Raw genomic sequence first — 72,089 nt, 5'->3', positions numbered from 1 at the left:
GGATCGGGAATGTATTTCCTGAGCATGGAGATGTGAAACACGGGATGAACGTGAGAAAGGTTGGGTGGTAGCTCCAACCGGTAGGCAACTGCTCCAACTCTATCCGTAACCTCAAAAGGTCTGATATACCGAGGTGCCAACTTGCCCTTCTTTCCAAATCTCATGACTCCCTTCATCAGAGAAACCTTCAGGAATACATAGTCGCCTACTGCAAACTCCACATCCCTCCGTCTGGGGTCTGCATAACTCTTCTGCCTACTGAAAGCTGTTTTCAATCGTTCCCTGATTAAAGGAACTACCTCTGAAGTGTACTGCACTAGGTCTACATCATGCACCTTCGCTTCTCCCATTTCCGTCCAACACAGAGGATGTAACACCCCCGTTTGTACAGCCTGGTAGATTTCACTGTTCCGGTGATCGGTGTCAGTCCAGACAATTAAGGGGATTAGGACCACACTTAAGATAACTTAAGAAGCCATAAACACAAATAATTAGTAATGTTCAATTAGTTAAGTATAAATAAGAAAAATAGAACATAAGAAGTTAAACGAGCCAAGAGTCACAGCGATGGGTGACCTCCTCGGGAACGACTGCGAAGTCGTTTTAAACTCAAATTTCGAACCGTAAAAAGTGACACTGCGGTCCTTAGGACCCTTATGAACACAGTGGAAAAGAGAAAATCACAAAAAAGAATTAAGCGGTCAAATAATTAGGTTAGGAGCCGGAAGAAATATTGGATTATTTGCAAACCGATGAACTGAGGGGCAATTTGGTCAATTGACCCCGAGAGCTGACTCCTGACCTAACTGTCAAATAAAATCGGAGAAAAGAAAATTTCAAAATCGAGAATTAAATTAAAGAACTAATAGAAAAATTAAAAAAAAAAAGAGAAAAAGAGATGAAAATGAAAAGAAGTCAAAAGTTATGACATCATGCATGATGTCATAACTAAATTAATAAATTGAATTAATTAATTTGGATTTAGGGGTCTTCCATAAGCAAAAAAAAACATGTAAAGGAAAACAAAAGGAAAAAAAATTAGGATTTTCTTCTTCTTCTTCCATCAAGTGCCACCCCACCTTCCTCCATAAATTCTCCATGAAAGATTTTCCCTTAAGCTTACACTAAGCTTAATTTCTCCTTACCCAACCTTAATAAACCTCATAAAAACTTCATTAGAGCTTGATATTGTAACTTGGGAAGAAGACTACAAGAAGAAAGAAGGGCTAAGAGAGAGGTTTGAAGCTTTAAGTTGAGGTTAGTATGTTAAACTCCTTATTCTTCCATTTAAATGCATGTGTGATAATTGAAATGAGCTTAGAAATTATGAAATGAAATAAAAACATGGGAGAAGGACCAAACTGAAATTCGGGAAGCTTGAGAGGAGTATGATTTACATGAATTTGATGCATTAGAATAAGTTTAAAAGCTTTGATTAGTTGAATGGTTAAGGTTAAGTGCACTAGTTGTGATTTAATGCATGAGATGGAAGAGCTAGGGTTTGAATGTTAGGGTTTTGAGGCAAAATTTTAGAGAAATGCATAAATGGCATGTTTAACCTATTGTGACATGAAATAATGGTCAATTATGACCAAATAAGTTGTGTGGGAATGGTAGGAAATTAAACCAAATTCGTAGGTCAATGGTCATGCTGCTGGCAGCATGACCAAACCCACTTTGAAGGACCAAAACTCAAATATTACAAGTCCAATTGATATGCCATCAATTGGAGATGAAAATAGACATAAAAGAGCACAATTTTCATTAAGGAACCATGGCCAAAAACTGACCAAAACTTGGTGAAACAATTGACCAAAGTGAATTGATTGCAGGCTGCCACTGCACTAAACTAACCAAATGAACAGTAACTATTCATTTGGTCATAACTCGAGTTAGACAGGTCAAATTGACCTGAAATTTGGCCAGGGGTTAGAGGGCATATAGATCTAAAACTTTCATGAAGAACATCACCCCAAATTATGCCATTAACCCATTCAAATTATTGAGCAAAGTTAGGTTATCAAACCTGCAACTCTGCAGAATTTTCATTGAGCAGCAATGTTTGGATGGCTATAATTCTCTCTAGAAAACTCGGATTTAGGCGATTCTTGAACCGATGGAAACCTAAGACATAGTAAAAAATTTCATATGAAGAAAGTGAGACCAAATTATGAACTTAACTTGATCAAATTATTGACCAAAGTTGGATCAAAATCTGCCAGAATCCAAAATTGTAGCATGAACAGTGTACGTGAACAGTAAACTTATTTTTGCCATAACTTGAGCTACAAAACTCCGATTGAGGTGATCCAAAAATGAGAATACACTTAAGACAGTAAGGAACATTTTCTATGAAGGAAGTTTTGTCAAATTCCAACAGTAGACCGACCAATGAAACAGTGCAACTTCGGAGAACCAAAACCGAAAATTGGCAATTTTGCCAAAATGACCAAAGTTTTAAACAAATGACCAAAACCAACAAGTTTGGTGATAAAAATGTGGTATGTGGGTGAAGTTGGAGTTCCCATACCCATTAAACCTTAGAAAGTCAATAATTTGACTTAAATAGTGCAGTGAATAGTAACCCAAAATACAAAAATTTCGAGAATGTCGAATTTAACACGTTAGAGCTAGGTAAATGTGAAGTTAAGTTTATTTTGGATTTATTTTAAGTTTTAGTACTGAAACATTGGAAAATTTCGTGTTTCAGTGGAAAAGAATACCGGGACAGAACTCGAGGAGTCGAGTCAAGGCCAACAGGCGACTCGTTTGAGGTTTGTGCACAACATATACTTTTATAATCATCTTTTGCATATCGATTTGAATAATATGAAATATTGGATTATGGCATTCTTATGATATTTGATCTAAATTGTTGAAAGTTATTATGTATATCTGAAAAGACAATATTTAGCAAATTGTTAAGATAAGTTTTGAAACCACAGTGTCATGACCACATATTTGAACACCTCACTAGCACGACTAGTGGGGGTAATTAGTTTTGAATTTTGATTCCTTCTCTGGAGAAGTGTTGAGGTGTGCCAGTAGAAGAGGATGTGAATGGATATCCATATATTTGAGCTAGCTAGCCTTGTGATATGATTTCTCTTTAGCTTCTGGCTATTGAGATTCATGTGATTTCTCTTTAGCCTCTGGCTATTGAGATTCTATTTGTTTCGAATGGCGTGATCTAACTGTGGGTTTTATGAAATGTGTTTTGTTACTTTGAATTGAACTTGGTTTACATGTAAAATCTTACAATGCATGATTGTATTTAATTTTCATGTTTAGCCAAATTTTTGAATGAATGTGCTTTAAGTTTTGCATAAAGATTATTTTAGTATATTGTGCACTCGAGTCCTAGTACTCGTGATAGCTTTTATTCTTTGTCGCAGATCTGAGACTAGAGGAGCAGCAGACGGTATTTCGAGGTGTGTGAAGTCATCAGCTTGAAGCTTTCGGGTATAATTTATACCCTATCTGTAAATACTTCTTTTAATGTATATATTGCACATAAATGTATGGACATGTAAAGATGGGTCTTGAGCAGCTTGTACACAAATCTGTATGAAGTTTGTAATAAAGTTTAGTTTGTGTTTCTTTTGATATAAATTTGTAAGGTTGTGTATAAATTATTTTGTTTTTAATGAAATATGAATGATATTGATTGACAGTATTTTAAGAACTATTGAACTTGTGAATTTTGAGAAATTGACTGAGTTTGATTGTGAAACTGAAGTAGGGGTTGAGAAAAACTTTTAGAAGTGCTTTTTACAGGTATTCGAAGAACGGTTTTCTCAAAATACAGAGGAAACTCTATCAAAATTTTTATAAAATTTGAGGAAAACTAAAATGGCCAAAAATATTAATTAGTTTTAATTTCAACTAAATGTTTTTAATACTTATTAGAAATGCTCACCACTTGTCAAAGATAAGAAAATTGTTTTAAAATCCCTTGTAGGGTACTTAATGAATTATCGGTAGGTGAAGTTCGGTAGTTCATTAGGTATTCTACGGGATCATGTTATGCCTTACAGAGGGGTAAGGTGTGACATGTTTTGGTGGTATCAGAGAAAATTTTTAAACTATGTTTTAACTTATGAATTTGTGTCTTTTCTTGTTTAGTACAACTGCTCAATGTCCATAATTGTTACATACAGTGCATTACATCATAAATATGAACTAACGGAGGGAAATCTCCTTGTGTTACTTGTTCAGGAGATACCCTACTCCAAATTGTTATGGAAGAAGGGGATCGCTCAGTTGAGCAGTCTGTTGAAGCTGAGGCACAAGAGGAAGCCCCAGCTTTACCGAATGTCAGTGGGTCAGTAGCACCAGCCCCGCAAATGCCGCAGTTTCCTGCACAGTTTGCACAGCAGATGGCGGCAATGTTTCAACAAATGGCTGGGGGTATGCCTGCTCAAGCTCCACCCTAACCACCTGTGGTACAACCAATACCTTCAGCCAGACAGTACGACAAGTTATTGAAGTATGGGGCTGCGGAATTTAAGGGTACAGTGGACCCTTTAGAGGTAGAGCAATGGCTTGAAAGAATGGATAGAGTATTTAAGAAGCTGCACTGCCAAGATGAACTGAAATTTGAATATTCTGTGTCGCTACTGCAAGGGGATGCGTATGATTGGTGGAAGACCATCCCCACGGCTTGAACCACGATCTTGACCTAGGATGATTTCATCAGAGAATTGCATGTAAATACATCCGGATGCATATGTTGACCAGAAACTGTAAGAATTTTTGAGTTTGAAACAAGGGAACCGATCAGTGGCAGAGTATGAGAGGGAGTTCTCTCGCTTGAGTCACTATGCGGGGAGTCTCCTTACTACCAGCAAAGCAAGGTGCAAGAGATTTGAGACGGGTTTGAAGCCCAGCATAAGGATGCAAGTTGTGGGATTCCGACATAACAACTTCTCAGAGCTTATGTCTCAAGCACTCGAACTGGAAAGGATTGAATCAGAAGCAACCCCAAGGAAAGAAAAATCAGAAAAGGCTGAGAAATCAGAAAAAGATAAGGGGGAAAAATCAGTTGAACAGAGTTCTTGTGCTACCTCTGGAAAGAGAAAGAAGTTTAGTGGACCCAGCAGGGGTCGAGGTGGAAGATTTGGTAGGTGCCGATTCTCCGGACAGAGACCCCCTAGGTCTGGTCAGCAGTCAAGCAGGGGTTCACATTCTGCCCACCCCTGTGAGACTTGTGGCAAGATTCATGGGGGGGAGTGCTACTGGGCCACTGGAGCTTGTTTTAACTGCGGAGGCAAGGGCCATATAGCTAAAGACTGTACTAGTGCTTCGAGATATAGTCCAGCTCCTACTACTGCCGAGAGATCTATTTAGAGTCCTGCTCTCAGAGGTTCACAGTCAGTTGGCAGAGGAAGAGGCAGAGGTAGAGGCACTGCTTCAGGCAGTCAAGGCACAGTTGATCAGTCAGGACAAGGAAGTGCTTCGACCAGAATCTACACTATGAGACAGTGAGAAGAGGCTGAGACTTCTGATGTGGTAGCTGGTACATTCTCTATCTCTGATCAAGATGTGTTTGTGTTGTTTGATCCGGGTTCAACCCATTCATATGTTACTGCTAGCATAGTTAATTCACTTGCTGTTCCATGTGTGCAAATGGATTTTGAAGTGCTAGTAACTAGTCCGTTAGGACAAGAGGTCCGGGTCAACAGAATTTATAGAGACTGTCCTTTGGTGATCCAAGGACATGTTTTCTCGTCAGACTTGATTGAAATGCCCTTTAGAGAGTATGATATTATCTTGGGCATGGATTGGTTAGCCAGGCATCATGTCACTATTGACTGTAGACTGAAGACAGTCACTTTTGGTCTCCCTTTGTACGGTGATGTGGTAATACACGGGGAGAGGCATTTACTGCCATCAAACATCATTTCGGCTGCACTAGCCAGAAGAATGATCAGAAAGGGGTGTGAAGCATACTTGGCACATGTGAAAGACACCCAAGTGGGGAGTCCAGCACTAAGGGACATCCTTACTGTATGTGATTTTCCGGATGTGTTTCCTGATGAATTGCCAGGATTACCTCCAGAAAAGAGAGGTGCAGTTTGAGATTGATGTTATGCCTGGTGTGGACCCAATTTCCATAACGCCATATAGAATGGCACCTGCAGAATTGAAAGAGTTGAAAATACAATTACAAGAGTTGCTTGACAAGGGCTTTATTCGCCCTAGTGTGTCACCTTGGGGAGCGCCAGTGTTGTTTGTAAAGAAGAAGGATGGCACTCTCCGGTTATGCATTGATTATCGACAGTTAAATAAGGTGACAATAAAGAATAGATATCCATTACCCCGTATTGATGACTTGTTTGATCAGTTGAGGGGTGCAGCTGTGTTCTCCAAAATTGACCTGAGATCAGGTTATTATCAGCTGAAAGTACAAGAGCAGAGTATTTCTAAAACTGCCTTCAGAACCCGCTATGGCCATTATGAGTTCTTGGTTATGCCATTCGGGTTAACTAATGCTCTGGCTGCTTTTATGGATCTGATGAACACTATCTTCAGACCATACCTCGACCAGTTTGTTGTGGTATTCATTGATGATATTTTAATCTATTCGAGGAATGCAGAAGAGCATGATAGACATCTGCGGATTGTACTGCAGACTTTGAGAGAGAAACAGCTATATGCCAAATTGTCGAAGTGTGAATTTTGGCTGAAAGAAATATCTTTCTTGGGGCATGTAGTATCAGAAGAGGGCATCAAGGTAGATCCAAGCAAGATTGAAGCTGTCCTTAATTGGAGGCCACCCAGAAATGTCACAGAAATTCGTAGTTTTCTGGGTTTAGCTGGATACTACCGTAGATTTGTGAAGGGATTCTCCATGTTGGCATCTCCATTGACCAAGCTGCTTAGAAAAGATGTAAAATTTCAGTGGACGGATAAATGCCAACAGAGTTTTGATGAATTGAAGAAATGTTTGACTGAAGCTCCAGTCCTGACTTTACCTACTCCGGGTAAAGAATATACAGTATATAGTGATGCTTCTCACAATGGGTTAGGCTGTGTATTGATGCAAGATCAAAATGTCATTGCCTATGCATCACGCCAGCTAGAACCGCATGAGAGGAATTATCCAACACATGATTTGGAGCTTGCAGCTATTGTGTTTGCTCTTAAGATCTGGAGACACTATCTGTATGGGGAAAAGTGTTACATCTACATAGATCATAAGAGTTTGAAGTATTTGGGTACTCAGAAAGAGTTGAATTTGAGACAGAGGAGATGGTTAGAGTTGATAAAAGACTATGATTGTCTGATAGACTATCAGCCAGGGAAAGCTAATATTGTGGCTGACGCCTTAATTTGCAAGACTATGGCAAGTCTACGGGTTACTCCTTTGTCTTTAGTACATGAATTGAGATCATTACATGCCAGCTTAGAGATTAATGATGATGGGCAGACAGCAGTTGCATGGCGTGTACAGCCAGTGTTGATTGATCGGATCGTAATGGTCGCTCGTAATGATCGGTATCGTAAGTCGTGGAAGAAGTCCGGCAGGGCAAGAAACCAGAATTCTCAATCAGAGATGATGGTTTACTGTTACACCAGGGCAGAATATGTGTTCCTAATGATGTAGATTTGAGGCAGATTATTTTGAAGGAAGCACATGAGTCTCCTTTTACCATGTACCCTGGTGGCAGAAAAATGTATAAGGGGCTAAAGGAGCATTACTGGTGGATGGGTATGAAAAGAGATGTGGCAGAGTTTGTATCCAAATGCCTAACTTGTCAGCAAGTAAAGGCAGAGCATCAAGTACCAACTGGGTTGTTACATCCACTACCAGTGCCAGAATGGAAATGGGAAAGGATAACAATGGATTTTGTAATGGGACTTCCGAGGACACAGAAGAGTCATGATGCAGTATGGGTCATTGTCGACAGACTAACTAAGTCTGCTCATTTTCTGCCAGTTCAGATGGACTACAGTTTAGAAAGATTGGCCAAGTTATACATCGATGAGATTGTGAGACTGCATGGAGTGCCAGTATCCATCGTGTCAGACAGAGATCCTAGGTTCACTTCTAGATTCTGGGGTAGTCTTCAGAGAGCCCTAGGAACTAGATTGAACTTCGATCGCATTCCATCCACGCATGATGGCCACCGAGAGGGTAATTCAGATCTTGGAGGACATGCTACGGGCTTGTGTGATTGAGTTTGAGGGCAGTTGGGATACACACTTGCCTTTGATTGTGTCACACCCTACCCCTCCGTAAGGCATAACATGATCCCATAGAATACTTAATGAACTACCGAACTTCGCCTACCGATAACTCATTAAGTACCCTACAAGGGATTTTAAAACAATTTTCTTACATTTTGGAAGTGGTGAGCATTTTGGTAGAAATTAAAAACCATTTATTCAAAGTTTAAATACTAGTAAAAATTTTGTCCATTTAAATTTTGCCGCAATTTTTATAGAAATTTTGACAGAGTTTCCTCTGTATTTTGAGAAACCAGTTCTTTAAAGACCTGTAAAAAGCACTTCCAAAAACATTTCACAACTCCCAACCACCAATAATACTCAAATCAACTCAATCAAGGCACTTCAAATAATTTCACAATACAAATCAAGATTTCTCATCTCAAAGTATTTAATATCTTCATTTACAAAACATAAAGTAGAAAATTCATGTTTACAAATATTAAATTTACAGAAACAAACCCAAAATAATATTATTACAATTTATTTACAACTGCTCAATTTACATTGATACTTATGACATTACTGATGATTTACATCAAAATAACCATAAGGGTATAAAACAATACCCGTACAAAAGCTTGATGTGATCTTCAACTCAGTAGCAGCTCACTCTGCTGCTTTTTCCTTGCTCTTATCTGCGACAGTAAATTAAACTATCGCTGAGTATAAACATACTCAGTGGTGCACAATAAAACTTTAAAATGCGATACATAAATCATTTATTGATGAAACATAATTTGAATACTTCACAATCACATTTCACAAATATCAAAGCTCATAACAACTCATTTTGTCAAATAATATATTAAACAACAGTTTAGTCAAACAATTGCGTAAACACAGTGTTGCCAAAGTCGTACACAACTTAAGCCATGACACAAAATTTCCGATCAATGCCGTGTTGTACACCACGACAAAGCAATCTCAACCCCATTAATCGAAACCAATGAGGGAGGTGGCTAGCTAGCTAATGAGTACTCATCCGATCTACAACCTCAACTGGCAAGCCAGAGAGGGAGGAAAATAAACGATCTCAACCCCATAAATGGAGGAGGAAATGTGATACTGTCATGCTAAGTGTGAACATAAAATCCATTTCAAACATTTCATTCAAATATTGCATACAAAAATCAAATCAATTTCCAAAGTTACAATTTGATCACAAGGTGGCAACACAAAAGTTCATATGTTCATAATGCATGCTAAATCAATTTTTCAAGAGTAAAATGCTTAAATAGGGTTTATTGTGCACAAACCTCAGACGAGTCGCCTGTTGGCCCTGACTCGACTCCTCGGGTTCTGTCCCGGTATTCTTTTCCACTGAAACATGAAATTTTACAATGTTTCAGTACTAGAACTTAAAATAAACCCAAAATAAACTTAGCTTCACATTTACCTAGCTCTAACGTGTTAAATTCGACGTTCTCGAAATTTTGTGTTTCGGGTTACTATTCACTGCACTATTCAAGTCAAATAATTGACTTTCTAAGGATTAATAGGTATGGGAACTTCAATTTCACCCACATACCACATTTTGTTCATTAAACTTGTTGGTTTTGGTCACTTTTTCAAAGCATAGGTCATTTTGGCAAAATTGCCAATTTTCGGTTTTGTGCTCCGAAGTTGCACTATTCCATTTGTCAATCTACTATTGGAATTTGACAAAACTTCCTTCATAGAAAATGTTCCTTATTGTCTAAAGTGTATTCTCATTTTTGGATCACCTCAATCGGAGTTTTGTAGCTCAAGTTATGGCCAAAATAAGTTTACTGTTCACGTGCAATCGCTCATACCGCAATTTAGGTGCTGGCAGATTTTTGGTCCAACTTTGGTCAGTAATTTGATCAAGTTAAGTTCATAATTTGGTCTAACTTTCTTCAGATGAAATGTTCTACTACGTCTTAGGTTTCCATCGGTTTAAGAATCGCCTAAATCCGAGTTTTCTAGAGAGAGTTATAGCCATCCAAACCTTGCTGCTCAACTGAAAATTCTGCAGAGTTTCAGTACAGTAATTTTAACTTTGCTCAATGATTTGAATGAGTTAATGGCCTAATTTGGGTTGGTGTTCTTCATGAAAGTTTTAGGTCTATATCATATCTAATTGCTGGTAAAATTTCAGATCAATTTGACCTACCTAGCTCGAGTTATGACCAAATGAACAGTTACTATTCATTTGGTCAGTTTGGTCTTGAGGCAGCCTGCTATCAACTCACTTTGGTCAATTGTTTCACCAAGTTTTAGTCAGTTTTTTGTCATGGTTCCTTAATGAAAGTTGTGCTCTTTTATGTCTATTTTCATCTCCAATTGGTGGCATATCCATTAGGCTTGTAAAATTTGAGTTTTGGTCCTTCAAAGTGGGTTTGGTCATGCTGCCAGCAGCATGACCATTGACCTACGAATTTAGCTAAATTTTCCACCATTCCCATACAATTTATTTGGTCCTAATTGATCATTATTTCATTTCATAATAGGTCAAATATGCCATTTATGCATTTCTCCAATTTTTGATTCATAAACCCTTGCATTGAAACCCTAAACTCACTAACTCTTGCATTTAACCATAACTAGTGCACTTAACCTTAACCATTCAACTAATCAAAGCTTTTAAACTCATTCTAATGCATCAATTTCATGTAAATCATACTCCTTTCAAGCTGCCCAAATTTCAGTTTGGTCCTTCTACCATGTTTTTATTTCATTTCATAACTTCTAAGCTCATGTCAACCATTGCATATGCATTTAAAGAAGTAATATAATGAGTTAACACACTAACCTTTCTTAAATCTTCAAAACCCTAACTTTTGTTCTTCTTTCTTTCTTTCTTGCTCAATCCTTTTCTCAAGTTGCCTAGATAAGCTTTAACTATGGTGGCTAATTTTTCTATGGTGAAATTTTATGATATACAAGCTCAAAATTGAGCTTTAATGGAGTTTGTGGAGATGGAAAGTTAAGAAAAAGAGAGAGATGAGAGAGGAGATGAAGGTTGACGGAAATGAAGAAGAAAAAAAAACCAATTTCTTTTCTTTTTATTTTGCTTATGGAAGACCACAAAGTCACAATTTAATAATTCATTTAAATAAATTCTTTTATGACATCACCTTTGACTTTTCTAACTTCTTTCTTTTCTCTTTTTTTTTTCCCTATTTATTTTTTTCTATTAGTTCTTTAATTTAATTCTCGATTCCGAAATTTTCTTTTCTCCGATTTTATTTGTGATTAGGTCGAGTCGCCTCGGGGTCAATTGACCAAATCGCCCCTCGCCGGTTCATCCCGGTTTGCAAATAATTCCATATTTCTTCCGGCTCCCTGACCTAATTATTTGACTGACTTAACAGTTCTTTTTCGTGATTTTCTCTTTTCCACTGTGTCCATAAGGGTCCTAAGGACCGCAGCGTCACTTTTTACGGTTCGAAATTTGAGTTTAAAATGACTTCGCAGTCGTTCCCGAGGAGGTCACTCATCGCTGTGACTCTCGGCTCGTTTAACCTCTTATGTTCTGTTTTTCTTATTTATAGTTAACTAATTAAACATTACTAATTATTTGTGTTTATGGCTTCTCAAATTGTCTTAGGTGTGGCTCTAATCCCAATAATTGTCCTGACCGACACCGCCTCCTAATGATGAAATATACCAGGCTATACAACGGGGGTGTTACAATTCTCCCCCCCTTAAATAAATTTCGTCTCGAAATTTTACTTGGTATCAATCTCTGAACAGCTGTGGATGTTGTCTCCTCATGTCCTCCTCTCATTCCCAAGTAGCTTCTTGGCCTGAATGATGGTTCCACAGCACTTTTACCAATGGTATCTGTTTATTCCGTAGCTGCTTCACCTCATAAGCCAGAATCTTTATGGGTTCTTCTTCATATGTGAGGTCTGGATTCACTTCTATTTCTTCTCTTTGGTAGTACATGAGATGGGTCCGATCGGTACCTCCTCAACATAGACACATGGAAGACATTATGTATCTTCTCCAACTCGAGGTAGTGCCAACCGATATGCCAAAGGACCCACTCTTTCCAGAACCTCATATGGCCCGATAAAACGAGGACTTAATTTCCCCTTTCTGCCGAATCTCATAATTCTCTTCCAAGGAGAAACCTTGAGGAAAACTTTCTCACCCACTGCATACTCAATATCTCTTCTTTTCAAATCAACATAGGACTTTTGACGGTCTGATGCGACTTTAAGTCGATCTCTCGATCACCCCGATTTTCTCTTCATCTTGAACAATTTCGGTCCGATCATCTTTCTTTCACCCACGTCATCCCAACACAACGGGTTTTACATTTTCGCCATACAAAGCTTCATATGGAGGCATCCCAATGCTTGATTGGTAGCCGTTGTTGTAAGCAAACTCAATTAAAGGCAAGTGTGTATCCCAACCGCCTCAAACTCAATCACACAAGCCCGTAGCATATCCTCCAAAATCAATTACCCTCTCGGATCGCCATCCATGCGTGGATGGAATGCAAGATCGGAAGTTCAATCTAGTTCCTAGGGCTCTCTCAAGACTACCCGAATCTAGAAGTGAACCTAGGATCTCTGCGTCGATACGATAGAAACTGGCACTCCATGCAATCACACAAACTCATCGATGTACATCCCGCCAACTGTCCAAATCGTAGTCCATTCGATCGGCAGAAAATGAGCAGACTTGGTTAGTCCATCAACAATGACCCAAATCGCATCATGACTCTTACGTGTCCTCAAGTCCCATCACAAAATCCATTGTTATTCTTTCCCATTTCCATTAAAGATCGGTAACGGATGTAACAACCCAGTGGGTACTTGATGCTCTGCCTTTACTTGCTGACAAGTTAGGCATTTAGAAATAAACTCTGCCACATCTCTCTTCATACCCATCCACTAGTAATGCTCCTTTAGCCCTCTATACATTTTTGTGCCACCAGGGTGCATGGAAAAAGGAGACTCTTGTGCTTCCTTCAAAATGATCTGCCTCAAATCAACATCATAAGGAACACATATTCTGCCCTGGTGTAACAGTAAACCATCATCTCTTATTGAGAATTCTGGTTTCTTGCCCTGTCGGACTTCTTCCATCAACTTCTGATACTTCTGATCATTCTGAGCAGCCATTCTTATCTGATCAATCAGCACTGGCTGTACATGCCATGCAACGGCTGCTTGCCCCTCATCATTAACCTCTAAGCTGGCATGCAATGATCTTAACTCATGTACCAAAGACAAAGGAGTAACCCGTAGACTTGCCATAGTCTTGCGACTTAAGGCATCAGCCACAACATTAGCTTTCCCTGGCTGATAGTCTATCAGACAATCATAGTCTTTTATCAATTCTAACCATCTCCTCTGTCTCAAATTCAGCTCTTTCTGGGTGCCCAAATACTTCAAACTCTTATGATCTGTGTAAATGTAACACTTCTCCCCATACAAATAATGTCTCCAGATCTTAAGAGCAAACACAATGGCTGCAACCTCCAAATCATGCGTCGGATTATTCCTCTCATGCGGTTTTAGCTGGCGTGATGCATAGGCAATAACATTTCGATCTTGCATCAACATACAACCTAACCCATTGTGAGAAGCATCGCTATAAACTGTGTACTCTTTACCCGGAGTAGGTAAAGTCAGGACTGGAGCCTCTGTCAAACATCTCTTCAATTCATTAAAGCTTTGCTGGCATTTGTCCGTCCACTGAAATTTCACATCTTTTCTAAGTAGCTTGGTCAATGGAGATGCCAACATGGAAAATCCCTTCACAAATCTACGGTAGTATCCAGCTAAACCCAGAAAACTACGAATCTCTGTGACATTTCTGGGTGGCCTCCAATTAAGGACAGCTTCAATCTTGCTAGGATCTACCTTAATGCCCTCTTCTGACACTACATGCCCTAAAAAGGATATCTCCTTCAGCCAAAATTCACACTTCGACAATTTGGCATATAGCTGTTTCTCCCTCAAAGTTTGCAGTACAATCCGCAGATGTCTATCATGCTCTTCTGCATTCCTCGAATAGACTAATATATCATCAATAAATACCACCACAAATTGGTCGAGGTATGGTATGAAAATAGTGTTCATCAGATCCATAAAAGCAGCCGGAGCATTTGTTAACCCGAATGGCATGACTAGGAATTCATAATGGCCATAGCGGGTTCTGAAGGCAGTTTTAGAAATACTCTGCTCTTGTACTTTCAGCTGATAATAACCTGATCTCAGGTCAATTTTGGAGAATACAGCTGCTCCCCTCAACTGATCAAATAAATCATCAATACGGGGCAATGGATATCTGTTCTTTATTGTCACCTTATTCAACTGCCGATAGTCAATGCATAACCGGAGAGTGTCATCCTTCTTCTTTACAAATAATACTGGCGCTCCCCAAGGTGACACACTAGGGCGAATGAAGCCCTTATCAAGCAACTCTTGCAACTGCACTTTCAATTCTTTTAGTTCTGCTGGTGCCATTCTGTATGGCGTTATGGAGATTGGGTCCACACCAGGCATAACATCAATTTCAAACTGCACTTCTCTTTCTGGAGGTAATCCTGGCAATTCTTCAGGAAATACATCCGGAAAGTCACATACAGTAGGAATGTCCTCCAATGCTGGACTCCCCACTTGGGTGTCTATCACATGTGCCAAGTACGCCTCACACCCTTTTTTAATCATTTTTCTGGCCAGTGCAGCTGAAATGATATTTGAAGGCAATAACTGTCTCTCCCCATGTATTACTACATCACCATACTGAGGGAGACCAAAAGTGACTGTCTTCAGTCTACAGTCAATCATGGCGTGATGCCTGGCTAACCAATCCATGCCCAAGATAATGTCATAATCTCTGAAGGGCATTTCAATTAAATCAGACAAAAAAGTGTGTCCTTGGATCACCAAAGGACAGTCTCTATACAGCCTATTTACCCTGACCTCCTGGCCTAATGGACTAGTTACTAACACATCATAGTCCATTGGTACACACTGAATAGCAGTAGAACACATCACACTAGCACTAACATACGAATGTGTGGAGCCAGGATCAAATAACACATACACATCTTGGTCAAGGATGGAGAAATTACCAGCTACAACATCTGATGTTTCAGCTTCCTCCCTCTGGCGCATGGTATACACTCTAACTGGTGCGCCACTGGATGTTGGCTGGTTAACAGTGCTCTGACTTCCAGGGGTGTTACCAGGACCCCTACCTCTGCCTCTGCCTCTAGCAGCTGACTGTGACCCTCTGGGTGCAGAGACTTGAGCTGATCCTTCAGATGTAGTGAAAGATCCAGACCGGCGCGGACTAGTGCAATCCTTAGCGAAATGTCCGCTTCCTCCACAGTTAAAACATGCACCAGTAGCCTTGAAACAAACCCCACCATGTGTTCTACCACACGTTTCACACTGCCGGACCGATAGAGATCCTCGGGGTGCTTTGGTCTGTGACCAGGCATCGGGTGGTCTTTGGCCGTAAAATCTGCCTCGCCTCTACGGAGCTAGATCCCCAAAGCTGTTTCCTCTTCCTGAACCACTTCGGATGCTTGTTCAGTAATCTTTTCAGTTTTCTCTTTCTCTTGTGAACCCTTTTTCACTGCCCCTTCAGATTCTATCCTTTCTAATTCCAAGGCTTGTGAGATCAATTTAGCAAAATTCTGATGTCTGAAACTCACAACTTGCATTCTCAGACTCTGCCTTAGCCCGGACTCAAACCTCTTGCATCTGTCTCTGGGGGTGGAGACTAAGCTTCCAGCATAGTGGCTTAGCCTTGAGAAGTCTCTCTCATACTCTGCTACAGTTCGGTTCCCTTGTTTCAAATTCAGAAATTCTTGCAACTTCATATCCACATATGCATCGGGAACCCATTTCTGCCTGAATTCCCTCAGGAAGTCTGTCCATGTCAGCATAGGTGGCTCAACCAGGCTGTGGGGGATGGTCTTCCACCATTCAAACGCATCCCCTTGCAACAAGGAAACAGAATACTCAAACTTCAGTTCTTCCGTACACTGCAACTTCCTAAAAACTCGTTCCATTCTTTCCAACCACTGTTCTGCCTCCAGTGGATCCACAGTGCCTTTAAACTCAGTGGCCCCAAATTTCATCAATTTTTCATACTGCCGAGCTGAGGGCTGTGGTTGGGCTACAGGTATTGGCATCTGAGCTTGGAGCGGCACATTACCCGCCATTTGCTGAAACATTCTGGAGTGCTGGGGCTTCCCCTTGAACCTCAGCCTCAATAGATTGTTCTTCGGAATGATCTCCTCCTTCCATTCCGTTTTTCACAATTTTCTACTTCCTGAGATCAAACACAAGGAGGTTGACCTCCGTTAGTGCATATTCATGATGTAAATATGTCATATGTATCAATTAAAAACTCTTGAGCAATTGTACTTATCAATAAAATGTTCATACACAGTCAAAATTTATTCAAAAACTATGCTCTGATACCACTAAAACATGTCACACCTTACCCCTCCGTAAGGCATAACATGATCCCATAGAATACTTAATGAACTACTGAACTTCGCCTACCGATAACTCATTAAGTACCCTACAAGGGATTTTAAAACAATTTTCTTACATTTTGGAAGTGGTGATCATTTTGGTAGAAATTAAAAACCATTTATTCAAAGTTTAAATACTAGTAAAAATTTTGTCCATTTAAATTTTGCTGCAATTTTTATAGAAATTTTGACAGAGTTTCCTCTGTATTTTGAGAAACCAGTTCTTTAAAGACCTGTAAAAAGCACTTCCAAAAACATTTCACAACTCCCAACCACCAATAATACTCAAATTAACTCAATCAAGGCACTTCAAATAATTTCACAATACAAATCAAGATTTCTCATCTCAAAGTATTTAATATCTTCATTTACAAAACATAAAGTAGAAAATTCATGTTTACAAATATTAAATTTACAGAAACAAACCCAAAATAATATTATTACAATTTATTTACAACTGCTCAATTTACATTGATACTTATGACATTACAGTATTTACATCAAAATAACCATAAGGGTATAAAACAGTACCCGTACAAAAGCTTGATGTGATCTTTAACTCAGTAGTAGCTCACTCTGCTGCTTTTTCCTTGCTCTTATCTGCGACAGTAAATTAAACTATCGCTGAGTATAAACATACTCAGTGGTGCACAATAAAACTTTAAAATGCGATACATAAATCATTTATTGATGAAACATAATTTGAATACTTCACAATCACATTTCACAAATATCAAAGCTCATAACAACTCATTTTGTCAAATAATATATTAACCAACAGTTTAGTCAAACAATTGCGTAAACACAGTGTTGCCAAAGTCGTACACAACTTAAGCCATGACACAAAATTTCCGATCAATGCCGTGTTGTACACCACGACAAAGCAATCTCAACCCCATTAATCGAAACCAATGAGGGAGGTGGCTAGCTAGCTAATGAGTACTCATCCGATCTACAACCTCAACTGGCAAGCCAGAGAGGGAGAAAAATAAACGATCTCAACCCCATAAATGGAGGAGGAAATGTGATACTGTCATGCTAAGTGTGAACATAAAATCCATTTCAAACATTTCATTCAAATATTGCATACAAAAATCAAATCAATTTCCAAAGTTACAATTTGATCACAAGGTGGCAACACAAAAGTTCATATGTTCATAATGCATGCTAAATCAATTTTTCAAGAGTAAAATGCTTAAATAGGGTTTATTGTGCACAAACCTCAGACGAGTCGCCTGTTGGCCCTGACTCGACTCCTCGGGTTCTGTCCCTGTATTCTTTTCCACTGAAACATGAAATTTTACAATGTTTCAGTACTAGAACTTAAAATAAACCCAAAATAAACTTAGCTTCACATTTACCTAGCTCTAACGTGTTAAATTCGATGTTCTCGAAATTTTGTGTTTCGGGTTACTATTCACTGCACTATTCAAGTCAAATAATTGACTTTCTAAGGATTAATAGGTATGGGAACTTCAACTTCACCCACATACCACATTTTGTTCATTAAACTTGTTGGTTTTGGTCACTTTTTCAAAGCATAGGTCATTTTGGCAAAATTGCCAATTTTCGGTTTTGTGCTCCGAAGTTGCACTATTCCATTTATCAATCTACTATTGGAATTTGACAAAACTTCCTTCATAGAAAATGTTCCTTATTGTCTAAAGTGTATTCTCATTTTTGGATCACCTCAATCGGAGTTTTGTAGCTCAAGTTATGGCCAAAATAAGTTTACTGTTCACGTGCACTGTTCATACTGCAATTTAGGTGTTGGCAGATTTTTGGTCCAACTTTGGTCAGTAATTTGATCAAGTTAAGTTCATAATTTGGTCTAACTTTCTTCAGATGAAATGTTCTACTACGTCTTAGGTTTCCATCGGTTTAAGAATCGCCTAAATCCGAGTTTTCTAGAGAGAGTTATAGCCATCCAAACCTTGCTGCTCAACTGAAAATTCTGCAGAGTTTCAGTACAGTAATTTTAACTTTGCTCAATGATTTGAATGAGTTAATGGCCTAATTTGGGTTGGTGTTCTTCATGAAAGTTTTAGGTCTATATCATATCTAATTTCTGGTAAAATTTCAGATCAATTTGACCTACCTAGCTCGAGTTATGACCAAATGAACAGTTACTATTCATTTGGTCAGTTTGGTGCAAGGCAGCCTGCTATCAACTCACTTTGGTCAATTGTTTCACCAAGTTTTAGTCAGTTTTTGGTCATGGTTCCTTAATGAAAGTTGTGCTCTTTTATATCTATTTTCATCTCCAATTGGTGGCATATCCATTAGGCTTGTAAAATTTGAGTTTTGGTCCTTCAAAGTGGATTTGGTCATGCTGCCAGCAGCATGACCATTGACCTACGAATTTAGCTAAATTTTCCACCATTCCCATACAATTTATTTGGTCCTAATTGATCATTATTTCATTTCACAATAGGTCAAATATGCCATTTATGCATTTCTCCAATTTTTGATTCATAAACCCTTGCATTGAAACCCTAAACTCACTAACTCTTGCATTTAACCATAACTAGTGCACTTAACCTTAACCATTCAACTAATCAAAGCTTTTAAACTCATTCTAATGCATCAATTTCATGTAAATCATACTCCTTTCAAGCTGCCCAAATTTCAGTTTGGTCCTTCTACCATGTTTTTATTTCATTTCATAACTTCTAAGCTCATGTCAACCATTGCATATGCATTTAAAGAAGTAATATAATGAGTTAACACACTAACCTTTCTTAAATCTTCAAAACCCTAACTTTTGTTCTTCTTTCTTTCTTTCTTTCTTGCTCAATCCTCTTCTCAAGTTGCCTAGATAAGCTTTAACTATGGTGACTAATTTTTCTATGGTGAAATTTTATGATATACAAGCTCAAAATTGAGCTTTAATGGAGTTTGTGGAGATGGAGAGTTAAGAAAAAGAGAGAGATGAGAGAGGAGATGAAGGTTGACGGAAATGAAGAAGAAAAAAACCAATTTCTTTTCTTTTTATTTTGCTTATGGAAGACCACAAAGTCACAATTTAATAATTCATTTAAATAAATTCTTTTATGACATCACCTTTGACTTTTCTAACTTCTTTCTTTTCTCTTTTTTTTTCCCTATTTATTTTTTTCTATTAGTTCTTTAATTTAATTCTCGATTCCGAAATTTTCTTTTCTCCGATTTTATTTGTGATTAGGTCGAGTCAGCTCTCGGGGTCAATTGACCAAATCGCCCCTCGCCGGTTCATCCCGGTTTGCAAATAATTCCATATTTCTTCCGGCTCCCTGACCTAATTATTTGACTGCCTTAACAGTTCTTTTTCGTGATTTTCTCTTTTCCACTGTGTCCATAAGGGTCCTAAGGACCGCAGCGTCACTTTTTACGGTTTGAAATTTGAGTTTAAAATGACTTCGCAGTCGTTCCCGAGGAGGTCACTCATCGCTGTGACTCTCGGCTCGTTTAACCTCTTATGTTCTGTTTTTCTTATTTATAGTTAACTAATTAAACATTACTAATTATTTGTGTTTATGGCTTCTCAAATTGTCTTAGGTGTGGCTCTAATCCCAATAATTGTCCGGACCGACACCGGTCTCCGGAACAGTGAAATATACCAGGCTATACAACGGGGGTGTTACAGATTTAGTTTGCTTACAACAATAGCTACCAATCAAGCATTGGGATGCCTCCATATGAAGCTTTGTATGGCAGAAAATGTAGAACCCCGTTGTGTTGGGATGACGCGGGTGAAAGAAAGATGATTGGACCCGAAATTGTTCAACAGACTGAAGAGAAGATTAGGGTGATTAAAGGTCGACTTAAGACTGCATCAGACCGTCAGAAGTCCTACATTAATCTGAAGAGAAGAGATGTTCAGTATGCAGTGGGTGACAGAGTTTTCCTCTAAGTTTCTCCTTGGAAGAGGATTATGAGATTTGGCAGAAAGGGGAAACTAAGTCCTCGTTTCATAGGGCCATATCAGGTTCTGGAAAGAGTGGGTCCTTTGGCTTATCGGTTGGCACTACCTCCAGAGTTAGAGAAGATACATAATGTCTTCCATGTGTCTATGTTGAGGAGGTATCGATCAGACCCATCTCATGTACTACCAGTAGAGGCAATTGAAGTGAATCCAGATCTCACATATGAAGAAGAACCCATAGAGATTCTGGCATATGAGGTGAAGCAGCTACGGAACAAGCAGATATCGTTGGAAAAAGTGCTGTGGAACCATCATTCGGGCCAAGAAGCTACTTGGGAACGAGAGGAGGACATGAGGAGACAACACCCACAGCTGTTCAAAGATTGATACCAGGTAAAATTTCGAGACGAAATTTATTTAAGGGGGGAGAATTGTAATACCCCCGTTTGTATAGCCTGGTAGATTTCACTGTTCCGGTGACCGGTGTCGGTCTGGACAATTAAGGGGATTAGGACCACACTTAAGACAACTTAAGAAGCCATAAACACAAATAATTAGTAATGTTCAATTAGTTAAGTATAAATAAGAAAAATAGAACATAAGAAGTTAAACGAGCCGAGAGTCACAGCGATGGGTGACCTCCTCGGGAATGACTGCGAAGTCATTTTAAACTCAAATTTCGAACCGTAAAAAGTGACGCTGCGGTCCTTAGGACCCTTATGAACACAGTGGAAAAGAGAAAATCATGAAAAGAATCGTTAAGCTACCAAATAATTAGGTCGAGAGCGGAAGAAATATTGGATTATTTGCAAACCGATGAACCGCGAGGGCAATTTGGTCAATTGACCCGAGAGTCGACTCTGACCTAATCACAAATAAAATCGGAGAAAATAAAATTTCGGAATCGAGAATTAAATTAAAGAATTAATAGAAAAAAAAAAGAGATGAAAATGAAAAAGTCAAAAGTTATGACATCATGGATGATGTCATAACTAAATTAATAAATTGAATTAATTAATTTGGATTTAAGGGTCTTCCATAAGCAAAAAAACGTGTAAAGGAAAACAAAAGGAAAAAAATTAGGATTTTCTTCTTCTTCTTCCATCAAGTGCCGCCCCACCTTCCTCCATAAATTCTCCATGAAAGTTTTTCCCTTAAGCTTACACTAAGCTTAATTTCTCCTTACCCAACCTTAATAAACCTCATAAAAACTTCATTAGAGCTTGATATTGTAACTTGGGAAGAAGACTACAAGAAGAAAGAAGGGCTAAGAGAGAGGTTTGAAGCTTTAAGTTGAGGTTAGTATGTTAAACTCCTTATTCTTCCATTTAAATGCATGTGTGATAATTGAAATGAGCTTAGAAATTATGAAATGAAATAAAAACATGGGAGAAGGACCAAACTGAAATTCGGGCAGCTTGAGAGGAGTATGATTTACATGAATTTGATGCATTAGAATAAGTTTAAAAGCTTTGATTAGTTGAATGGTTAAGGTTAAGTGCACTAATTGTGATTTAATGCATGAGATGGAAGAGCTAGGGTTTGAATGTTAGGGTTTTGAGGCAAAATTTTAGAGAAATGCATAAATGGCATGTTTAACCTATTGTGACATGAAATAATGGTCAATTATGACCAAATAAGTTGTGTGGGAATGGTAGGAAATTAAACCAAATTCGTAGGTCAATGGTCATGCTGCTGGCAGCATGACCAAACCCATTTTGAAGGACCAAAACTCAAATATTACAAGTCCAATTGATATGCCATCAATTGGAGATGAAAATAGACATAAAAGAGCACAATTTTCATTAAGGAACCATGGCCAAAAACTAACCAAAACTTGGTGAAACAATTGACCAAAGTGAATTGATTGCAGGCTGCCATCGATTAAATCGACCAAATGAACAGTAACTGTTCATTTGGTCATAACTCGAGTTAGACAGGTCAAATTGACCTGAAATTTGGCCAGGGGTTAGAGGGCATATAGATCTAAAACTTTCATGAAGAACATCACCCCAAATTATGCCATTAACCCATTCAAATTATTGAGCAAAGTTAGGTTATCAAACCTGCAACTCTGCAGAATTTTCATTGAGCAGCAATGTTTGGATGGCTATAATTCCCTCTAAAAAACTCGGATTTAGGCGATTCTTGAACCGATGGAAACCTAAGACATAGTAGAAAATTTCATATGAAGAAAGTGAGACCAAATTATGAACTTAACTTGATCAAATTATTAACCAAAGTTGGATCAAAATCTGCCAGAATCCAAAATTGCAGCATGAACAGTGCACGTGAACAGTAAACTTATTTTGGCCATAACTTGAGCTACAAAACTCCGATTGAGGTGATCCAAAAATGAGAATATACTTAAGACAGTAAGGAACATTTTCTATGAAGGAAGTTTTGTCAAATTCCAACAGTAGACCGACCAATGAAACAGTGCAACTTCGGAGAACCAAAACCGAAAATTGGCAATTTTGCCAAAATGACCAAAGTTTTAAACAAATGACCAAAACCAACAAGTTTGGTGATCAAAATGTGGTATGTGGGTGAAGTTAGAGTTCCCATACCCATTAAACCTTATAAAGTCAATAATTTGACTTAAATAGTGCAGTGAATAGTAACCCGAAACACAAAAATTTCGAGAACGTCGAATTTAACACGTTAGAGCTAGGTAAATGTGAAGTTAAGTTTATTTTGGATTTATTTTAAGTTTTAGTACTGAAACATTGGAAAATTTCGTGTTTCAGTGGAAAAGAATACCGGGACAGAACCCGAGGAGTCGAGTCAAGGCCAACAGGTGACTCGTTTGAGGTTTGTGCACAACATATACTTTTATAATCATCTTTTGCATATCGATTTGAATAATATGAAATATTGGATTATGGCATTCGTATGATATTTGATCTAAATTGTTGAAAGTTATTATGTATATTTGAAAAGACAATATTTAGCAAATTGTTAAGATAAGTTTTGAAACCACAGTGTCATGACCACATATTTGAACACCTCACTAGCACGACTAGTGGGGGTAATTAGTTTCGAATTTTGATTCCTTCTCTGGAGAAGTGTTGAGGTGTGCCAGTAGAAGAGGATGTGAATGGATATCCATATATTTGAGCTAGCTAGCCTTGTGATACGATTTCTCTTTAGCTTCTGGCTATTGAGATTCATGTGATTTCTCTTTAGCCTCTGGCTATTGAGATTCTATTTGTTTCGAATGGCGTGATCTAACTGTGGGTTTTATGAAATGTGTTTTGTTACTTTGAATTGAACTTGGTTTACATGTAAAATCTTACAATGCATGATTGTATTTAATTTTCATGTTTAGCCAAATTTTTGAATGAATGTGCTTTAAGTTTTGCATAAAGATTATTTTAGTATATTGTGCACCACTGAGTCCTGGTACTCAGCGATAGCTTTTATTGCTGTCACAGATACAGAGACTAGAGGAGTAGCAGACTGAGCTGCTGAGGTGTGTGAAGTCATCAGCTTGAAGCTTTCGGGTATAATTTATACCCTATCTGTAAATACTTCTTTTGATGTATATATTGCACATAAATGTATGGACATGTAAAGATGGGTCTTGAGCAGCTTGTACACAAATCTGTATGAAGTTTGTAATAAAGTTTAGTTTGTGTTTCTTTTGATATAAATTTGTAAGGTTGGGTATAAATTATTTTGTTTTTAATGAAATATGAATGATATTGATTGACAGTATTTTGAGAACTATTGAACTTGTGAATTTTGAGAAATTGACTGAGTTTGATTGTGAAACTGAAGTAGGGGTTGATAAAAACTTTTAGAAGTGCTTTTTACAGGTATTCGAAGAACGGTTTTCTCAAAATACAGAGGAAACTCTATCAAATTTTTTATAAAATTTGCGAAAAACTAGAATGGCCAAAAATATTAATTAATTTTAATTTCAACTAAATGTTTTTAATACTTATTAGAAATGCTCACCACTTGTCAAAGATAAGAAAATTGTTTTAAAATCCCTTGTAGGGTACTTAATGAATTATCGATAGGTGAAGTTCGGTAGTTCATTAGGTATTCTACGGGATTATGTTATGCCTTACAGAGGGGTAAGGTGTGACAGAGGAGACCTACACTTTCTTCCATATAGTGCCTCATAGGGTGCCATCCCTATGCTGGAATGGTCACTGTTGTTGTAGGCAAACTCCACTAAAGCTAGCTGATCATCCCATTGACCTCCAAAATCCAAAACACTCATGCGAAGCATGTCTTCTAGTGTTTGGATTGTCCTTTCGGACTGTCCATCTGTCTGAGGGTGGAAGGCCGTACTGAAGTTCAACTGTGTGCCAAGTGCCTTCTGCAACTTTCTCCAAAACCGAGAAGTGAACTGGGGCCCTCTGTCAGATATTATGGAAGCCGGAACTCCATGCAATCTGACTGTTTCTCAAATGTAGAGCCGGGCATACTGTGCCACAGAATATGTAGTCTTCACAGGCAAGAAGTGAGCTGATTTGGTTAAGCGGTCTACAATTACCCATATGGAATCATATCCTCGTGTGGTACGAGGCAACCCAGTCACAAAATCCATGGTGATCATTTCCCACTTCCATTCTGGGATAGGGAGCTCCTGCAGCTTACCAGACGGTCTCTGGTGTTCAAACTTGACCTTTTGACAAGTCAAGCTCTTGGACACAAAGTCTGCTATGTCTCTCTTCATGCCATTCCACCAATAGCTATTCTTCACATCATGGTACATCTTGGTGGAACCTGGATGGACACTGTACAGGGTATCGTGTGCCTCTCGCATGATTTCGTCTTTGAGATTGTCCACATCGGGCACACATATCCTAGAACCTTGCACTAAGGCGCCATCATTGGCAAATCCAAACTCACCACCTTCACCTTGCTGTACTCTTTCTATGATCTTCATCAATTGTTGGTCTCTGTGCAGGGAAACTCTAACTCTGTCTCTCAAGTCTGGCCTCACTGAAAAATGAGCCAGCAATACCCCCTCATCTGAAAGATCTAGGATTAAACCTTGATCCATCAACTCATGTATTTCCTGAATCAACGGTCTCTTCTCTGCTGAAATGTGCGCCAAACTGCCAGAAGATTTTCTGCTCAAAGCATCTGCTACTACATTGGCTTTCCCAGGGTGGTACTGGATGGTGCAATCATAGTCTTTCAGAAGCTCCATCCATCTCCTCTGTCTCAAGTTTAAATCCCTCTGTTGGAAGATGTACTTCAAACTCTTGTGGTTGGTGTATATCTCGCACACTTCACCATACAGGTAGTGTCTCCAGATTTTTAGTGCAAAGATTACAGCCGCCATTTCCAAATCATGGGTGGGGTAGTTCTGCTCATGCCTCTTCAGCTGTCTTGAAGCATAAGCCACTACTTTTCCACTCTGCATCAAAACACACCCTAAGCCAACTCTGGAGGCGTCACAGTACACGGTGTATCCTTCACCACTCATAGGTAGTGTCAACACAGGGGCGGTGGTTAGACACTCCTTAAGCTTCTGGAAGCTCTTCTCACAGTCATCTGTCCAAATGAATGGAACATTCTTCCGAGTTAACTTAGTTAGGGGAGCCGCTATCCTGGAAAAATCTTGCACAAAACGCCTATAGTAGCCAGCTAAACCCAGAAAACTTTGTACCTCAGTGACTGTTGTAGGCCTAAGCCAATCGATTCTGACTTCAATTTTCTTGGGATCCACTTGAATGCCGTCACTAGAAACCACGTGTCCCAAGAATGAGATGCTTTCTAGCGAAAATTCACATTTTGAAAATTTCGCATATAGCTGGTGCTCCCTCAACGTCTGCAACACCATCCTCAAGTGCCACACGTGTTCTTCCTCGGTCTGAGAGTATACCAAAATGTCATCTATGAATACGATGACAAAACGGTCCAAAAACGGCTTGAACACCCTATTCATCAAGTCCATGAAGGCTGCTGGTGCATTAGTGAGTCCAAAAGATATCACCAAGAACTCATAATGACCATATCTTGTCCTGAATGCCGTTTTGGACACGTCCTCATCCCTGATTCTCAACTGATGATAGCCTGATCGCAGGTCTATCTTGGAAAAGAATCTAGCCCCTTGGAGCTGATCAAACAGATCATCGATCCGAGGAAGTGGATACTTGTTCTTCACAGTCACCTTGTTCAGCTGTCTGTAGTCAATACACAACCTCAATGACCCATCTTTCTTTCTTACAAATAGCACAGGAGCGTCCCAGGTTGAAGTGCTCGGGTGTATGAAACCCTTGTCCAAAAGCTCCTGTAGTTGCTCCTTCAGCTCTTTCAATTCTGCTGGTGCCATCCGTAAGGTGGCATTGATATGGGGTTTGCACCCGGAACAACATCAATGCAGAACTCTATTCCCCTTTCTGGTGGCAACCCTGGAAGCTCTTCAGGGAAGACATCCATAAATTCTCTGACAACAGGAACATTTTCCGTGCTGACACCTTCTACAGATGTATCTCTCACCAATGCCAAATACCCGTGGCATCCACGCCTCAACATTTTTCTAGCACTAATTGCTGACACCAAGTTATATGGAGCCACGCTCCTGTCACCATCAAAGCTAAACTCTTCCGCACCAGGTATGTGGAAACGCACCTTTTTGTTCCTGCAGTCTAAAGTGGCATAATGAGTTGCCAACCAGTCCATCCCCAAAATTACATCAAAATCAATCACTGGTAGAGGAGCTAAGTCTGCGGGGAGGATCTTTCCATCCACTACTACTGGGCTACCCTGAAAAACCATATCTACATCTATGTTGTCACTAAGTGGGGTAGCTACCGACAAAGGACATTCTAAGGTTGTAGGGTTTCTACCCAATCTCATGGCAAACACAGGGGAGACAAATAAGTGCGTAGCACCCAGATCTATCAAAACACGAGCCTCATAGGAACAGACCAGAAGAATACCTACCACAACTGCATTTGAAGCTTGAGCATCCTGGTGGGTCAGGGTGAAAACCCGAGCTTGACCCCTACCCTGAGTGGCGTAACTCGACATCGACTTCTACCTCTGACCGCCTCCAAATCCACATCCCCTTGTCCTCGCCTGTTGGCTACTAAACCGATCGCCGCCATGCCGAAGCACCGGATACAACTGACGAGGAACATTCGCAACAGAACCCTGTGACCCCATCTGTGGCTCGCTGAACACGGGGCATTCCCTAGCAAAGTGACCTGGTTGGCCACACCTGAAGCATACTCCTGACCCCATCATACAAGGTCCTGAATGTCCTCTTCCACACTGTGCACAAGGTGCCAAGGAGGATCCTGAACCAGACCCAGAACTGCTGTACCCTGAACTGTGAACACTGCTGGATCCATACCTTGGTCTGAACCCTTGGGATTTGTGTCTAAATCCACTCCTCTTATTTCTACTTCTTCCTCTGTAATTAGTTTGACCACCACTATCCGTAGTACCCATATGTGGGACACCTGAAGAACCCTCTGCTCTATTTTTCTTTGCCCTTCCGCTGTCATCCACAGCATAGCTAATCTCTATCTGTCTGGCTCGATCAACAACCACATCAAAAGACTGATCAAACATCATGGCCAGGTTTGCATACCTCCTGTCCAGCCCCTTTAGGAATCTCTTCACCTTCATAGTTTCTGTAGCTACTGCTGTAGGGGCATACCTGCTCAGTTCTAGATATTCTGTAGCATACTCATCTACAGACCTGCCATTCTGTCTTAAGGCCTCAAAGGCCCACTGCTTTTGATCCTTGAAGCTTTCTGGTACAAACTGGTTGATGAACAGTTCCACAAACTGAGTCCATGACAAACCCTCCATCCGAGGTAATATGTAGTCATTCATCCATTGTCTAGGCATAGGCCCCATGACATGCTGCATACACTCTATTAGTCTTCTATCACCAATCGCACTGCTCTCGCCTGCATAGAATCCAAAAATCGATATGCATCGTTTGACACATCATAAATACCAGGCACTAAATTCTTAAAATTGATGATCTGTTTGTAAGGTTCCCCTCTTGGTACAGTGGACTGCTGCTGCTGTGGTGGGTGGACCATATATTGTGCCATCATATCGATGGTTCTCTGCAACCCAGCTAGAGTAGCTGCCATTGGGTCCATGGGACCCTGTGCCATAAAAGACTGATCCTGTACTGGTGGCAGCTGCTCTTCTACTTGAGCAGCTCTAGGCCTCCTACCCCGCCTCCTTGGGGCAGGCGCCTCATCTGGCCGACACCTCGCAGTGCACATCCGGTTCAGTGCGTGGCAGCTCTCCTGCTTCTACGCATTTTCCTGAAATTCAACAGCATTAGCCCACAAAATTCAAAACTGCACATCAATAGCTCTATAGACTCATATTTACACACAATATATAAAGCAGAAACTAGAAGCAAAGATGACAATGTAAGAAAAATATGGACCTTATTTTTCCGCATGTGACTCCTAGTAGACTCTTCCCAACACTTAGACAATTTTTCCCTAAGAATCTGGAGCCTAAGCTCTGATACCACATTTGTCACGGCCCAACCTATGGGCCGGACCGGCACTAGGACCTGGGCCAACCTAAAGCCCCCGAGGCCCGTAGTAAGCCTAACTATTCACTTATCCCAACTCTAAGGCCCATTTGGGCCCAATTTTAAGAAATCAACCGAACGGAGTCCGGCCATAAAGTGGACCTTTCAACGGGGAGTTTTTGACTCACCCGATCTGTAAACAAAATATAACATCAATTGGGGAGCTCAGCTCACCCTCCACATACTCATCATCATAAAAATAAATGGGAGCTCAGCTCCCTCATCCAATCCATTAATCATGCATAGAATATTTTTACAGGTCCACATAACAATTATATTACAGACCCGAATCATTTAAATATTTCTAACACATGCGAAAAATCTAGGAGTAAATAAAATTACACAAATATTGAATAACAACTCATAAGAAGAAAAGCAGGTTAACCACAATAAAATCCTCCTGTAGCCTGAAAAAATATTGAACAGGAGTGAGTGTTCGACTCAGAGAGTAAAATATCAATTTTAACCATAATCTCTATAACTATCTAGAACTAGTGCACCCTGTAGAGTGAAATGCAGCATTAGCAATAAATTCACATCATAACATCAAAAAGGTAATTTGGAGCACTCACACACCCAAGAACATCAATCATAATATATATGGGAGCTGATCCCCTATACAGCTCTCTTAATTCCAACTGTGCCAGCGAAGAACTCAGCTCGGACTTCCAATTAATAACCAAATCGGGGTCCCAGCGAAGAACTCAAGCCGTGTCTACCCCGAAGGACCGGGTCCCAGCGAAGATCTCAAGCCGTGTCTACCCGTCCTATCCATAGTCCACACCACATCACATGCACGCCAACACACACACACTGCTCCAAATTACCACAGCAACATACATGGCACTTTCACAGTTATGAATGCAACATAAATCGTGCCTAAAGTTTATCTACATAGATATATGCATATAAGTGATGCATGGGCTAAGTGATGCATGGGCATGCTTGAACATATAATAATAGTGAAATTACAATTAAAATTAATATTTTACTCACAAACTTGACGGTGGCCACTGAGGCGGCTGGGCGGAGGAAGAAGGCTGTCTCTGCTCACCTGACAATTACATTACAATTTTTAATATAAATGACTCGATACAATCAAGAAAAGACCAAATACGTCCTAAGTCGTGCCGAAAATCCGGCAGAGTCTCCCCTATACCTAGGACCTACCCAGCCTGCAAAAGGGCTCAAAACACACTTCTATATTCACAATCCATATATCCACAACTCAATCACATCACACAGCCCCTCCTGGGCCCATCAAATCAGTCATCCATCACAATATATAAAATTTCAATTTAGTCCTTATAATTAATCATTTTTGCAAAAACTGCCCAAAAAAGCTCTAAAAATTCTAAAACTTTGCCCCGCGGTCCTTAGCAATAGTACTAGGCTATTGCAAAAAGAATCATAATTTTCTGAGCTACCACGAATATTTTATGGATTTTTAATCCTAGTTAAGCACTAGAAAATTACGAAAAAACAAGGTTCGGGTTTACCTTTGCCGATTCCGACTTCGGGGACGTGCTCAGGATGTCTAACAATGGGGGGGGGGTAGCCAAAACCTTGGTCCAATTCGGAGACTTTTCCAGAACGGTCCTGTCTGCCCAAATTTGCAAACCGGTCAATCGTCCGAATTTCCGCGAATTGAGGATACCTACACGAAGCCCACAACACGGGGGTTAGTACATAAATTTTTCAGAATTTTCTAAGCTCATTTAATGCTCGAAAAGACACTGCAAAGTTTCGTGGGACCCACCGAAAAACGGTGTCGGAAAACTTTGAAATTTATGTCGCCGCGAAGCTCTCGACGAGTGGAGCGCTCTGGTACTCTCGGTTTTCTCGTGGGATTCACGGTTTGTAAGAAATCTAGCCCGAAAGTCAAAATGGGCTAAAACTTCCCAGGCAAAAATTGGACAAACCGCTCGATGAATTTCGGTGTTCTTGATGTCTATGGAAAGCTCTCGTCGAGTAGATGATTTTAGATACAAGACCCGGTCCAATTGGTGGCCGGATCGGCCGGATTTGGGCCGGGAAGTTGAAACGTCGCATACAAGATCGCGTCCCTTCAGAGGCCGTTTTCCGGCGTTCCAGGCGGCGGCCGGCCGTGGGGGAGGACCGAGGTGAGGCGCCGGCGAGGTGGGAAGGCAGGGGAGGCGGCGGCGAGGCAAGGAGAGGAGGGAGGAGAGAGAAAAGAGAGAGAGAAGGGAGAGAGGTCGACGCGCGCGGGAGGAAGAAGGAAGAAAAAGAAAAGGCCGGTCCGATTCGACCGGTCCAATCCGGTCTGGTTCGATTCGGCCGGTCCGATTCAGGATACAAAATTTTGAATTTTTACTCTGCCTCGGGACCGAAAACGAGGTCCAAAAATTTCGAAAAAATTCTAGAAAACTCAGAAAAATTTGTAGACTCCAAATATATTTTTAGTTTTGCCACGTGGTCTTTAAATAAATTTTTAAAAATCATCAAAGTTTATATTTTCGGAAAATGGAACCCGATTTTTAAAATCCAAAAAATCTCAAATAATTTCTTAAAATTTAAATAAAATTAAAATACCAAAAATACTCATAAAATAATAAAAATCTAAAATTTTGGGGTGTTACAATTTGAGATTTTTCGAGTTTTAAAAATCAGGTTCAATTTTTTAAAAATATAAAGCTTTGATAATTTTTAAAAATTAATTTAAAGACTACGTAATAAAACTAAAAATATATTTGGACTCTACGAATTTTTTTGAGTTTTCTAGAATTTTTTAGAAATATTTGGGCCTCGTTTTCGGTCTCAAGGCAGAGTAAAAATTTAAAATTTTGAATCATGAATCGAACCAGCCGAATCAAACCGGAATGGATCAGACTGATCGAATCAGATCAGCCTCCCTCCTTCTTTTCTTCTCTTCCCTGCTCGTCCCGACCCTTCTTCCTCTCTCTCCCGTTTTCTCTCTCCTCCCTCATCCCCACGTCGACCAGCCACTGCCCCAGCCTCCCCACCTAGCCGACGTGCCGCTTCGCCCTTCCCCTCCTCGTCGGCCGCCGCTTGTAATGCCGGGAAAGCGCATGCGAAGTCACGTGACGCGCAGCGCGACACCTCACCTTCCCAGCTGAAATCCGATCGATCCGGCCACCGATTGGGCCGAGTCTTGTGTCAAACACTATCTACACCTCAAGAGCTTTCCATAGACACCAAGAACACCAAAATCCATTTAGCAGTTTGCCCAATTTTTGTCCGAGAAGTTTTAGCCCATTTTGAATTTTGGGCTAGATTTCTCGCAAACCGTGAACTCCACGAAAAAACCGAGAGTACCAGAGCGCTCCACTCGTCGAGAGTTTCACGCCAATATAAATTTCAAAATTTTCCGACATCGTTTTTCGGTGGATCCCACGAAATTTCGTAGTATTTTTTCGAGCATTAAATGAGCTTAGAAAATTTCGTAAAAATTATATACTAACCCCCGTGTTGTAGGCTTCGTGTTGGTGCCTTCAATTCGCGGAAATTCGACAATTGCCCAAGTCTGTGAATTTCCAGCCAGACAGACCGGCTACCAAAAAGTCTTGGAATTAGATCGAGATTTTGGCTATCTCACCGTTGTCAGACGTCCCAAGTGCGTTTTCGAGATCGGAATCGGCATAGGCAAACCCGAACCTCACTTTTTCTTAATTTTTTAGTGCTTGAATGGGATTAAAAATCCATAAAATATTCGTGGTAGCTCATAAAATTATGATTTTTTTTTGTATTGGCTTAGTAATATTGCTAAAGACCGCGGGGCAAAGTTTTAGAAAATTTAGAGCTTATTTGGGTAGTTTTTGTAAAAATAATCAATTATAAGGACTAAACTATAATTTTACATATTGTGATTGATGATTGTTTGGATGGGCCCAGGAGGGGCTGTGTGATGTGATTGAGTTGTGGGTGTATGGTTTGTGGATATAGAAGTGTGTTTTAAACCCTTTTGTAGGTTGGGTAGGTCCTAGGTGTAGGGGAAACTCTGTCGGATTTTCGGCACGACTTAGAACATCTATAGTCTTTTTCTTAGCTTGTATTGAGTCAAATTTATTAAATGATTATAATAAAATTGTCAAGTGAGCCAATTTTTATTAGACATATCAAATCCTTAATTTTTTTTTTATCATATTTAATCCACCTAAGCATGTGCTGGAGTACTTAATGAAATATGGCTAAAAGAGATCGTATGATATTAAATTGAAATTTTGATATTTTTATAATATAAATCTATTTATATATATAAAGTGAAAAGGTATTCTCGCCGTACTGCCACACAGTATTTTATTTAAAGAATTTGTTATATGTTACTTTCCATAAACAAGTGTATAGCTTTCATTCAATATAATTATTTTAATATGTCATCCTCCATAAATGAGTATATAATTCTCTTTTAATTTAATTATTTATTTTTTATTTTCTTTTCATTATTATTATTATTATTACATTAATTTTTATGATTTAAATTATTATTTAAATTTCATTTTTAAAAAATTAAGACTTTTATGATTAAATACATTATTTAAAAACTTATTAATTACTTTTTTTATAAATTTATTTATACAAAAATATTATTCGTCACATATTATCCTTCATAAAGAATAAATATATAACTCTATATTATGCTAATTATTTAATTTTTTTCTTTTAATTAGAATTATTAATAACATTATTATTATTATTATTATTATTATTATTATTATTATTATTATTATTATTATTATTATTATTATTATTATTATTATTATCTTAATTTTTATAATTTAAATTATTATTTTTTTAAAAATATTTTTAAAAATTAAAGTCTTTGTGATTAAATGCAGTATTTATAAAAATTTTATATTATTTTTTTTATAAATTTATTTATATAAAAAATATTATTTACAATATGTCACCATCTACAAAAATGTGCATAATAACTCTCTTTTACTCTAATTATTTGATTCTTTTCTTTTTTTTTTATTATCATTATTATCAACATTACTGTCTTAATTTTTTTAATTTAAAATATTATTTTCTTTAAAAATTAATTTTTAAAAATCAAGGCTTTTGCAATAAATGCATTATTAAAATTTTTTTATATTATTTTCTTAATAAATTTATTTATATAAAAACTTTGTATATTAATCTATACTTCACTTTTTTATTTTATTTTTAATTAATGAAATATCTTTCCCTTATATAAAAATTAATTATTATAATTTATTTTATATTGATTAAATAAGAAATATGAAATTTATATCATTATTACCATTTCAAATCTATCATAACTTTTGGAGAGAATTTTATATCATTATTACAATATTATCTCTTTAAATGTCTATTACATTAAATCTATTTATGTCACGACCCAACCTATGGGCCGGACCGGCACTAGGACCTGGGCCAGCCTAAAGCCCCCAAGGCCCGTAGTAAGCCTAACTGTTCATTAACCCAACTCTAAGGCCCATTTGGGCCCAATATCATGAAAACAAACGGACAGAGTCCGGCCATAAAATGGACTTTCCAATGGGGAGTTTTCAACTCACCCGACCTGTAAACATAATAAATACTCAATTGGGGAGCTCAGCTCACCCTCCACATACTCATATCCTCATAAAAATAAATGGGAGCTCAGCTCCCTCATCCAATCCATTAAACATGCATATCATTATACGCCATGTGTCCAACATGATAATAATATTACAGACCATAATCAAATAAATACTTCTAACACATGCGGAAATTCTAGGAGTAAATAAAATTACACAAATATTGATAAACAACCTGCGAAGGAGAAAAGCAGATTAACCAAAATAAAATCCTCCTGTAGCCTGAAAAAAATATTGAACAGGAGTGAGCGTTCGACTCAGAGAGTAAAATATCAATTTTAACCATAATCTCTATAACTATCTAAAACTAATGCACCCTGTAGAGTGAAATGCAACATCAACATCATTTTCACATCATAACTTCAAAAAGGTAATTTGGAGCACTCACGCAACCTGTAGCATCAATCATAACATATGGGAGCTGATCCCCTATACAGCTCTCTTAAATCCAACCTGGTGCCAGCGAAGAACTCAAGCCGGACTTTCGCTTAATAAACCAAATCGAGGGTCCCAACGAAGAACTCAAGCCGTGACTACCCCTCGAAGGATCGGGTCCCAGCGAAGAACTCAAGCCGTGACTACCCGTCCTATCCATAGTCCACACCACATCACACGCACGCCAACGCACGCACACTGCTCCAAATTACCACAACAACATCATGGCACTTTAACAGTTATCAATGCATCATAAATCGTGCCTAGAGTTTAACTACATAAATATATGCATATAAGTGATGCATGGGCATGCTGAACATATAATAATATCGAAATTACAATTAAAATTAATATTTTACTCACAGACTTGACGACAATCACTATGGCGGCTGGGCGGAGGAAGAAGGCTGTCCCGGCTCACCTGACAATTTTATTACAATCATTTAATAAATTTGACTCAATACAAACAAAGAAAAAGACCAATATGTCCTAAGTCGTGTCGAAAATCCGGCAGAGTCTCCCCTATACCTAGGACCTACCCAACCTGCAAAATGGCTCAAAACACACTTCTATATTTACAATCCATATATCCACAGCTCAATCATATCACACAGCCCCTCCTGGGCCCATCAAATCAGTCATCCATCACAATACGCAAAATTTCAATTTAGTCCTTATTATTGATCATTTTTGCAGAAACTGCCCAAACAAGCTCTAAAAATTCTAAAACTTTGCCCCGCGGTCCTTAGCAACATTACTAAGCTATTTCAAAAAGAATCATAATTTTCTAAGCTACCACGAATATTTTATGGATTTTTAATTCTATTTACGCACTAGAAAATTACGAAAAAGCAAGGTTCGGGTTTACCTTTGCCAATTCCGACTTCGGGAACACGCTCGGGACGTCTGACAATGGGGGGCTAGCCAAAACCTCGGTCCAATTCGGAGACTTTTCCGATAACGGGTCTGTCTGGCCGGAATTTCGCAGATTCGGTCAACTGTCGAATTTCCGCGAATCGAGGATACCTACACGAAGCCCATAACACGGGGGTCAGTACATAAATTTTTCAGAATTTTCTAAGCTCATTAAATGCTCGGAAAAACACTGCGAAGCTCCGTGGGACCCATTGAAAAACGGTGTCGGAAAAATTTGAAATTTATGTCGCCGCGAAGCTCTCGACGAGTGGAGCGTGTTGGTACCCTCGGTTTTCTCGTGGGATTCACGGTTTTCGAGAAATCTAGCCCAAAAGTCGAAATGGGCTAAAATCTTCCCGAGCAAAAATCGGACAAACCGCTGGATGGATTTCGGCGTTCTTGGTGTCTATGGAAAGCTCTCGCCGAGTAGATGATTTTAGACACAAGACCCGGTCCAATTGGTGGCCGGATCGGCCGAATTTTGGCCAGAGAAGCCGAAACGACGCGCGCGCGAGGGAGGGAGATCGCGCGCGTTTCCGCTGCCCGGAGGCGGTACCGGCCGGGAGGCTGGGTGGTGGCGCCTGGCCTACCGGGAGTGGCAGGGAGGTGGTCGGCGGCAGGGGAGGGAGGAGAGAGAAAAGAGAGAGAGAGAGAGAAGGGGAGAGGGAACGACGAACGCGGGGAAGAAAAAAGAGAATAAGACCGGTCCGATTCGACCGGTCCGATCCGGTCCAGTTCGATTCGGCCGGTTCAATTCAGAATACAAAATTTTAAATTTTTACTCTGCCTCGGGACTGAAAACGAGGTCCAAAAATTCTGAAAAAATTCCAGAAAACTCAGAAAAATACGTAGACTTCAAATATGTTTTTAGTTTTGCCACGTGGTCTTTAAATTAATTTTTAAAAATCATCAAAGTTTATATTTTCGGAAAATCGAACCCGATTTTTAAAATCTGAAAAATCTCAAAAAAATTCCTAAAATTTAAATAAAATTAAAATACCAAAAATGCTCATAAATTTAAAATTTTGGGGTGTTACATTCTTCCTCTTACGTAAAAATTCGCCCTCGAATTTTACACAATGCGTAATAAAGCACATGATTATACATTGAACAGATATGGGTACTTGCTACGCATATCCCGCTCGACTCTGTGTGCACTCTTCCACCGATCGACTCTCCACAAAACCTTAACCATAGGGACTGCTTTGATCTCACTGCCTCACTTGGTAGTCCATTATGACTACAGTCGCTCCTCAAATGTCAAGTTCTCTTTTAGCTCTATCACATCCTTTGCAAAGATACATGAGAAGGATCTGGAATGTATTTCTGAGCATGGAGATGTGAAACACGGATGAACGTGAGAAAGGTTGGGTGGTAGCTCCAACCTAGGCAATCGCTCCAACTCTATCCGTAACCTCAAAAGGTCCGATATACCGAGGTGCCAACTTGCCCTTCTTTCCAAATCTCATAACTCCCTTCATTGGAGAAACCTTCAGGAATACATAGTCGCCTACTGCAAATTCCATATCCCTCCGTCTGGGGTCTGCATAACTCTTCTGCCTACTGAAAGCTATTTTCAATCGTTCCCTGATTAAGGGAACCATCTCTGATGTGTACTGCACTAGGTCTACATCATGCACCTTTGCTTCCCCCATTTCCGTCCAACACAGAGGAGACCTACATTTTCTTCCATATAATGCCTCATAGGGTGCCATCCCTATGCTGGAGTGATAACTGTTGTTGTAGGCAAACTCTACCAAAGCTAGCTGCTCATCCCATTGACCTCCAAAATCCAAGACACTCATACGAAGCATGTCTTCCAGTGTTTGGATTGTCCTTTCGATCGTCCGTCCTGCTCGAGGGTAGAAAGCCGCATCAAGTTCAATCAGGTGCCAAGTGCCTCCCGCAACTTTCTCCAAAACCGAAGTGAATCAGCCCTCTCGCCGATATTATGGAAGCCGGAACTCCATGCAATCTGACTATTTCTCAAATGTAGAGTCGGGCGTACTGTGCCACAGAATATGTAGTCTTCACAGGTAAGAAGTGAGCTGATTTGGTCAAGCGGTCTACAATTACCCATATCGAATCATATCCTCGCGTGGTACGAGGCAACCCAGTCACAAAATCCATAGTGATCATTTCCCACTTCCATTCTGGGATAGGGAGTTCTTGCAGCTTCCCTGACGGTCTTTAGTGTTCAAACTTCACCTTCTGACAAGTCAAGCACTTGGACACAAAATCTGCTATGTCTCTCTTCATGCCATTCCACCAATAGCTATCTTTCACATCATGGTACATTTTGGTGGAACCTGGGTGGACACTGTACAGTGTATAGTGTGCCTCTCGCATGATTTCATCTTTGAGATTGTCCACATCGGGCACACATATCCTAGAACCTTGCACTAGGGCGCCATCATTGGCAAATCCAAACTCACCACCTTCACCTTGCTGTACTCTTTCTATAATCTTCATCAATTGTTGGTCTCTCAGGCCGGAAACTCTAACTCGTCCTCAAGTCCGGCCTCACCAAAAATGAGCCAACAATACCCCTCATCCGAAAGATCTAGGATTAAACCTTGATCCATCAACTCATGTACTTCCCGAATCAATGGTCTCTTCTCTCAATAAATGTGCGCCAAATCGCTGTAAGATTTCTCGCCAAAGCATCCGCCACAACATTGGCCTTCCTGTGGTGGTACCGATGGTGCAATCATAGTCTTTCGTAAGCTCCATCCATCTCCTCTGCCTCAAGTTTAAATCCTCTGTTGGAAGATATACTTCAAACTCTTGTGGTCGGTGTATATCTCGCACACTTCACCATACAGGTAGTGTCTCCAGATTTTCAGTGCAAAGACTACAGCCGCCATTTCCAAATCATGGGTGGGGTAGTTCTGCTCATGCCTCTTCAGCTGCCTTGAAGCATAAGCCACTACCTTTCCATTCTGCATCAAGACACACCCTAGGCTAACTCTGGAGGCGTCACAATACACGGTCTATCCTTCACCACTCACTGTAGTGTCAACACAGGGGCGTGGTTAGACACTCCTTAAGCTTCGAAACTCACCTCACAAATATCCATCCAAATGAATGGAACATTCTTCCCGGTCAACTTAGTTAGGGAGCCGCTATCCCGAGAAATCTTGTACAAAACGCCTATAGTAGCTACTAAACCCGTAAAACTTCGCACCTCGCTGATCGTTGTAGGCCTAAGCCAATCGCCATACTTCAATTTTCTTGGGATCCACTTGAATGCCGCTACTAGAAACCACGTGTCCCAAGAATGAGATGCTTTCTAGCCAAAATTCACATTTTGAAAATTTGGCATATACCGGTGCTCCTCAACGTCCGCAACACCATCCTCCAGTGCCACACGTGTTCTTCCTCGGTCCGAGAGTATATCAGAATGTCATCTATGAATACGATGACAAAACAGTCCAAAAATGGCTTGAACACCCTGTTCATCAAGTCCATGAAGGCTGCTGGTGCATTAGTGAGTCCAAAAGACATCACCAAGAACTCATAATGACCATATCTTGTCCTGAAAGCCGTTTTGGACACGCCTCATTCCCGATTCTCAATTGATGGTAGCCCGATCGCAGGTCTATTTTGGAAAAGAATCTAGCTCCTTGGAGCTGATCAAACAAATCATCGATCCGAGGAAGTGGATACTTGTTCTTCACAGTCACCTTGTTCAGCTGTCTGTAGTCGATACACAACCTCAATGATCCATCCTTCTTTCTCACAAATAAAACAGGAGCGCCCCAAGGTGAAGTGCTCGGATGTATAAAACCCTTGTCCAAAAGCTCCTGTAGTTGCTCCTTCACTCTTTCAATTCTCACTGGTGCCATCCTCGTAAGGTGGCATCGATATGGGGTTTGTACCCAGACAACATCAATGCAAAACTCTATTTCCTTCCCGGTGGCAACCCTGGAATCTCCTCAGGGAAGACATCCATAAATTCTCTGACAACAGGAACATTTTCCATGCTGACACCTTCTACAGATGTATCTCTCACCAATGCCAAATACCCTTGGCATCCACGCCTCAACATTTTTCTAGCACTAATTGCTGACACCAAATTATATGGAGCCACGCTCCTGTCACCATCAAAGCTAAACTCTTCCACACCAGGTATGAGAAAATACACCTTTTTGTTCCTGCAGTCTAAAGTGGCATAGTGAGTTGACAACCAATCCATCCCCGTGATTACATCAAAATCCACATCGTAGAGGAACCAAGTCCCGGGAGGATCTTTCCATCCACTACTACGGGCTACCCGAAAAATCATATCTACATCTATGTTGTCGCTAAGTGGGGTAGCTACTGACAAAGGGCACTCTAAAGTTGTAGGGTTTCTACCCAACCTCATGGCAAACACAGGGGAGACAAATGAGTGCGTAGCACCCGGATCTATCAAAACACGAGCCTCATAAGAATGTACTGTAAGAATACTCGCCACAACCGCATTGGAAGCTCGAGCATCCCGGTGGGTCGTGGTGAAAACCCGAGCTTGACCCTACCCCGAGTGGCGTAACTCGACATCGACTTCTATCTCCGACCGCCTCCAAATCCACGCCCCTTGTCCTCGTTGGCTACATCGAATCGATCGCCGCCATGTTGGAAGCACTGATACAATCAAGTAGAAACATTTGCACAGTAACTCGTGGACCCATCTATGGCTCATTGAACATGGGGTATTCTCTAGCAAAGTGACTGGTTGGCTACACCAAGCATACTCGACCCATCAAACAAGGTCCTGAATGTCCTCTTCCACACTGTGTACACGGTGCAAAGAGGATCTCAACTGCACTGTAATCGCTGCACTCGAATCGTGACCACCGCCGATCCGCACTCGTCCAATCCTCGTGGTTTGTGTCTAAAACCACTCTTCTTGTTCCTACTTCTTCCTCTGTAATTACTCTGGCCACCACTGTCTGGAGTACCCATGGAAGGAACACCTGAGGAACCCTCTACTCTGTTTTTCTTGGCTCTCCCGCTGTCATCCGCAGCATAGCTAATCTCTATCTGTCTAGCTCGATCAACTACCACGTCAAAAGACTGATCAGACATCATGGCTAGGTTCGCATACCTCCTGTTAAGCCCCCTTAGGAATCTCTTCACCTTCATAGTTTCTGTAACTACTGCTGCAGGGGCATATCTGCTCAATTCCAAAAATTTCAGAGCATATTCGCTCTGCACCGCCATTCGCCTTAAGGCCTCAAAGGCCCACTGTTTCTGATCTCTGAAGCTTTCTGGCACAAACCGATTGATAAAAAGTTCCACAACTGAGCCCATGTCAAATCCTCCATCCGGGGTAACACGTAGTCATTCATCCATTATCTAGGCATAGGCCCCATGACATGCTGCATACACTCTATCGCCTTCGATCACCAATCGTAATTGCTCTCGCCGTCTCAGAGGAATCCAAAAACCGATATGCATCGTCTGACACATCGTAAGTACCAGGCACTAACTTCTTGAAATTTATGATCTGTTTGTAAGATTCCTCTCTTGGTGCGGTGGACTGCTGCTGCTGTGGAGGGTGGACCATATACTGCGCCATCATATCAATGGTCCTCTGCAACCCAGCTAGAGTAGCTGCCATGGGGTCCATGGGACCCTGTGCCATAAAGGACTGATCCTGTACTGGGGGTGGCTGCTCCTCTACTTGAGCAGCTCTAGGCCTCCTACCCCGCCTCCTGCAGACAGCGCTCATCCTCGTGCCGACACCTCGTCGGCACATCCAGTTCTCGTGCAAAGGCTCTCCGCTTCTACGCATTTTCCCAAATTCAAAGAAGATTAGCCCACAAAAATTCAAAACTGCTCATTACACAGCTCTATAGACTCATATTTATACATAACATATGGAGCAGAAACTAGAAGCAAAGATGACAATGCAAGAAGAATGTGGACCCTATATTTCCGCATGTGACTCCTAGTAGACTCTTCCCAACACTTTAGACAACATTCCCTAAGAATCTGGAGCCTAAACTCTGATACCACATTTGTCACGACCCAACCTATGGGCCGGACCGGCACTAGGACCTGGGCCAGCCTAAAGCCCCCAAGGCCCGTAGTAAGCCTAACTGTTCATTAACCCAACTCTAAGGCCCATTTGGGCCCAATATCATGAAAACAAACGGATAGAGTCCGGCCATAAAATGGACTTTCCAACGTGGAGTTTTCGACTCACCTGACCTGTAAACATAATAAATACTCAATTGGGGAGCTCAGCTCACCATCCACATACTCATATCCTCATAAAAATAAATGGGAGCTCAGCTCCCTCATCCAATCCATCAAACATGCATATCATTATACGCTTATGTGTCCAACATCATAATAATATAACACACCATAATCAAATAAATACTACAAAAACATGCTAAAATTCTAGGAGTAAATAAAATAACAAAAAAATTGATAAACAACTCGCGAAGGAGAAAAGCAGTTAACCAAAATAAAATCCTCCCGTAGCTCGAAAAAATATTGAACAGGAGTGAGCGTTCGACTCAGAGAGTAAAATATCAATTTTAACCATAATCTCTATAACTATCTAAAACTAATGCACCCTGTAGAGTGAAATACAACATCCACATCATTTTCACATCATAACATCAAAAGGTAATTTGGAGCACTCACGCACTCGTAGCATCAATCATAACATATGGGAGCCGATCCCCATACGCCTCTCTTAAATCCAACCCGTGCCGTGAAGAACTCAAGCCTGACTTTCGCTTAATAAACCAAATCGAGGGTCCCAAATGAAGAACTCAAGCCGTGACTACCCTCAAGGATCGGGTCCCACAAGAACTCAAGCCGTGACTACCCGCCCCATCCATAGTCCACACCACATCACACGCACGCCAACGCACGCACACTGCTCCAAATTACCACAACAACATCATGGCACTTTAACAGTTATCAATGCATCATAAATCGTGCCTAGAGTTTAACTACATAAATATATGCATATAAATGATGCATGGGCATGCTGAACATATAATAATATCGAAATTACAATTAAAATTAATATTTTACTCACAGACTTGACGACAATCACTGTGGCGGCCGGGTGAGGAAGAAGGTCTGTCCGCCACACGACAATTTTATTACAATCATTTAATAAATTTGACTCAATACAAACAAAGAAAAAGACCAATATGTCCTAAGTCGTGCCGAAAATCCGGCAGAGTCTCCCATATACCTAGGACCTACCCAACCTGCAAAATGGCTCAAAACACACTTCTATATTTACAATCCATATATCCACAGCTCAATCATATCACACAGCCCCTCCTGGGCCCATCAAATCAGTCATCCATCACAATACGCAAAATTTCAATTTAGTCCTTATTATTGATCATTTTTGCAGAAACTACCCAAACAAGCTCTAAAAATTCTAAAACTTTGCCCCGCGGTCCTTAGCAATATTACTAAGCTATTGCAAAAAGAATCATAATTTTCTAAGCTACCACGAATATTTTATGGATTTTTAATCCTATTTAAGCACTAGAAAATTACGAAAAAGCAAGGTTCGGGTTTACCTTTGCCAATTCCGACTTAGGGAACGCGCTCGGGACATCTGACAATGGGGGGCTAGCCAAAACCTCGGTCCGATTCGGAGACTTTTCCAGAATCTGTCCGTTTAGCCGAATTTCGCATCTTGGCCAATCGCCGAATTTCCGCGAATCGAGGATACCTATACGAAGCCCATAACACGGGGGTTAGTACATAAATTTTTCAGAATTTTCTAAGCTCATTAAATGCTCGGAAAAACACTGCGAAGCTCCGTGGGACCCACCGAAAAACGGTGTCGGAAAAATTTGAAATTTATGTCGCCGCGAAGCTCTCGACGAGTGGAGCGTGCTGGTTTCCTCGGTTTTCTCATGGGATTCACGGTTTTCGAGAAATCTATCCCAAAAATTGAAATGGGCTAAAATCTTCCCGAGCAAAAATCGGACAAACCGCTGGATGGATTTCGGCGTTCTTGGTGTCTATGGAAAGCTCTCGCCGAGTAGATGATTTTAGACACAAGACCTGGTCCAATTGGTGGCCGGATCGGCCGGATTTTGGCCGGAGAAGCCGAAAAAACGCGCGCGCGAGGGAGGGAGATCGCGCGCTTCCGCCGCTTCAGCGCGCCTACCGGCCGGGAGGCGGGTGGCGCGCTGGCCTACTGGGTGGCAGGGGGAGGTGGCTAGCCGGCGGTAGGGGAGGGAGGAGAGAGAAAAGAGAGAGAGAAGGGGAGAGGGAACGACGCGCGCAGGGAAGAAAAAAGAGGAGAAGATCGGTCCGATTCGACTGGTCCGATCCGGTCCGGTTCGATTCGGCCGGTTCGATTCAGAATACAAAATTTTGAATTTTTACTCTGCCTCGGGACCGAAAACGAGGTCCAAAAATTCCGAAAAAATTTCAGAAAACTCAGAAAAATACGTAAACTCCAAATATGTTTTTAGTTTTGCCACGTGGTCTTTAAATTAATTTTTAAAAATCATCAATGTTTATATTTTCGGAAAATCGAACCCGATTTTTAAAATCCAAAAAAATCTCAAAAAAATTCCTAAAATTTAAATAAAATTAAAATACCAAAAATTCTCATAAATTTAAAATTTTGGGGTGTTACAATTTACATATAATTAATGTATAATTTACATAATATTATTTAAATAATCTCATATTATTACACTCGAAAAATATTATTTAATTACATATTCAACGTTTAAAATTTTAACAAAAAATTTTAAATATTAAAAAGTAGAAAATAATAAAATGTATTAATTGATAATATTATTTTTAAAATGAATTGATTGTAATTTTTTAAATGAAAGTATTTTTTTTATGTTTTATTTTAATTTTATTTGGATTTTTTTTAATTATTTAGGATATTAATGTAAGTTTATACTAATAATTAGATATATGTTATAATATTAAATTCATATTTATTCTATTATAATTGATTTATATTAATTATAAATATAAATATATTAATAATTTAAATAATAAAAATTAAAAATTAATAAATCCATGTGTAAAAATACAAAACATTTAACTAGTTAAAATTAAGAGATGTTGAGTGAAATTAAGCCTCATGTCTCTAATTTTCTATCACCATGCACTTAAATAATAATAATATTTATATTCTTAAATAGACAAACAAATAAAGATATATTTTGTTAAAAAATTATTATATATAATTTTTTGTTTTACTAAAAGACAATATTATAATTTTTTATTTTGTTATGAGGATGGTTGAGGAAGTGAGATAAATAAATTTTAATTATAAAATTAAATCAAATATAAATTATATAAAATTTAATTAATTTTTTTTATTTTAAATTGTATAATATTAGTACTAAACAAGTAAATTTTATTTTTAAATGAATTATAATTAAAATACAATACAAAGCTTTTCGATTTTAATAATGATTTTTTTATAACGTAATGATCTGTGATGATTTGAGTTGAGTTCTGGTAGGAGAGGAGCGAAAAAGAAAAGGGCTTATGACATAATTTGTGGACTTTCCTAGGAGTGTTCCAGAACAGGTATAAAAACTCTAAAGTTTGGCAGGACTGATGGGACCAGACCTTTTTGAAAAGTATTACTTTCAGAAAATTCTCCTACAAATTGGGAACATACGTGCTCAATTGGGATCCAATATCGGTGAAAATGGTTGTATGAGTGCACACGTCGAGAGAGAGAGAGAGAGAGAGCAAATGGGTTTTCTCAATACGAGAAATTGAACACTGACGGAAGAAGGAAGCCATAGTTATGGTGGAAGAGCCACTGAGAATAAGAGAAGAAGAGTGCAAAGCGGCAGCAGGATACTATGGGCTTTGCGCTTTTAGTGGAATGCTCAGTGCTGGCACCACCCATCTTGCCATTACTCCTCTTGATGTTTTGAAAGTCAACATGCAGGTTCTTCTTTATCGCTTTCGTTTCCTTCATTCTGTTGGGCTTGGAAAACAATGCAATTTACTTTTTCTATCTTCAAGGAGCACTTTTATCAAACGCTTGATCTTCGTATTATTAACTTGCAGGTGAACCCTGTCAAGTATAACAGCATTTACTCTTGTTTTACCACTCTATTGAGAGAGGAAGGTCCTTCAGCGTTTTGGAGAGGGTGGGCAGGCAAGTTCTTTGGTTATGGTTTTCAAGGTGGTTGCAGATTTGGTTTGTATGATTACTTCAAGAACCTTTATTCCAATGTCTTGGTTGATCACAACAGGAGTTTCGTCTTCTTTGTGAGTAGTGCTTCAGCTGAAATGTTTGCCAATTTAGCTCTCTGTCCTTTTGAAGCTGCTAAAGTTAGGGTCCAAGCACAGCCCCATTTTGCAAAAGGATTGCTTGATGGATTTCCGAAGCTTTATGCATCAGAAGGCTTCCATGGGTAAAGTAGTTTAACTAATTTCTCCATTTTTTTTTAGGTCTAATCGCTCCTTGCTTGTATGTATGCTTTATTATTATTATTATTCTCCCTCTGAAAAGGTTATTGCTTGTTATTGTTAATTGCAGCTTTTACAAAGGTCTTGTTCCACTTTTGGGTCGAAACCTTCCATGTAATTGCACGATCCTTAAACTTCAATTATCTAGTTTTCTTTGATATTTGGGTTGCATCTATTTAAAGCATGAGATGTCCTTTTGCATTGAGGTGTTGAGGCCGAGGGCATTTATTGAATCTTTAGTTTGGCATCTCATTGATTTTTTTTGCCATTGTCATGTGACCAGCATTCAACCTCAAAATAACATTGTAGCATGATCTGAGAAGCAGGATACCCTGAGAAAAAGAACTCTAAATTGCAGTTGAACGCACAACATTTATAATACAAATTGTTATATTTACCTATATGCACTGAGCATATATAATTACTTCTTGTATATACGAACTTGAACCCCAGATGAGTGGCACAACTTCAATAGATATCATACCAGTGAATTTATTCTTTTTAGTTGTTCAATACATGAGGTACAATGACGTTCTCTAACACTTCCTCTGCAGTCTCGATGGTTATGTTCTCAACATTCGAGCATTCTGTGGATTTTCTGTATTGTAATGTTATTCATAGTAGGAAGGAAGAGTGCTCAAAGCCTCAACAGCTTGGGGTGACATGTTTAGCTGGATATGCTGCTGGTTCTGTTGGTAGCTTTATTTCTAATCCTGCTGACAACATTGTTTCTTGTCTTTATAACAAAAAAGCCGATAGTCTCATACTGTTACCATCTATCATTACTTGATGTTCTAGGATACCTTCCTTAATTGTAGGACATCTACTGAATTAAATTTTTTTCTTTTACATAAACAGGCTGTGAAGAGAATTGGGTTTTTCAACTTATTTACAAGAAGCCTTCCTATAAGGATATTACTCGTTGGACCAGTTGTGGCCTTACAGTGGTTATTCTATGACTCTATCAAAGTTTTAAGTGGATTGTGAGTGCATTTTCCTGTCCTTTCTTCTTTCCATCAAGTTAGTAATGCTGTTCATAAGTTTGCTTGGTTCTTTAAAGTAATGATGACAATTAAACAATTGAGTAGTTACTGTATGTTGGTTCATGGAAGAAATTGTTTTGGGAAAACTACTAATACTGTCAATTTTCTCTGCTAAGGATCAATAAGTTCTTTTGAACTTTTATTAGACTAATAAGTTTGCTTTTGTGGCTTCTCTCAATAGGTAAATAACCTCGTTTACTTGATTCCCTTTGATACCCTTTTTTTTCTTCCAAGTGTCATGAAAAGTTTCTTTTTAGAACTTGATAGTAATTGTAACTTTGTAAAACAAGTTGTTCTATGTCCTTTATATCCTTCACTATAAAAAACATCTTTTCATTATAAATATTAGGCGTCAATGGCTTCAAGATAAATGGTTTCTCATCCAAAGACCAAGAGCGCTACTACCTATGAACTCCTATTTAGCCTCAGCAGTATCAAACATGAACATCTTGTTTCTGGTGCACGTCTGAATTTGATTCAGACATAACTTTCCACACCCTTGAACCGCTTTCTTGTCATTGTCTACACCAATTCAATAAAATGTGTATCTTATTGCATTCTCTTTCTAGCAACCGTTCTTGGACAAACTCACCATGATTGACAGACTGTATCAAAACTCTTTCATTTCACATTCGCTTTCTTACCAAGTAACGCCTAACCCTCCCTACGCCCAATTTTTTTTGGTGTCTGCTTTACAATCGGAGAATCTTTATTACTGATAGGACTCCTAACCTCCAATAAATAATAGTTGAATTTGATTTCCATTCAAGATTGAATCTCAGTACCTAAATCATCATTATCCTTCAAATTAATGAACTTTTGCTCCAAGTCCTGAATTCTTCTTCCTTATTTGTCAATTGATTCTTTGCTGGCAAGGTTCGTTGACTTAGCTATTGTGCCAGAGCATTTTATCAAACTCAAGCCTTCTTTTCTTCTCTCCGCAGCAATGTCACTCAAAAGGAAGCTCTGAAATATGATTTTAATAAGAGGTGACAATACTAGAAAGAGATAACTAATCAAATAAGGAAAATTTTCAGGCAAAAATTAAAAGGGGGAGAAAAGAAAAATTCATTATTGGATTACTTTTTTTGGAAGTGTATAAAATGTATATAACATGCCTCTATTGAAGAAAATACGAGAATATAAAATTTATTCCTTTGTGTGAGTAAGACATGTTAAGTTCATTCACAAAGTTTCATGCCTAAGGTCTAAATAAGCCCTCTGGCTGATTAAAGGGTTTCATATCATCGATGTGCAAATATCAGCAATTTGCATTACATTGCTTGTCAAAAGAAAGTTTGAGGTGCACAAACTAGCAACATATACTGGAGAGATTTTTAGTGCCAGGATAAGCATTTATCGGATCAGAGGAAATTATTACAGCCATTTTTGTTCACTGTGGACTTGCATGTCTAGGGGAACAAAACATGCCAAGGTCATTTTTAGGTCTAAGGCCTAAAGTTAACTAGTAAATGGAAGATACAGTGGGACATGGTGGACCTTTGTTGCTAAATGTTTGCATTATTATGATTACTTTTTGGCTTAAAATTTTGTGATAATATATAACTTTATTATTTCTTTTGTCTTCATCTTTTACCTGAGGTTTCTCTTTTATATTTATTTGCTTCTCTTATTAACCTCACCCTATGTGCATCTTCAATATAGATCTGGGATCTATTTGGGTTCTCCTCAAACTGGAGGACTGATTTTATTGTTTTTCCAAAGATACAATAATAAATCATCTGATATTACATCTTAGTCTTAGACGTAAGCACAAACACTGTCTTGCCTATGTAAATATATTTAGGTTTGGCTTAATGCACCTGTAGACTCGCACCACTGCACAAGGCTGTAAACATCTCCTTGAAGTTGGAAAGGTTGAAATCCATTTTCCATTTAGTATGAACAACTGTGTATTTTTTGGATCAACGAGGTGTAATCTTATTCACATTCTTGTTTTCTTGCGTGAACTAATTTGCATATCCATTGGAATCTTGCAGACCTACTAGTGGAGAAGTTAGAACTGAAGTAGAAATTGATGCAGCAAAGGTATGATGCTAATATAGTGTTGATCAAAGCAACTACAGGCTACAATCCTATCCAAGAAACAAAGGAGGAGAACCACATTTGTTTTGCCTTTGCAGGTTGAATTCAAATTCTTTTTGGATGTTAGCTTTTTGATGCCCTGCCATCTGCTAACTTTCTGAAGGGAAGTTGTTACTTAGATATTGTAGAGCAACCACATTTGAGTTAAAGCCTCGGTTGGAAACCTAGTATATCAATTTTTATGTTAGCAATATCAGTGCAACCTCATTCAACATGCACATCCTGTGATGTTTGGTCTGTCGATGTTTCTCTTGCAAATGATATGATAAAGTAAAATAGCAATGCGCTTTGATTTTTGGGGCCCCGTATGTTATAAGCAATTTGTAAAATAAGTTTGGTTAAAAAAAGTTATATGGTCTCTAGTTTTGCCACCGAACGGTGATGCATGGGTATTTAGATGGATTTGATGGAGGCAGATCTACCTGTTATTTGTCATTTGAACACGTATAATATAATGGTAGACTCGGTGTTGGTACCATGAGATAAAATTATGGTATGAACGCTCCTACCTCTTTGGAGCATGAAATCCTAAGGATGTCTAGAATCCGGCGGCTGAGTGTGTCGATTAACCACCCATAGGTTAGCTTACGTTTAAATATGCGGGCAATTCTAGCTCTGGGAAAGACCTAAAAATATAAGTTCATTGCTCCCACAGAAGGCACAGAAATACCACACTTCGAACATTCATTTAAAAACAGGCAAATGAAAACAGAAATTATATCAGTTCTTAACGCCAAATCAAAACAGATAAAAACAAGTGCAGAATGTTGTCTCATCGCAGTACTCATTGTTCATAGTTAGCAAGTGCTTGTCTCACCCATTAAATCCCATTTCAAGCATAGCATGGCATTAAGCCTTATACAGAACCTGCCAAAATAATCCAATTTCAAAAACTTCATCCCTTCTGTTCAGGACATAACATTTTATCCCCAAATATCAACATTCTTTAAGAATATTGATTACTTCAGCTTTATAAGACAAAATCAGGTTACCATTAATACATTTCACAATAAAACATAAACAACTTAAACATAGCTGTCGATTAATGATTTCCTCATCTCATCGACTATGGCACTAGGCTGAGCTTCCCTCAGTTTGAAAACACTCTCAATAACAGAGAGTTCAGTAGCTGTAGTATCTGACCCACAGAATGCTGTCCAATCATTCACAGTCATGCCAGCAGCTATCACTTCACTGCCACGGTTTACAGTCCCTGCCACCAAAGGCACCTGTAGGAGGGTAGAAAGTTCATCCAAGTCTTCAATAGATGTATGAGGATGGACCTGCTCCAACAAAAGTTAAGGATCAACATGATCAGCATACTTGGTCACTCCACAGTGTGTGTGTGTGTGTGTGTGTGTGTGTGTGTGTGTATATATCAGCTAGGGAAACCAAATCAATTCTTACCAAGCCACCTCTATTAGAGAAGGCACAGTAGCTGCCAACAAGAATATTACCAGCAATTGTCTGCCTAAAAACTTCTACACCAAGAACATCTGCAATCATTTCCTCTGTTTCCTGTTGACAATGGCAAATATCTCATATTAGGATCCAGATGATATTCATAGTAAACATAAAAATGTATAACAAGCAAGCAATGCCACAATGGTAAAAAACCGAGTACTCTAAGCAATCTGGTAATTTCACCCTCCATTTTCAAAAGTTATTGTCCATGAATACAGTACTTTGTTTGCTTTCTTTTTTGTGATCATACAAATGAATTTTATCAGTCATCTACACTTATTTCACATTGCCTAGCTTGTAGGATCCTCAGCTTAAGACACAGATGTGATCAAGTTATAAAATTTTTGAGTTAACAAAACAAAATTTACAAATAAATATAGCAAATAGAAAAGTTTTCCAAAAATAATTTTCAGAAAAAAATGAAATAAACTGATTATAACCAATAAATAAATAACAGGCAGGCACACAACACAAAGTAACCAAATCAAGTTCATTGCCATTAAAAAAATAAACATCCAACAAACAAGGATAGGGGAGAAAACCTGAATTCATACCCTGTCAAGATCTGTGTGTGTCAGAGCAACATGGTCATTGCAGGCTATACAATTTCCCAAGGCAGATAATCTCTCTTCAATACGCTGAACCACAACACCATCAGGTAGACTGTTTCTCAAATGTTGAAGTTCTTCAATAACAAATAGGAAAAATCATAAAAATGGAAGTTAAATAAGGAAAATAATATTAGATGGGAAAATATTAATATTAAATTCATTGAAATTGTTGTACAATATCCATATTAACAATTTAATTGTGTTACCATGACCTCAAACAAAGACCATGGTGAATTTAATGCTTCTTTGATGTGTATGAGCAAGAAACTTATAACCAGTGATTTCACATTTAATTCAAATTCTAAAGGAAAAAGGGTTGAAACCTTGTGCTCCGCCACACTAGGAAAAAACCACAAGACCTTCACTTTTAACAAAAATCAGTTCATAGTATGAAGAGATATTTCCAAGTTTATCTTTCAAATTAGGATAGCACAAGCAATCATTGCAGTTTGTTACAATCATAATTAATTTATAGGTTAATTACCAAACACCACCGACGTTTTTCATAACATACACTTTGGTGATGGCTGTTACAAAATGATAAATTTTGGTCCCTGTGGATTGTAAATGACTCTGCACTTTATCATAATACTTGCTATTTTGCTTTGAATTTAATGAAAACTATAGTAGCATTCATAAGAAACTCTGATAACAATTCCAAAAATGCAAATACTCACCTTGGTCAGTGGTGGTGTGGGGCAAAAGAAGCCCATTTTTGTTTCCTACAGTGGCAGAACCAAGAAGTTACAACTTGTTTATAGAGTAGCAAAATTGAAAATGATTACTGGTGGAGGTAAAACGAGAAGAGAAAAGCATACCAGCGCAAAGACGGCCAATAATCCTTGTGCCTGCAATGGAAGTTTTAACCACAGGGATAACATCCGCTAACTCAGTCTCGAATGTGCTTCATACAAAAAGAAACATGAAACATTCAGTAATTTTAGAAAGAAAAATAACCCTTAAAAGGGGTTTGGAATGCAACAAAGAAGAAACCTGTAGAAGCTTTCCGAGCCTCCAATGGCAACCAAACAATAAGCATTGGTGAGCTTGGAAAATACTCCAACCTCACATGAATTCTCAAACATAAGCCCTGCACAAAGTTAATGTACAAAAATAAAAACACAATAACCCATATATAATCCAGAATACAAAGAGTAAAATACTAGACTTGATAACAAGGCCAAGAAGAGGCACTTACTAGTGGCCATGATCAGAAGGAACCTGAGATAATCCTAACATGAAACAAACACAGAAATATGTAAGTATCTGCATACATCAAAGTTGGCTTAATCCCAATAGAAGAAAGTTCAAGATAAAGAGAGATACCTGTTTCGATAGCAGAGAAGATATCGGAAAGCGAAGGCCTCTCCTTCCTTCGATTATTGTTGAGATAATATCATAATAATTTACAGACAGACACCTGCCGATTAGGGTTTTAACATCCGTTTACATTATTCAAAACATACAACTCTACGATTACGATGTGTAACCTTTTTTTATATTTTCCATATATACCCTCAATTTTCTTCGCTAAATTCCATATATATCCTCCTATTTTATAACCACTATTCCATTTTTATATCCTTCCTAATTACATAATATAAAATTAAATAATTTTATTAATTATTCAATTTTACCCCTAATTTGTATGTGTGTATTTTTACTTTGAAAAGAAAAAAATACAGACCCTCTTTAATTTGTTACTTTCTTCAAGTTATAAATTCGATAAAATGTTTAATTGATTCATGAGTATAGTGCATATTAAATTATTTATATTTATTTTACTTTAACAATTAATATCTTAAATTATATTATGAAATATTTTAAACTCTGAAATAACCTTTTTCCCTTAGAAGATTATTCATGTGTAAAAGAAAATATTTATTTATTTGAGAGGAACAATGCTCATGAAAATTGCTCAATTCATAAGGTAACAAAAAATTACGAATATATTGCTCGAGTAGTTGTTTTTGTGGAACGATTTTCTTTGTTGTCTTCGATATTTATTTATTTGTATTTTATTATTTTATTATTAAATAAAGTATTATTAATCATGATTATTTACAAAATAAATTTTGTTTTATAAGAAAAAAAAATCATATAATCTCTCATTTTCTTTTCTTGAATCCCACAGTCAAAGTGATGAATTTTACTGTTAAAAAAAAGTCAAATTAGAAAAGAAATGTAAACAAACAATCCAATAATTGTATAAGAATTAAAAAAAATTAAAATAATTAAAGAAATCGACTAGAATTAAAGAATTAATTCTCATCACCTGAAGAGAAGCCAAGATCACCCACCGACCCAACCCCATAACTAGTTTTCGCTTTCTCCTCAGAAATCCGCTTGCCATACTCTTCACAAATTTCCATGCCCTCATTGGAAGATTTGCAGTTTCAGCCTTTATCTTGTAGGTATAGACCATCTCCATATTATTCTCTTCCTGGATGTTATGGAAGGACAAGAAGCTACAAGGAGAGCAGCATGCTGCCATCTCTCAGTTTCCCTTCCTTCCTTGCTGTATAAAATTGAATTGATATTTGATTTATAGGCTTCAGATCCGACTTGCAATCTTTTTTTTTTTTTTTTTTTAATTTATGGATGTAGTACATTGTATATAATTTGGTAGCAGCGCAAGAATTGCAGATTCATTTACTATGAGCTATGGAATTGTTAGTTAAGGCAGTTTTTTTGGTTTCTTTGGACCTTACAACTAGCCACCATTCATGGAGAATCCAGTGTTGGGGAATTCCAATTAATAAATTATAGCTTTGAGTAGATAAGATTCAAAATTGCCCTCAAACAGATGGCAGTTTGGAGGGCATGTGTATGACACGGAGTTAGTTATACTCTTGATTGATTCTTGAATGCACTTGTTTCTTGAAGCATTTTCCACAGACCCACACACCTACCTTCATTACTCATTTATTATCCTAATGAGGGCACGTAAAAATGGAGGAAAAAAGCTTTTCTTGGCGGGAAAATAAGGGAGGAAGTTTGATTCCTAGACCTGGACCACAATTATTGAATTTGTTAGTCAAATACAACGCCCTCATTGAATCTGTACTTGACTTCTAGGGCCCAAATGCTGTATGAAGGTTGCAACATTTAACAAGTATCAACAAAGCAGACTGATAATTTTGGGAGAGCTGGACACAAACGGAATGGTATTTGAGAAGTTGGAGAAAGACTTCACCCATCTAAAATTATCCAAAAGTGAAAATATTAGATAATTTAAATAAGGATTTTTGCGTAATTCATAAGCTATGTTGTAAGAAAGAGTTACAGGTACTAAAAGATTACATTTGTTAACATAAATAGTAGAGCAACATTAAAGCACCACTGAAAAATAAACTTCCCCTTCAACATTAACCTATGACAATAGAATTACTTCAAAATACATTAAAACGTGTTCGTTTTTCTCAAAAAAAAAAAAGTTCATGCCTCAGTGACTTCGGATCAGAAAATGTATCATTTACCCTCTGCAGCCATCTTTTTGCGTATTTCATGAGCTGTGTTGAAAATGCCAAGCGTAGGTTGGTTGCACACAAAACATTTCTTGTTCTTTGCATGGTGCTGTGAATCAGAATGGGGAAATAGATCAATTTACAATCACAAAAAAACATTTAACACTTAAATAATAATTCAAAATGCAAAGAAGAGATTTTATGACCCGCAGCACAAGATAGAAAAGGCTACCAAATATGTAAGGTTTGGCAGTACTTAGGACAAGGGAAGTAAACCTCTAGAGAATTCCAAATTGCTACTTGTTAGTTCTTACACATCTATAGTAATATTCTGAGGGTATGATTGGTATTTTACTTTTCTTATTTTGGTGATTGTTGTCCAATGCTAAAAAATTGTATCTTGAAAAAAAAAAAAGAGACTTGCATCTTTGTGGCTTTCACTTATCGCAACTTGTTTTTCTCCCTTAAGAAATCAAGTAACAAAAATTTATATATATATTAGACAACGAAAACCAAAAACATGGATACTAAACTGCCTCTAGACAATTGCCCCATTTTTTTTCTGAAGGAATTTATCTCTTCTTGCTGTTTATTTTTGAATTATATATTCTCTCTCCCTCCAAAACCATAACTCACACACACATTCATGCACACAGCACCACCTTCAAAGCACAATGTTCATGGAAAAAGTGCTCACCTTCAAAGCACAATGCTCACAGAAGTAGTGCTTGCATTTAGTCACAACAGGATCCACAAAAGGCTGCCGACAAATGAAACATGCAAATGGCAATGAATCATCATCATCATCTTCTTCTTCATCACTCTGTTCTACACCACCCTCATCCTCTCCCAAAGCCAAATTTCTCTTCCTTATCTTCTCTGCCTCTTCCCACTCCTTCTCCAGCTGCCAACCAGGCTTGTAATCCCCTCGATCATGCATGAATTTACATGCATCTCCATACCCACAGTAACCGGTTTCTTTGTAATCCTTGCAAATGTCCGGCTGATAATCAAATCTTGCTGACACCCTAATATGAGCAGAGGCCCTAAGAGGCCCATGAACTCCACCCGCTTTTTCACTTGAAATTGTTTGCTCTCTTCGAAACCCAGCTTTATGATCAGTATACCCATGAATTCCTTTATACAGCTTTTCGTTACCAGAGCTTGGATTTTTACCTTTCAGAGCCTCCTCTGCATGCTTAAGAGCTCTCTCACGAATGGCCCGAGCATCTTTTGAGAACTCAGTTTCAGTTTCTAGAGTTGCTGTTGCTCTACTATCATGTTGAACTTGAATTTCCTTTGAAGACTCAAACTGAAAGATTTTTCTATCAGATTCAACATCTGATTCAGTGGACATTGAACTTTTGGAAGGTCCAGAGGAAAAGAACAACTTATTGTCGGGTTTTGGGGCTTTTTTCTGATTGTGCAGCAAAGAGCTTTCATTTTTTGAATCCTCATCTTCATCTTCCTCAATTATTCTCTTTCTAATGTTCTTGTTCTTCAGAGGCTTTCTGAAAAAATTACACACTGCAAATGCCAAAGACATAAAAAAATTGCTGCTAAGCTATTGAAATAGCAAAGAGAAACAATGACAACAAAGGAAACAAAAAGAAAATCCAAACAAAGAGATGAGTTTTAAGGATGAGATATATATACCTGGTTCAGGCTGTTGAGATTCACCAGAATCTGCCATATTCAGAATAGAATGACAAAAGATATCAACTTCTCTAATCGAATAAGATAACTTGGAAGGATTATTTGCTCGGAACAGCACACCCCTTATTCTCTGAAAACAGGTGATAAATAATGTCAGTCCCAAACTGAAATAGTCGTCTTGGCTTAAATGAGAACACACATATAATGCAAATGGATATACTAAATAAAACAGTAACCAAAAAGGAGTATGTAGTTCATAAATATTTACAGCATTGCATTGGGACAACAGATACATAAAAAAAGTTTTATAAAACTTTGATTGGATAGAATCAAATATGGCATTAAAGAACTCTTGCAATATAAAATATAATAGCATTGGTCAATATAAAATGACAAACACACAATAGTAGTAAAATTGTCCAAACGAAAAAACCACAGCAACCTAAAATTTCTCAATGGCACCATGCGTAGAAATATATTGCCTTTAATTGGTTTACAGATGCTGTAAATAATGTTTTGGTCTTAGTCACAATTACACAAGTCATTGATTGAACAAGTGGTCAACGAATTGAAGCTAAAACAAAAGACTAGAAGATGCAATAAAGTAACTAAGAATAAGAAAATACAATATAGAATGATTAACTCAAAGAGCAGAGAACAGTGAAGCCAATGTATGCGGCTTCCAAACATACAAATTCTAAGAGAAGATGCAGAAATAAAAGGCAACAGAGCAAAATTGAAAGTTATAAAAACTAAGCTTTACAGAGGAATGGAAACAGACAAATTCAGGGCAGGTATGAAGGATGCCATTAGTCCAACAGCAAAGGAATATGCGTATGATGGGCTTTATAGGATCCAGGAGTCATGGGTGGAAAAGGATAAATCTGGTTGCAATATATTTAAGTACAAGTTGCTTAGGTTGCCTGGGCAGCCAGGTTCTTTTGATGTTTGGAAATCAATTCAGCAGTGAAGGCAGGAAGGGTTTTCTTCAAGGGTTGGTTTAATTCTTCCAGACAAATTTAGGGCAGCAAATTGAAGCACGATCTAGGAAGATTGAGAAAACACACTATTAAGTTGAACAAATAGCATTTCCTAAAAACAATCAGGATAGTGAATGGATAAAAAAGAAGAGAACTGAGCTCAGTATTTGTTATTGCAAACGACAGAGTAAGAGCAAAAGGAAAATTAAAAACCAATTGAACTCAAAAGAGAAGTTGAGTTTTCAAATCCAAAAGGCTAACTAAAATCACTGAAAAAGACAATAAGAAATAGAGTTTCATGATTTACCTTAATAATCGAAAAGAAAAGTTAGTGAGATTTTGGTGAATTTTTTTCGCTTCGTCGGTGTAAGTAGCGAAATTCCGGTGATATCTTCGGCCGTCGATAAACTCTCTCGTAGATTTTGAGATTGAGCAGGTGGCTTAAGAAAAAATAGGGTTTTTTTTTTTTTTTAATATCCAAAACACAATAAATAGGTGTTGATGTTGGCTAGAAATCACATAATTTAATTACCATGATTTGGGGTCCGTCCATCGTACAACCTTACACAATTATCTACGATTTCTATCGGCGGAGTCGGTTGGGAATTACTCACATCACATGCACACACCCAACCAATCAAAATGCGCCGCGTCAATTAATGCATATTTTCCTAGTCCGTTAATGAATATTTTCAGGTCCAATCAGTTTATAATCACGTTAATCATTATCCTTTTATTAATTAAAAAAAATTAATTATAAAAAAATTCTAAATTTAAAAATTTTTATAATTAAATTCATAAATCAATATAATTACCGATTAAAATTTTATATTTAATTGATATTTTAAATTAATGATGATAATTAAAAAAAAATTATTAATATATTTAACAGATATCAACGTCATTTACCATACTATTACTAAAAAACCTAAGTTAAAAATTTTAAATTTATGTTAATTAAAAAAAATAAAATTTATCAATTTTTATAATTAAATTTTAAAATTTACATAATTTTAATTAAATATTCATATTTTATTAATATTTTAAATTAATTATATTATCAATAAATTATTAGTATAATTCAATAAACTAAAAACTATAAACCAACATACATACTCAAGCCAATATTAAAAAAGCTTGTTCACTGTAATTATACATATACGTAACAACATAATACAATATTAGAAATAAAGAAAAATAAAATAAAATTAAAATTTTCCTCATCTGCACAATCAATTCTTTTTTTAAATGCACTATTTCATCCTTTAATTTTATTTTTTTGAATTATTGTCAACATTTCAACTCTATTTTGTATATCATTAATCAGTGTAAGTAGCATTGCTCCTTAAAAGTATTTATTTGTCGAAGTAAATATGTAAGTAGACCATTGTAAAGTAGATTAAACCACTCGAAGAAAAAATAATTATTTCTCTAAATCAATTACTCATTAATATCAATTACCAATAACTCATAAAATACAGCTCCAATTAAAACATTCAAAATAAAAATTACAACAATTACTTGTCAAACACCAAATACTAATTGTTTATTGGTGGTTAAATCAATTTGAGATATCAATCAAATGTGAGGATTTAATTGATAATTATATAAATTTCAGAGTTTAATTATAAAAATTGATAAATTTCATGATTTTTTTTGCAATTAAACTTGATTTGAAATTTTTGATGTAACTTATTCAGTAATGATATGGCAGTTGACATGGAATTCTCGTTAAGTATACTAACGATTTGTTGACGATCGCATCAATTTGAAACATCAATCAAACTTCAAAATTTAATTGATAATTATGTAAACTTTAGAATTTAATTATAAAAATAATAAATTTTAAAATATTTTTATAATCAACCCTTAAAAAAATATGTGGAAAACAATTTTAAATTTAAAAAATTAATTTTTTTCTCAACCAAAGTTAAATCCGCGCTTCTAGTAGAAATCTATAGCACATCCTAATTTCCAACCTTAATTAATATACCTTTACGTAAGTAACCCATTTCCAAATCTTTCAAATCCTAATATCCTCTCTCAGTTTTGCCCATTGCTTAACCGTCCCTCCCTAGTCCCTTCTTTAAACAAGTCTCAGTAATGGAGAATCAAGTGCCATGAAAAAACTCTTGCATTGGAAACCCAGTTTGCCATTACAGCACTACCACCTCTAATGAATTTTATACACGTCTCCCACAATAACATACTGACGCCCTATTTGACATTGCTATTGAAATTGTTATTGAGACAATAACTTTTTTATATATACTAATTAGAAAATATTAAAAAATAATTTAAAATTAAATTTAATAAATTTTAATTATAAAAAATTAAAATAATAAAATTATTTTCTTCAAACTATTTTTTTTTAATACTTATAATAAAACTTTCATTTAAAAAAATAATTTTAAACCTTCAAATAGAACGCAAAATAGGCACGAGAATATTTTATAGTAGGTTTCTTTTATAATGACTTTTGTAGTGATTTATGGCAACGAGGTGATTGTCGGCAGCCACCAATTGCAAATTCTAATATAGCAATGGACTACAAGTTTAACCAAAATGTGACTAATCAGTGAAGGATATGAAACAATGTCATCTTTAGGACATTCATATGAAGAGTATAAAACTACTGACTACTCACAATATATATGTTCTAAATAAAATGGCATGCTTCAGTCAGATACTGGATAGCCAATTTCCAGTGCCTCGCTCAAACGTATTTAACGAATGAACTAAGAAAATAAAAATTGATCCCAAGTTCTAGAAGGAATATAAGATACAAAGTTGTAAAGGAAAGAAGGAAAAAAAAGTTTTACCTTGCAACATTTTTCACTACTTAAAAAGAGTTAAAAAATCAAAATACCTCCGTATTACGACCCTTCCAGCAAGAAAGCAAGGTCATATTGAAGCATAACAATTAACAAATGAAAAATTAATGATTAATAATTAATTGATTTTGCCTTCCTAGGCCATGTAATGTCTGCTTACATCAATTGCATTTCCATCGTTTGAATGCGTGGTGGAGAAATTCACCCGTCTACATTGAAAAGTTGACCATACGGATTGATAATTATCACTTGCAAAAAAACTTTAAAACAATTTCAACCATTAATAAGACAAAATCACAAAACTGGATTCTAAATTCTATTGAATCTAAAATCTGATTCAAAGGAAAGGGATTATATTGAAGTGGTGAAAACAAAAACTCAAGTCAAACTTCACACAACAATGATGGACACAGAGAACAGTATATTCTTCCCCTCCTATCTGCCGGCTGAATTGTACACCTCATTACAGTTCAAGAACAACAGTTACAAATGCAGTAAAATTGTTAGCAATTAATACAAAATAATAAATAAATAAAAGGGGGACAAAAAAGTAAAACTACAATTTGAGAAGCAAGAGTAAGAGCCATGATTTACAAACCGAGTCCCCTGTTTGATTGATAGATTTTTAGTTGCACTAGGATCTCTGCTTTATAAACTGCCAAATCCCTGTAAGAAACACAAAAAACAAAACAAAAACACACGAGTCTCTTGCAGCATGACTTCATCAAAATTTGCTTTAGTAACAGCTGTGCCTTGTTAAAATTCTGCTAACCATCCCCCAAGAACACCACCCCCACCCCCCACCCCCCCTCTCTTCTTTTCCTTCCTCTGTACAATCCAGCCTAACCATTGTCTAAAGATTCAAGCAAAGACCCTAGCAAAATCTTTATGATACTTACAAAATATCGTGATTCTAATTATATTAATGAATTGGACATGATGAAGATTTTCCAGCAATTTACCCAACATAAAGGTCCTGTCATAATCTTGTTACATTTGCAGCAATCAAGCTTTCACATAGTCCATGCCACTGCGCTTCCTTTTGTTAGACCTCGAAAAGAAGCAGATCTGAGCCCAACTCTTTTTCTGCTTCATGGCTCGTGTCTTGACATCCCTCTTTTCAACAAGCTCAACCATGTATTGAACAACAGCCTGAGCAAAAAATAAATCAATAAAATAAAATAAAAAAATCCTGAGATGGAGTGAATCATATTCTACTTAAATATTGAAGGCAGTAGAGACTTTACCTGAGCACCTTTGTCAGCTATATGTCTTGGTGGCACTTCCAAAGGATTTTCTTCTACACGTAGGACACGTAGTCGTGTTAGCATCCGGAAAGAGTCTGGAAGGACACGTATCTGGTTATTGCTAATATCCAGCTCTTCAAGATTCTCAAGGTTCCCAATAGATCTTGGTAGGGACTGTAGATCAGCAAAATTGTTTCCTATATTCATCTTGACAAGTGAGGTGGCAAAACACAAGCTCTCAGGCACCGACTCAAGCTCGTTGAAACTCACATCGAGCTCCTTCAGGTTTGATAGCGATGACATAGTTGTAGGTAGCTGTTTGATGTTATTATAGCGCACAGACAAAACCTCTAAGGTTTCTATCTTTCCTACAGCCTCTGGGAGTGCCTTAAGCCTGTTATAATCCGCATGAAGCTCCCTTAGCGAAGAACATCGACCAATTGTATGAGGAATTTCTTCAATATCATTGGTCTCCACATTTAGCTTCTTCAGGCTAATAAGTGAACCAATCGATTCAGGGAGCGAAGATAGCCGATTTGAGCTCAAATCAAGCTCTTGAAGTCGTACCAATCTGCTAAACGTAGAAGGCAGAGATGATAACTGGTTAGCCCTCAGGTCCAAAAAAACTAGGCTAAGAATATCTCCAATAGATTCTGGGAGTTCAGCAATTCTGTTAGAATGCAAATCCAGCTTTGTCAAGGACAAAAGGCCTCCAATAGTGGCTGGCAGGGCCACTATCCTGTTCTCAGACAAATCTAGTGAAACCAAGTTTGACAACTTGCCTATTGAGTCTGGTAGCCATTCAATCTGATCTATCAATTTGTTTTGGAGATTGAGATCTCTAGTGTTTTTCTTGGCAGAGACTTCAATTAAACTAGCAAGCTTTATTAGACTCAACTTGTCACCATCTTGACCTACAAAATTTGAAGTATGCAATCACATCAGATTAACACTATTTGGGAGAATGAAAAGTAAGGTTTTTTTTAAGTAGAGTTCATTAAAATAAGGTTTTCCATGCTTTTAAAACACTGTAACTTTTTCTTGTTTGGAAGGAATGGAAAGGTTTTGAAAATTTTTTAAGGATTTAAAAAAAAACCTCATCAAGACACCACTTTGGAGGGTTGAAAAATGGAGATGTTTTGGAGGTTTCCAAAAATCTCAGAAAACCATACCTTATAAAGCACAGATTCTCCCAAACATAAATCTATGATTTAAAACCTTAAAAAACCAGTGAAAAACAGCAGCAGTACATTAATAACGCAGACTGTGCAATGGACCCATCAAAGATCTAATTGCCCATAATTCAAAAGAATCCTACAATGCTCATCCTGCATTTTGAACTATGTAAGAACACACACACACACACATATATATATATATATATGAGGAGCAGCAAATCAAAAGTTGAAGAAATGAAGCACACCAGTAGTAGTTACAGTAGTTTTTAGAGTGGAATCCACTATCTGGGGCTTAGACGAAATGCCAATTCCATCAGAGTAAAATGACGACTTGGCTTTCTTCACATAACTATCATCTCGGGTAAAAAATTCCGCAGTCCTCGCAGGGTTTTGCTCAGAATAGTACAAGTTTGAGGGTGCAGCAACAGAGGATTTGTTAACGGAAGTTAGCGCACTGGCGCTAGAGAAACTGCTGCTAGAAACTGTGGAAGCAGAGCCGTCAGCATAATTGGAGTACGAAGAAGGGGACACGGTTGAAGAAGAAGAAGAAGAAGGCAAGCATTTGGAAGCTCTCTGGATAAATTCATCGAACAGAGCATGAACACTTTCGAGATCGAGCAATTTCAAAGCCTCCCTCTTCTGCTCCTTGCTCTGGAAATAAACCAAATTCTTCTGCATCTCCTGCAAGATTGTAAAAAGCTCTTCCGGTACATCAGGGCTCTTAGTTTGCCTGGAAATGGATTCAAGTCTCGCCTGGTCTTCTTTGTCAACATTTTGAATCAATGCCTTGGCGGCTTCCACCTCGTCGATCCCAGGTCTCGTCGGTAACGATCTGTGAATTCTCATGATCTCCTCGACGGCCCGATAAATAGATCGAATAGACGACGTCGTATCCATATTTCCTTGCATTCAAATTCCTAAATCATTCCAAAACCAATTATTAGAGAATTCAATTTCACTGTTGTTTTCTGGAAACGAGAAACTGAGATTGAGATCATAAAGAAGAAAAACAAAGTTAAGCAAAAATTTAATAAAATAAAAATAAGTGAGAATCTACTTCTGCGAGTTTCTAGAACCCCGGCTAAAAAGTGGATAGAAGAGGATCCAGAGTATCTCCACCAGCCAATAATTAGTACACAGTAGAGAACAACAAGAACGGTATTAGAGAGAGAGAAAAAATTTTCAGTAGCATAACTACAAATTAGTACACGTAGTAAGAGCAATTAAGCAAACAGATTTGGAGGAAATGAACTAACCTCTCTTGCTTTGCCTCCAGAATAGAATCCGCCAATGTTAATTAAAGAAAAGAGAAGAAAAAAATTGGGAGAGACAGAGATAAGGACTAAGGGTTTAAGTTAGGTAATTATAAAGTGAGTAAAGATGTTGGCCTGAAATCCAGAGTCTCCTGCGTCGTCTTCTCAGGAATCCAGCTATTCCCTTCCCATGATACTATGCTTCTTCTCCTCCTCCTCGCACCTTGCTGTTGTTTGGCGGATTCTGATTTTTATATTTTTTTCCTTTTAAAGAAAATTTGATTAAAATAGAAAAAAAACCACGAAGTCGATTATGAGTTATGGCTTATTGGCTATCAAACGGAAAATTAAAAAATAAAATTATACTCGCCATCCTCTTGTCTTATTCCGCTTTCTGTTTCCCAATTTCCACATTTACCCCTACATGGAAATGGTGGAGACCACAGAGAGTGTAATTCGGCGGCTGGAAGTAGGGCAAAATGGTCAAAAGGGAAAGAAAAACCAGGGTGGATAACGGAGGTGTGGATATTCTAACTTGTGAATAAGGGGCAAAAAGGTCAAAAGGGGGCCGTCATTTTCTAAAAACAGAAAAGGGAGGGGTTGGGTGTGGGAACAAAGTAAATGCAGTGTCCACATGTCGACGAAAGGAAACGTGACACGTGTGAGTGAATAAAAATTTTAATAAAAAAGCAACTGTCCAATCCAACTGTAAACAGCTGGCAGTGCATCTCACGCCATAACCGTTTTTGCCCATATAAAAAGCGAAATGGTAAATTGATGAGTGAAGAAGATAAAACCGGTGGCAGCAACCGATAAATGGGGGGAAATCATAGAGAGCCGGTGTCACGTGTTGTGCTTAAAAGCTGTCCCTCTCCATCGGCTCCTTCACATTTGGTGATGGCGACCGCGAGAGGTTGAAACTTGGATGCTTTGCCCATTGGCGGTTGCCATGCGACTCCCAAATACAGAAATTCTAAGGTGAATTTCTACTGCATTATGTAAATTTAACTTATATATTACTTAGTGCTAAATTATTGTCCTAAACTGATGTAGATGCTTAGGTTGATGTTCTTAATTTATTTTTTTAATTGAAGATAAATAAGCATTTAGGAAAAAAAATTTAATAAAATTACGACAACATGCCATCTCTTACAACTTAAAATTTGAAATTTGGACACTTGAAATTTGGAAAATGGGGCCATGGGAACAACTTGAAACAGGCTGTTGGATTACAGTGTTGGGGGCGTTGGGTTGGGTCCCGAAGGTATGGTGCGTCCACCCTCTTGGAATTAGCCTTTCATAGCCGTTGGCTCACACCTTGTCTGTTGATGCCTTGGCAGGGCATGACCCCTTCTTCATTTTGATTTACTAGAAAGCATTATTAAAAAAATAAAAAAAAAATCCGATATTTTGTTTTTTTTTTTTTTGGGTTTTTAAACTTATTTTAGAATGTGTTAGATTCGTTTTGGTTTTAGTTTTTTTGAAGCACAATTATTTAATTCTATTTATTTTTTACAATGAAAAAAATTATTTAACCAACTAAAAATTAATATCTATATATAATAATTAATATAACGTAACATAACATATAATATAAAGGTACAAATAAGGAGAAGAATTTATTAAATATTTATATTATTTTCAAAAAAATTAATTAATATAAATTAAATTTTTGTTATAAATTCTATTTCAAAAACATTTATATTAACTACACTTGTTTTTGTTTATTAATTTTAAAAAAGTAAGCTATTAATTAATTAATTAATTTGATTTTAAATAAATTTAATGTTCAATTTTTTATTTTCATTTTTTTAAATAAATCCTGATTTTAACTTAAAATTAGACCAAATGCAATTGGATAATTCCAATTAACTCAATAATGATTCAAATTAAGTTAATTTAAATTTTAAAATTAAATTAATTGAATCACAATTTAATTTTAAATACAAAGCCGAGTGTAACCAATACTATACTTAACATTTAGAGACCTCTCTCGAATTTTTAACACTTATATACACTTTCTGGACACATGAAAATATGATTAGAGAAGTTTTGATAATTTATCATGGTTCGAACTAAAATAATAATCGATAATTGATTGAATATATACACTTCAATAAATAAATAAATATATATATATATATATATATATATATATATATATGGAAATCTAATATTTTATATATTTATTTATTTTAATTAGCTAATAATAATTTAATATATTTATCTAAAAAAAAATGAAATATTTTTTTGAATGACCTACTTATTGATTTATATATATATATATATATATATATATATATATATATTATTTTTAAAATTAAATATATATCTGTAATCTGAACAACCAAATTCAATAATAACTCTTATCACATTCTATACCTAATAGAACTCTTGGAATATATATACCCTAATCATCTCTTTCTGCTAAACTTTGCTCTTAAAACTTGTTTATCATCTCATTTTTCTGTCAAATACTTTTAAACAAGTATTTTTCATTATCTTTTATTTATTGTTATATATATATATATATATATATATATATATATATTATATATTTATTTTATTATTATTTTTTTTTTTTTTTTTTTTTTTAATTTTTCTTTTTTTTTTTTTTTTTTATTTTTTTATTATTATTTTTTTTATTTTTATTATCATTATTATTATTTTTTTTTTCAAAAAAAAATATATATATATAAAAAAAAGTCAATTTAGAAAAAAAAAAAAAAAAAAAAAAAAATATATAATAATAATAATAATAACTTTAATCAACAATATATATATAATGGGTCTGTCATATTAGTTTAGTTGATCAAAATTTTTTTTGTTATATTTGGGTATGTAGGAGATTCAAATATTTAATCTGTCAGCTGAAATTATCTCTCTTTTATTGAATATAACTATTGTTTTGAAAGTTTCAGGTGAGTGGTAATTATAGTACATGGCACCGTTTTGAGTCCTTTTTAAAATTTCTTATCATTAAATTTGTTATTAAATGAAATTTTAAATCAATATTTTAATAATTATTTTACATGTGATTTTTTAGAGTTTTATTTTATTATTGAATTTTATTTCGATTTTGATTAAATAATTAATTTTGTCAATTATCTCTGCATTAGAGCCATTAAGATTTCGAGAACAGGCCTTTAATGTTTTTATATTGATTGATATCTGACTATAAAATTTACTGATGTGTTACGCTGAATTTATTTGAGATTAATTTGATCTTATTGACTCTCTAAAATTATTGAAATAAACTATTAGAATTGCACTATAAGTTTTTATTTGCTATCTAAAATTTTTTGTTATTTTGACTGATTTGTACAAATTGATTTTCTGTTTTGAATTGGTACCTGTGCCCAGTATCCGTTTCTGTTATCTCGCCCCATTGTGTAAACTATCACGGTATTAGGTTGCATTGTTGAGTCATGCATCATTGTAATTTATGGTTTGCATTAGTATCATATGCATTGATATCTGTGAAGGAGGAGGAAGGTATCTAATATCTGATAGCGTGCTTACCATCTGGCCTTTGGTGATGTGGGATATCATCACCCTGGTGTACTGTACCATAAAATTTTATTGAATGAATTTCTTTTATGTATATGTTTTATGAAATTATTTTATTAATGATTTTGATAGTATGAGTATAATTTTATTGAATAAAAAATTTATTATGAAATTAATCAAGCGTTTACCTGTTCCTATTCTGTTGTGTGCTATAATTATCATTTACTAAACATTAGCTCAAACCATGTTTTCTCAGTCTATTATCTGTTTCGAATCAGTAGAATTCTGCAACTGATCTAAATATTCAGTCCATTTTCTAGAGAGGGACAATCTTTAGTTTATTCTCATGGTATGCACGAATTTATATTTCCTCATGCTAATAATTAGTTTAGTTTATTAAACATGTTAAGTTTTTATTTGAAATCTGTAGAGAATCCACAGTTTACTTATGGGATATTTACGTTGTTTATTCAGTGTTTTGTTTATTTAGATTTTATCTATTTTTAGGATTAGTAAGTGACAATATATTTATTCAAGATACTCTGATAAGGCTTACATAATTTAAGATTTACTTAAATTATGAGCCAGTCGCGATACAAAAATTTTGGATTGTAACACCCCTCACCCGTCTACAGTGTAGCCGAGCAAGGCATGCCGCACAACGTGCCGGAGCACCTAGTCTGTGATTATCTTATTTTCTGAATACTCAATTTGGTTTAGGAAACCGTTGTGTGAAATTTACATCATGGTTGTGTATTATTTTATGTTTTGATAAAACTGAGTGTTGCAAAATTTTTAACAAAAATCCGACAAATTGCCGTCTGTAAATTAGACAAATTGTAACACCCCTCACCCGTCTATAGTGTAGTCGAGCAAGGCGTGTCACACGGAGTACCGGAGCACCCTATCTTTATGCTATCCTGTTCACTGTTAATTTCAAAACCTTATTTGTTCAAAAATGGTTTAGGCACTAACATTATTTATTAAAGTCTGACTAATGTGGTAAATACCATATGGTCTCAATAATCATAATCACAGTCTCATTCATAATCATACTCAGCTCTTATATCGAAATTCTCAATTTCATCAATGTACATAATTTGCAACTAATTGCATAAAATCACAGTCTACATGTTATATAGTTTAATTAAATTACAAACTTATTCAATACAATTTCTTAATTTGAATTACAATATAAGAAATAATTAAAATATACAAAATACATTATATGCTTAATGTGAGCCCTATTTACATGCATTGTTGAGGAGGTGACAACCTTGAACTCTTTTGACATTTTTGCATATCTGGACTCCAAAAATCTCAGTCAACTGTCTACTAGTTTTACCTTCAGTACCTGTGCGAGGAAACAATTTCATAGCGCTAAGTATTTCTGCTTAGTGGTGCAATAATACAACAATGAAATAATATATACAAATAAAGAAAAAAAAATCATAATTCGGATACTCAGGAATCAATTTAATTTGGTATGGTATTTCTAGTATCAACTATCTTATATATTAATTTGTTCCTCTTTGGAAGTGCTAAGAACCTTTCAGTAATAATACCCAGTATATAAATTATTCTAACTATATTGTATTTTAAGTCTCTACGGTTCTGTAAATTGTATTTTTGTTATGTTTCTATTGCTAATCTCTTTTACTCATTTCATTCAATACTTAATTTAACTGTACTGAAATTTCATTGTACTTAACTTAACTGCCTGAATGAAATAATGTTTTAATTGACTGCCCGTGTAGCCTATACACTGACCAGATTGGATAAACGGATAAAATAGCACTGGGTATCTAATACCTTGGGCCGTCACACCATTGGTCACAAAGTATTTCCCTGTGTGCAAACAGTGGATAAAATAGCACTGGGTACCTAGTACCCTGGGCCGTCACACCATCGGTCATAAAGTATCTCCTGGTGTGCAAACAGTGGATAAAATAGCATTGGGTACTTAGTACCTTGGGCCGTTACACCATCGGTCACAAAGTATCTTCCGGTGTACAAACAGTGGGGCTAAGAAGCCATATAATCAATCAGGCAATAAGCCAAGTATAATAACACAATCTGTATAGCCATAGGCTATTAAAACACAATATGGCACGATGCCATTTACAATACAACTGTCAGAACTCTATTGGCATGTCAACCTATCCAAATTAGTCAATTAGGCAAACTAGGGCATATTACAAGATTATATATTTAATTCTTTATTTTTTTAGGGTTTATAGGTCATTATGCCTTTCATTGGTCAACGAACATGTTAACCTTTTTATACTTCATGGATAAGTTGATTCTAGTATCAACATGTCACAATTTGAATTTCAATATGATGCCAATATAGTAAATTGTACATTTCTCATAAGTTGACATTTATTGCCAACTTATTTCTTGGCTTTATTGTATAGTATTGTCAATTTTTCAATTTTGGTATGCTAGATTAATCTAGCTAAATGTCATTTTTTCCTTGGTTTTTAGATTCTGGTCAAAGAAGCAAATTTATAGGTCTATGTCTTATTGAATTTTTGCCACTGATTTCATGTCATTCTGAGTTGTATAAACCAAGATATGGTCAATTTAGTAAAGCTAGACAGATTACATTTTTAATGTAAATTTAGGTCAATTTTTGGTCAAATTCAATTATAGCAAGTTTGGTATCCTAACTTGGGCAAGCAAATTAACTTGGTTTTGGTTATTTTTGGACTTTGGTGTCTTCATAAGAGTTATAGCTCTATGTCTAATCTTTCTATTGATATAAATTTCAGGTCATTTGGACCTGTTTTTAGTGAGTTATGGTCAAATGAGTGATTACTGTTCATATGGTCAAATTTTGGATTGCAATAGCTTTGGACAGTTTTGATACATCAACTTGTGCAAGCAATTTGACTTAGTAAATGGAATTTCTGGTTTTGTGATCTTCACCAAAGTTGTAGCCCTCTGTCTAAGCTTTCCAATCGGTATAATTTTCAGGTTATTTGGACCTGTTTTGAGTGAGTTATAGCCAATTGAATGGCTACTGTTCATATGGTCAAATTCTGGATTTGTCAAGTTACCTATTCCAGATTAGGTCAATTTTATGGTCAATTTCTGGATAGAATTTTGGCAACATTTCTGGATGAAAGTTGGCCTATTTTATGTCTAGTTTTACCTCCAATTGGCTTCATACCAATTGAGGTCACACAAATTAGATTAGGGCTCAAAATGCACACTGCCCTCAACCAATTCTCAATTGCACAAACAATTTCACTTCTAACAAAATTCCTCCAACTTTCAAACATCCAATTACATACAAGCACTTCTAATTGTCATCAAATAAATCTCAATTTGGTCACTTTCCAGCAGTATACACAAATCCTCAATAGTCAATACAATACCTTAAATCAATTGATCAATGTCAACATAATACACATTCCATTAAATTTGGGCACAATTATTTCCATCAATCTATACATGGCCTACATTTACTTATTCATCAACAACACAAATCACCATTCAAATTTATGAAATTGACAATATCTCATATCCTCAAGGCTGCCAATTTTTAGACAATTACATAAGTCCCTCATATTTATTCATAGCCCTAATTCAAAGTGTCAACTTCAACCATATAAATGCCATTAAGCCCTAATACACCTATTTACCTTAATCACATGCCTAATCATCAATTAAATACATGAATTAACTAAATTCTCATGGAGATCAAGGCTGCCCAAAATTCAACAATTACATACAAAGTCTCCAAATCAAAATCAAAACCCTAATTCAAACTTGTCAACATCATAATTATACATACCATTAAATCCTATTACTTGTAACTACTTAATTAACCTCATCAACCCTCAATTACATGTAAAAATCAATCAAAATTCCCTAGTTTCCATAGCTACCGAATTCTTGACTCATCATTACTTGTAAATTTTCTCAATTTTACTTAGCAAATCAACTTACCTAAAGTTAAACACAAGGATTAGTGAAGGAAAATGGGAAGATTAAGCACTAACCTTTGTTTGGAGCTTGCTAAACCTTGAAATTTCTTCTTTTTCTTGCTGCCCAAAGCTTTCCCATGGTGTGTAAACTAAGTTTAATGAAGAACACTTGAAGAAATTATGGCTTGAAATGGGAGAGATGGAGCTCATGCAAGAAACGACAATGGAGGATTTTGAGATGTTCATTTCAGCCATGGGTTCTTG

At 37.2% G+C, this 72,089-nt stretch overlaps 4 protein-coding genes across 6 annotated transcripts; 1 reads left to right on the top strand and 3 right to left on the bottom strand.

Moving 5' to 3' along the window:
* Positions 1 to 45,671: 45,671 nt before the first annotated feature.
* On the top strand, positions 45,672 to 49,998 carry LOC110669784 (mitochondrial phosphate carrier protein 1, mitochondrial). The gene is made up of 8 exons (XM_058138433.1): positions 45,672 to 45,759; positions 45,845 to 46,014; positions 46,137 to 46,486; positions 46,612 to 46,655; positions 47,096 to 47,309; positions 47,399 to 47,524; positions 49,585 to 49,633; positions 49,729 to 49,998. The coding sequence occupies exons 1-8, from the start codon at positions 45,672 to 45,674 to the stop codon at positions 49,789 to 49,791; spliced, it is 1,104 nt and encodes a 367-aa protein (XP_057994416.1). The 3' UTR covers positions 49,792 to 49,998.
* Positions 49,999 to 50,448: 450 nt separating this feature from the next.
* Positions 50,449 to 53,223, bottom strand: LOC110669851 (eukaryotic translation initiation factor 6-2). 2 transcript variants are annotated; one of them, XM_021831686.2, is made up of 8 exons: positions 53,092 to 53,223; positions 52,964 to 52,997; positions 52,759 to 52,855; positions 52,584 to 52,669; positions 52,443 to 52,487; positions 51,709 to 51,839; positions 51,098 to 51,208; positions 50,449 to 50,973 (listed from the first exon to the last, which is right to left on the bottom strand). In XM_021831686.2, the coding sequence occupies exons 2-8, from the start codon at positions 52,971 to 52,973 to the stop codon at positions 50,716 to 50,718; spliced, it is 738 nt and encodes a 245-aa protein (XP_021687378.2). In that variant the 5' UTR covers positions 52,974 to 52,997; positions 53,092 to 53,223; the 3' UTR covers positions 50,449 to 50,715. The 2 variants fall into 2 exon arrangements, with proteins under 2 accessions (XP_021687378.2, XP_021687379.2); XM_021831687.2 differs by having other exon boundaries at positions 52,964 to 52,986; positions 53,092 to 53,216.
* Positions 53,224 to 54,995: 1,772 nt separating this feature from the next.
* Positions 54,996 to 58,410, bottom strand: LOC110669843 (zinc finger CCCH domain-containing protein 1). Its single transcript, XM_021831674.2, has 4 exons — positions 58,176 to 58,410; positions 56,889 to 57,018; positions 55,930 to 56,759; positions 54,996 to 55,341 (listed from the first exon to the last, which is right to left on the bottom strand). The coding sequence occupies exons 2-4, from the start codon at positions 56,923 to 56,925 to the stop codon at positions 55,237 to 55,239; spliced, it is 972 nt and encodes a 323-aa protein (XP_021687366.2). The 5' UTR covers positions 56,926 to 57,018; positions 58,176 to 58,410; the 3' UTR covers positions 54,996 to 55,236.
* Positions 58,411 to 61,035: 2,625 nt separating this feature from the next.
* LOC110669822 (plant intracellular Ras-group-related LRR protein 4) lies at positions 61,036 to 64,711 on the bottom strand. 2 transcript variants are annotated; one of them, XM_021831637.2, is made up of 4 exons: positions 64,384 to 64,711; positions 63,373 to 64,044; positions 61,950 to 62,863; positions 61,036 to 61,854 (listed from the first exon to the last, which is right to left on the bottom strand). In XM_021831637.2, the coding sequence occupies exons 2-4, from the start codon at positions 64,034 to 64,036 to the stop codon at positions 61,708 to 61,710; spliced, it is 1,725 nt and encodes a 574-aa protein (XP_021687329.2). In that variant the 5' UTR covers positions 64,037 to 64,044; positions 64,384 to 64,711; the 3' UTR covers positions 61,036 to 61,707. The 2 variants fall into 2 exon arrangements, with proteins under 2 accessions (XP_021687329.2, XP_057993900.1); XM_058137917.1 differs by lacking the exon at positions 64,384 to 64,711 and adding an exon at positions 64,185 to 64,246.
* Positions 64,712 to 72,089: the final 7,378 nt, after the last annotated feature.

Source organism: Hevea brasiliensis, chromosome 16 (genome assembly GCF_030052815.1).
Source record: "Hevea brasiliensis isolate MT/VB/25A 57/8 chromosome 16, ASM3005281v1, whole genome shotgun sequence".
In the NCBI taxonomy this organism is placed as follows: domain Eukaryota; kingdom Viridiplantae; phylum Streptophyta; class Magnoliopsida; order Malpighiales; family Euphorbiaceae; genus Hevea; species Hevea brasiliensis.
Note: the sequence above shows the minus strand (reverse complement) of the source record. Positions and strands in the feature narration are given on the sequence as shown.

What these genes read in the sequence shown, in the direction of transcription:
- LOC110669784 (XM_058138433.1), top strand. Translation starts at nt 45,672, where the DNA reads ATGGGACCAGACCTTTTTGAAAAGTATTACTTTCAGAAAATTCTCCTA. An exon ending in TCAATTGGGATCCAATATCG is followed by an intron (nt 45,760 to 45,844) that starts GTGAAAATGGTT and finishes AAATTGAACACT; the next exon opens with GACGGAAGAAGGAAGCCATA. An exon ending in ATCAAAGTTTTAAGTGGATT is followed by an intron (nt 47,525 to 49,584) that starts GTGAGTGCATTT and finishes GGAATCTTGCAG; the next exon opens with ACCTACTAGTGGAGAAGTTA.
- LOC110669851 (XM_021831686.2), bottom strand. An exon ending in CCACACCACCACTGACCAAG is followed by an intron (nt 51,840 to 52,442) that starts GTGAGTATTTGC and finishes TTGTTATTGAAG; the next exon opens with AACTTCAACATTTGAGAAAC. An exon ending in TCTCTAATAGAGGTGGCTTG is followed by an intron (nt 50,974 to 51,097) that starts GTAAGAATTGAT and finishes TTGTTGGAGCAG; the next exon opens with GTCCATCCTCATACATCTAT.
- LOC110669843 (XM_021831674.2), bottom strand. Translation starts at nt 56,925, where the DNA reads ATGGCAGATTCTGGTGAATCTCAACAGCCTGAACCAG. An exon ending in ATCTCAACAGCCTGAACCAG is followed by an intron (nt 56,760 to 56,888) that starts GTATATATATCT and finishes TGGCATTTGCAG; the next exon opens with TGTGTAATTTTTTCAGAAAG. An exon ending in GTGAGCATTGTGCTTTGAAG is followed by an intron (nt 55,342 to 55,929) that starts GTGAGCACTTTT and finishes TCTGATTCACAG; the next exon opens with CACCATGCAAAGAACAAGAA.
- LOC110669822 (XM_021831637.2), bottom strand. Translation starts at nt 64,036, where the DNA reads ATGCAAGGAAATATGGATACGACGTCGTCTATTCGATCTATTTATCGG. An exon ending in AACTACTGTAACTACTACTG is followed by an intron (nt 62,864 to 63,372) that starts GTGTGCTTCATT and finishes CAAATTTTGTAG; the next exon opens with GTCAAGATGGTGACAAGTTG. An exon ending in TAGCTGACAAAGGTGCTCAG is followed by an intron (nt 61,855 to 61,949) that starts GTAAAGTCTCTA and finishes TTTTTTGCTCAG; the next exon opens with GCTGTTGTTCAATACATGGT.